We start from the raw sequence: 72,089 nt of genomic DNA, 5'->3' as shown, positions 1-72,089 counted from the left end.
CATACACATTTCTGACTCCAATTGGAAAACCATGCACCAGAATTAACTTCTGTCACCTTGGTGATACATTTTGGATATGTAGCTAAAGTTTAAAGCAGAAATTGGGACACTTTTGAAATTTTCATTTTTGATCAAAATTGTGGGTCCGGGGCTTACGGTTTTTTTCATATATGGCCATACACATTTCTGACTCCAATTGGAAAACCATGCACCAGAATTAACTTCTGTCGCATTGGTGATACATTTTGGGTATATACCTAAAGTTTAAAGCAGAAATTGGGACAATTTTGATATTTTCATTTTGATCAAAATTGTGGGTCCGGGGGTTACGTTTTTTTCATATATGGCCATACACATTTCTGACTACAATTGGAATACCATGCACCAGAATTAACTTCTGTCGCCTTGGTGATACATTGAGGGTATGTACCTAAAGTTTAAAGTAGAAATTGGGACACTTTTGAAATTTTCATTTTTGATCAAAATTGTGGGTCCGGGGCTTACGGTTTTTTTCATATACGGCCATACACATTTCTGACTACAATTGGATAACCATGCACCAGAATTAACTTCTGTCACCTTGGTGATACATTTTGGATATGTAGCTAAAGTTTAAAGCAGAAATTGGGACACTTTTGAAATTTTCATTTTTGATCAGAATTGTGGGTCCGGGGCATACATTTTCTTCATATATGGCCATACACATTTCTGACTCCAATTGGAAAACCATGCACCAGAATTAACTTCTGTCACCTTCGCGATACATTTTGCATATGTAGCTAAAGTTTAAAGCAGAAATTGGGACACTTTTGAAATTTTCATTTTTGATCAAAATTGTGGGTCTGGGGCTTACGTTTTTTTTTTCATATATGGCCATACATATTTCTGACTCCAATTGGAAAACCATGCACCAGAATTAACTTCTGTCACCTTGGTGATACATTTTGGATATGTAGCTAAAGTTTAAAGCAGAAATTGGGACACTTTTGAAATTTTCATTTTTGATCAAAATTGTGGGTCCGGGGCTTACGGTTTTTTTCATATATGGCCATACACATTTCTGACTACAATTGGAATACCATGCACCAGAATTAACTTCTGTCGCCTTGGTGATACATTGAGGGTATGTACCTAAAGTTTAAAGTAGAAATTGGGACACTTTTGAAATTTTCATTTTTGATCAAAATTGTGGGTCCGGGGCTTACGGTTTTTTTCATATACGGCCATACACATTTCTGACTACAATTGGATAACCATGCACCAGAATTAACTTCTGTCACCTTGGTGATACATTTTGGATATGTAGCTAAAGTTTAAAGCAGAAATTGGGACACTTTTGAAATTTTCATTTTTGATCAGAATTGTGGGTCCGGGGCATACATTTTCTTCATATATGGCCATACACATTTCTGACTCCAATTGGAAAACCATGCACCAGAATTAACTTCTGTCACCTTCGCGATACATTTTGCATATGTAGCTAAAGTTTAAAGCAGAAATTGGGACACTTTTGAAATTTTCATTTTTGATCAAAATTGTGGGTCTGGGGCTTACGTTTTTTTTTTCATATATGGCCATACATATTTCTGACTCCAATTGGAAAACCATGCACCAGAATTAACTTCTGTCACCTTGGTGATACATTTTGGATATGTAGCTAAAGTTTAAAGCAGAAATTGGGACACTTTTGAAATTTTCATTTTTGATCAAAATTGTGGGTCCGGGGCTTACGGTTTTTTTCATATATGGCCATACACATTTCTGACTACAATTGGAATACCATGCACCAGAATTAACTTCTGTCACCTTCGTGATACATTTTGGGTATGTACCTAAAGTTTAAAGCAGAAATTGGGACTCTTTTGAAATTTTCATTTTTGATCAAAATTGTGGGTCCGGGGCTTACGTTTTTTTCATATATGGTCATACACATTTCTGACTCCAATTGGAAAACCATGCACCAGAATTAACTTCTGTCACCTTGGTGATACATTTTGGATATGTAGCTAAAGTTTAAAGCAGAAATTGGGACACTTTTGAAATTTTCATTTTTGATCAGAATTGTGGGTCCGGGGCATACGTTTTCTTCATATATGGCCATACACATTTCTGACTCCAATTGGAAAACCATGCACCAGAATTAACTTCTGTCACCTTCGTGATACATTTTGCATATGTAGCTAAAGTTTAAAGCAGAAATTGGGACACTTTTGAAATTTTCTTTTTTGATCAAAATTGTGGGTCCGGGGCTTACGTTTTTTCATATATGGCCATACACATTTCTGACTACAATTGGAAAACCATGCACCAGAATTAACTTCTGTCACCTTGGTGATACATTTTGGATATGTAGCTAAAGTTTAAAGCAGAAATTGGGACACTTTTGAAATTTTCATTTTTGATCAAAATTGTGGGTCCGGGGCTTACGGTTTTTTTCATATATGGCCATACACATTTCTGACTACAATTGGAATACCATGCACCAGAATTAACTTCTGTCGCCTTGGTGATACATTGAGGGTATGTACCTAAAGTTTAAAGCAGAAATTGGGACTCTTTTGAAATTTTCATTTTTGATCAAAATTGTGGGTCCGGGGCTTATGTTTTTTTCATATACGGCTATACACATTTCTGACTCCAATTGGAAAACCATGCACCAGAATTAACTTCTGTCACCTTGGTGATACATTTTGGATACGTACCTAAAGTTTAAAGCAGAAATTGGGACACTTTTGAAATTTTCATTTTTGATCAAAATTGTGGGTCCGGGGCTTATGTTTTTTTTTTCATATACAGCCATACACATTTCTGACTCCAATTGGAAAACCATGCACCAGAATTAACTTCTGTCACCTTGGTGATACATTTTAGATACGTACCTAAAGTTTAAAGCAGAAATTGGGACACTTTTGAAATTTTCATTTTTGATCAAAATTGTGGGTCCGGGGCTTACGTTTTTCATATATGGCCATACACGTTTCTGACTCCAATTGGAAAACCATGCACCAGAATTAACTTCTGTCACCTTGGTGATACATTTTGGATATGTAGCTAAAGTTTAAAGCAGAAATTGGGACACTTTTGAAATTTTCATTTTTGATCAGAATTGTGGGTCCGGGGCATACATTTTCTTCATATATGGCCATACACATTTCTGACTCCAATTGGAAAACCATGCACCAGAATTAACTTCTGTCACCTTCGCGATACATTTTGCATATGTAGCTAAAGTTTAAAGCAGAAATTGGGACACTTTTGAAATTTTCATTTTTGATCAAAATTGTGGGTCTGGGGCTTACGTTTTTTTTTTCATATATGGCCATACATATTTCTGACTCCAATTGGAAAACCATGCACCAGAATTAACTTCTGTCACCTTGGTGATACATTTTGGATATGTAGCTAAAGTTTAAAGCAGAAATTGGGACACTTTTGAAATTTTCATTTTTGATCAGAATTGTGGGTCCGGGGCATACGTTTTCTTCATATATGGCCATACACATTTCTGACTCCAAATGGAAAACCATGCACCAGAATTAACTTCTGTCACCTTCGTGATACATTTTGCATATGTAGCTAAAGTTTAAAGCAGAAATTGGGACACTTTTGAAATTTTCTTTTTTGATCAAAATTGTGGGTCCGGGGCTTACGTTTTTTCATATATGGCCATACACATTTCTGACTACAATTGGAAAACCATGCACCAGAATTAACTTCTGTCACCTTGGTGATACATTTTGGATACGTACCTAAAGTTTAAAGCAGAAATTGGGACACTTTTGAAATTTTCATTTTTATCAAAATTGTGGGTCCGGGGCTTACATTTTTTTCATATATGGCCATACACATTTCTGACTCCAATTGGAAAACCATGCACCAGAATTAACTTCTGTCACCTTGGTGATACATTTTGGATATGTAGCTAAAGTTTAAAGCAGAAATTGGGACACTTTTGAAATTTTCATTTTTGATCAAAATTGTGGGTCCGGGGCTTACGGTTTTTTTCATATATGGCCATACACATTTCTGACTCCAATTGGAAAACCATGCACCAGAATTAACTTCTGTCGCATTGGTGATACATTTTGGGTATATACCTAAAGTTTAAAGCAGAAATTGGGACAATTTTGATATTTTCATTTTGATCAAAATTGTGGGTCCGGGGGTTACGTTTTTTTCATATATGGCCATACACATTTCTGACTACAATTGGAATACCATGCACCAGAATTAACTTCTGTCGCCTTGGTGATACATTGAGGGTATGTACCTAAAGTTTAAAGTAGAAATTGGGACACTTTTGAAATTTTCATTTTTGATCAAAATTGTGGGTCCGGGGCTTACGGTTTTTTTCATATACGGCCATACACATTTCTGACTACAATTGGATAACCATGCACCAGAATTAACTTCTGTCACCTTGGTGATACATTTTGGATATGTAGCTAAAGTTTAAAGCAGAAATTGGGACACTTTTGAAATTTTCATTTTTGATCTGAATTGTGGGTCCGGGGCATACATTTTCTTCATATATGGCCATACACATTTCTGACTCCAATTGGAAAACCATGCACCAGAATTAACTTCTGTCACCTTCGCGATACATTTTGCATATGTAGCTAAAGTTTAAAGCAGAAATTGGGACACTTTTGAAATTTTCATTTTTGATCAAAATTGTGGGTCCGGGGCTTACGTTTGTTTCATATATGGCCATACGTATTTCTGACTCCAATTGGAAAACCATGCACCAGAATTAACTTCTGTCACCTTGGTGACACATTTTGGATATGTACCTAAAGTTTAAAGCAGAAATTGGGACACTTTTGAAATTTTCATTTTTGATCAAAATTGTGGCTCCGGGGCTTACGTTTTTTTCATATATGGCTATACACATTTCTGACTCCAATTGGAAAACTATGCGCCAGAATTAACTTCTGTCACCTTGGTGATACATTTTGGATATGTACCTAAAGTTTAAAGCAGAAATTGGGACACTTTTGAAATTTTCATTTTTGATCAAAATTGTGGGTTCGGGGCTTACGTTTTTTTCATATACGGCCATACACATTTCTGACTACAATTGGAATACCATGCACCAGAATTAACGTCTGTCGCCTTGGTGATACATTGAGGGTATGTACCTAAAGTTTAAAGCAGAAATTGGGACACTTTTGAAATTTTCATTTTTGATCAAAATTGTGGGTCCGGGGCTTACGTTTTTTTCATATATGGCCATACATATTTCTGACTCCAATTGGATAACCATGCACCAGAATTAACTTCTGTCACCTTGGTGATACATTTTGGATATGTAGCTAAAGTTTAAAGCAGAAATTGGGACACTTTTGAAATTTTCATTTTTGATCAGAATTGTAGGTCCGGGGCATACATTTTCTTCATATATGGCCATACACATTTCTGACTCCAATTGGAAAACCATGCACCAGAATTAACTTCTGTCACCTTCGCGATACATTTTGCATATGTAGCTAAAGTTTAAAGCAGAAATTGGGACACTTTTGAAATTTTCATTTTTATCAAAATTGTGGGTCCGGGGCTTACATTTTTTTCATATATGGCCATACACATTTCTGACTCCAATTGGAAAACCATGCACCAGAATTAACTTCTGTCACCTTGGTGATACATTTTGGATATGTAGCTAAAGTTTAAAGCAGAAATTGGGACACTTTTGAAATTTTCATTTTTGATCAAAATTGTTGGTCCGGGGCTTACGGTTTTTTTCATATATGGTCATACACATTTCTGACTCCAATTGGAAAACCATGCACCAGAATTAACTTCTGTCACCTTGGTGATACATTTTGGATATGTAGCTAAAGTTTAAAGCAGAAATTGGGACACTTTTGAAATTTTCATTTTTGATCAGAATTGTGGGTCTGGGGCATACGTTTTCTTCATATATGGCCATACACATTTCTGACTCCAATTGGAAAACCATGCACCAGAATTAACTTCTGTCACCTTCGTGATACATTTTGCATATGTAGCTAAAGTTTAAAGCAGAAATTGGGACACTTTTGAAATTTTCTTTTTTGATCAAAATTGTGGGTCCGGGGCTTACGTTTTTTCATATATGGCCATACACATTTCTGACTACAATTGGAAAACCATGCACCAGAATTAACTTCTGTCACCTTGGTGATACATTTTGGATACGTACCTAAAGTTTAAAGCAGAAATTGGGACACTTTTGAAATTTTCATTTTTATCAAAATTGTGGGTCCGGGGCTTACGTTTTTTTCATATATGGCCATACACATTTCTGACTCCAATTGGAAAACCATGCACCAGAATTAACTTCTGTCACCTTGGTGATACATTTTGGATATGTACCTAAAGTTTAAAGCAGAAATTGGGACACTTTTGAAATTTTCATTTTTGATCAAAATTGTGGGTCCGGGTCTTACGTTTTTTTCATATATGGCCATACATATTTCTGACTCCAATTGGAAAATCATGCACTAGAATTAACTTCTGTCACCTTGGTGATACATTTTGGATATGTAGCTAAAGTTTAAAGCAGAAATTGGGACACTTTTGAAATTTTCATTTTTGATCAAAATTGTGGGTCCGGGGCTTATGGTTTTTTTCATATATGGCCATACACATTTCTGACTACAATTGGAATACCATGCACCAGAATTAACTTCTGTCGCCTTGGTGATACATTGAGGGTATGTACCTAAAGTTTAAAGCAGAAATTGGGACACTTTTGAAATTTTCATTTTTTTTTTTAAATTGTGGGTCCGGGGCTTACATTTTTTCTCATATATGGCCATACATATTTCTGACTCCAATTGGAAAACCATGCACCAGAATTAACTTCTCTCACCTAGGTGATACATTTTGGGTATGTACCTAAAGTTTAAAGCAGAAATTGGGATACTTTTGAAATTTTAATTTTTGATCAAAACTGTGGCTTCGGGGCTTACGTTTTTTTCATATATGGCTATACACATTTCTGACTCCAATTGGAAAACCATGCACCAGAATTAACTTCTGTCACCTTGGTGATACATTTTGGATATGTACCTAAAGTTTAAAGCCGAAATTGGGACACTTTAGAAATTTTCATTTTTGATCAAAATTGTGGGTCTGGGGCTTACTTTTTTTCATATACAGCCATACACATTTCTGACTCCAAATGGAAAACCATGCACCAGAATTAACTTCTGTCACCTTGGTGATACATTTTGGATACGTACCTAAAGTTTAAAGCAGAAATTGGGACACTTTTGAAATTTTCATTTTTGATCAAAATTGTGGGTTCGGGGCTTACTTTTTTTTCATATACGGCTATACACATTTCTGACTCCAATTGGAAAACCATGCACCAGAATTAACTTCTGTCACCTTGGTGATACATTTTGGATATGTACCTAAAGTTTAAAGCAGAAATTGGGACACTTTTGAAATTTTCATTTTTGATCAAAATTGTGGGTCCGGGGCTTACATTTTTTCATATACAGCCATACACATTTCTGACTCCAAATGGAAAACCATGCACCAGAATTAACTTCTGTCACCTTGGTGATACATTTTGGATACGTACCTAAAGTTTAAAGCAGAAATTGGGACACTTTAAACATTTTCATTTTTGATCAAAATTGTGGGTCCAGGGCTTACGTTTTCTTCATATATGGCCATACACATTTCTGACTCCAATTGGAAAACCATGCACCAGAATTAACTTCTGTTACCTTGGTGATACATTTTGGATTTGTTCCTAAAGTTTAAAGCAGAAATTGGGACACTTTTGAAATTTTCATTTTTGATCAAAATTGTGGGTTCGGGGCTTTTGATTTTTTCATATAAGGTCATACACATTTCTGACTACAATTGGAAAACCATGCACCAGAATTAACTTCTGTGACCTTGGTGATACATTTTGGATATGTACCTAAAGTTTAAAGCAGAAATTGGGACACTTTTGAAATTTTCATTTTTGATCAAAATTGTGGGTTCGGGGCTTACGTTTTCTTCATATACGGCCATACACATTTCTGACTCCAATTGGAAAACCATGTACCAGAATTAACTTCTGTCACCTTGGTGACACATTTTGGATATGTACCTAAAGTTTAAAGCAGAAATTGGGACACTTTTGAAATTTTCATTTTTGATCAAAATTGTGGGTCCGGGTCTTACGTTTTTTTCATATATGGCCATACATATTTCTGACTTCAATTGGAAAACCATGCACCAGAATTGACTTCTGTCACCTTGGAGATACATTTTGTATATGTAGCTAAAGTTTAAAACAGAAATTGGGACACTTTTGAAATTTTCATTTTTGATCAAAATTGTGGGTCCGGGGCTTACGTTTTCTTTATATACAGCCATGCACATTTCTGACTCCAATTGGAAAACAATGCAACAGTATTAACTTCTGTCAACTTGGTGATACATTTTGGATATGTACCTAAAGTTTAAAGCAGAAATTGGGACACTTTTGACATTTTCATTTTTGATCAAAATTGTGGGTCCGGGGCTTACTTTTTTTCATATACGACCATACACATTTCTGACTCCAATTGGAAAACCATGCACCAGAATTAACTTCTGTCACCTTGGTGATACATTTTGGATACGTACCTAAAGTTTAAAGCAGAACTTGGGACACTTTTGAAATTTTCATTTTTGATCAAAATTGTGGGTCCGGGGCTTACGTTTTCTTCATATATGGCCATACACATTTCTGACTCCAATTGGAAAACCATGCACCAGAATTAAATTCTGTCACCTTGGTGATACATTTTGGATATGTACCTAAAGTTTAAAGCAGAAATTGGGACACTTTTGAAATTTTAATTTTTATCAAAATTGTGGGTCCGGGGCTTATGGTTTTTTTCATATATGGCCATACACATTTCTAACTCCAATTGGAAAACCATGCACCAGAATTAACTTCTGTCACCTTGGTGATACATTTTGGATATGTAGCTAAAGTTTAAAGCAGAAATTGGGACACTTTTGAAATTTTCATTTTTGATCAAAATTGTGGGTTCGGGGCTTACGTTTTTTTTCATATATGGCCATACACATTTACGACTACAATTGGAAAACCATGCACCAGAATTAACTTCTGTCACCTTGGTGATACATTTTGGGTATTTACCTAAAGTTTAAAGCAGAAATTAAGACACTTTTGAAATTTTCATTTTTGATCAAAATTGTGGGTCCGGGGCTTACGTTTTTTTCATATATGGCTGTACACATTTCTGACTCCAATTGGAAAACCATGCACCAGAATTAACTTCTGTCACCTTGGTGATACATTTTGGATATGTAGCTAAAGTTTAAAGCAGAAATTGGGACACTTTTGAAATTTTCATTTTTGATCAGAATTGTGGGTTCGGGGCATACGTTTTCTTCATATATGGCCATACACATTTCTGACTCCAATTGGAAAACCATGCACCAGAATTAACTTCTGTCACCGTCGTGATACATTTTGCATAAGTAGCTAAAGTTTAAAGCAGAAATTGGGACACTTTTGAAATTTTCATTTTTAATCAAAATTGTGGTCCGGGGCTTACGTTTTTTCATATATGGCCATACACATTTCTGACTACAATTGGAAAACCATGCACCAGAATTAACTTCTGTCACCTTGGTGATACATTGTGGATATGTAGCTAAAGTTTAAAGCAGAAATTGGGACACTTTTGACATTTTAATTTTTGATCAAAATTGTGGGTCCGGGGCTTACATTTTTTTCATATATGGCCATATACATTTCTGACTCCAATTGGAAAACCATGCACCAGAATTAACTTCTGTCACCTTGGTGATACATTTTGGATACGTACCTAAAGTTTAAAGCAGAAATTGGGACACTTTTGAAATTTTCATTTTTATCAAAATTGTGGGTCCGGGGCTTACGTTTTTTTCATATATGGCCATACATATTTCTGTCTCCACTTGGAAAACCATGCACCAGAATTAACTTCTGTCACCTTGGTGATACATTTTGGATACGTACCTAAAGTTTAAAGCAGAAATTGGGACACTTTTGAAATTTTCATTTTTGATCAAAATTGTGGGTCCGGGGCTTACGTTTTTTTCATATATGGCCATACATATTTCTGTCTCCACTTGGAAAACCATGCACCAGAATTAACTTCTGTCACCTTGGTGATACATTTTGGATATGTACCTAAAGTTTAAAGCAGAAATTGGGACACTTTTGACATTTCCCTTTTTGATCAAAATTGTGGGTCCGGGGCTTACGTTTTCTTCATATATGGCTATACACATTTCTGACTCCAATTGGAAAACCATGCACCAGAATTAACTTCTGTCACCTTGGTGATACATTTTGGATACATACCTAAAGTTTAAAGCAGAAATTGGGACACTTTTGAAATTTTCATTTTTGATCAAAATTGTGGGTCCGGGGCTTACATTTTTTCATATACAGCCATACACATTTCTGACTCCAAATGGAAAACCATGCACCAGAATTAACTTCTGTCACCTTGGTGATACATTTTGGATACGTACCTAAAGTTTAAAGCAGAAATTGGGACACTTTAAACATTTTCATTTTTGATCAAAATTGTGGGTCCAGGGCTTACGTTTTCTTCATATATGGCCATACACATTTCTGACTCCAATTGGAAAACCATGCACCAGAATTAACTTCTGTTACCTTGGTGATACATTTTGGATTTGTTCCTAAAGTTTAAAGCAGAAATTGGGACACTTTTGAAATTTTCATTTTTGATCAAAATTGTGGGTTCGGGGCTTTTGATTTTTTCATATAAGGTCATACACATTTCTGACTACAATTGGAAAACCATGCACCAGAATTAACTTCTGTGACCTTGGTGATACATTTTGGATATGTACCTAAAGTTTAAAGCAGAAATTGGGACACTTTTGAAATTTTCATTTTTGATCAAAATTGTGGGTTCGGGGCTTACGTTTTCTTCATATACGGCCATACACATTTCTGACTCCAATTGGAAAACCATGTACCAGAATTAACTTCTGTCACCTTGGTGACACATTTTGGATATGTACCTAAAGTTTAAAGCAGAAATTGGGACACTTTTGAAATTTTCATTTTTGATCAAAATTGTGGGTCCGGGTCTTACGTTTTTTTCATATATGGCCATACATATTTCTGACTTCAATTGGAAAACCATGCACCAGAATTGACTTCTGTCACCTTGGAGATACATTTTGTATATGTAGCTAAAGTTTAAAACAGAAATTGGGACACTTTTGAAATTTTCATTTTTGATCAAAATTGTGGGTCCGGGGCTTACGTTTTCTTTATATACAGCCATGCACATTTCTGACTCCAATTGGAAAACAATGCAACAGTATTAACTTCTGTCAACTTGGTGATACATTTTGGATATGTACCTAAAGTTTAAAGCAGAAATTGGGACACTTTTGACATTTTCATTTTTGATCAAAATTGTGGGTCCGGGGCTTACTTTTTTTCATATACGACCATACACATTTCTGACTCCAATTGGAAAACCATGCACCAGAATTAACTTCTGTCACCTTGGTGATACATTTTGGATACGTACCTAAAGTTTAAAGCAGAACTTGGGACACTTTTGAAATTTTCATTTTTGATCAAAATTGTGGGTCCGGGGCTTACGTTTTCTTCATATATGGCCATACACATTTCTGACTCCAATTGGAAAACCATGCACCAGAATTAAATTCTGTCACCTTGGTGATACATTTTGGATATGTACCTAAAGTTTAAAGCAGAAATTGGGACACTTTTGAAATTTTAATTTTTATCAAAATTGTGGGTCCGGGGCTTATGGTTTTTTTCATATATGGCCATACACATTTCTAACTCCAATTGGAAAACCATGCACCAGAATTAACTTCTGTCACCTTGGTGATACATTTTGGATATGTAGCTAAAGTTTAAAGCAGAAATTGGGACACTTTTGAAATTTTCATTTTTGATCAAAATTGTGGGTTCGGGGCTTACGTTTTTTTTCATATATGGCCATACACATTTACGACTACAATTGGAAAACCATGCACCAGAATTAACTTCTGTCACCTTGGTGATACATTTTGGGTATTTACCTAAAGTTTAAAGCAGAAATTAAGACACTTTTGAAATTTTCATTTTTGATCAAAATTGTGGGTCCGGGGCTTACGTTTTTTTCATATATGGCTGTACACATTTCTGACTCCAATTGGAAAACCATGCACCAGAATTAACTTCTGTCACCTTGGTGATACATTTTGGATATGTAGCTAAAGTTTAAAGCAGAAATTGGGACACTTTTGAAATTTTCATTTTTGATCAGAATTGTGGGTTCGGGGCATACGTTTTCTTCATATATGGCCATACACATTTCTGACTCCAATTGGAAAACCATGCACCAGAATTAACTTCTGTCACCGTCGTGATACATTTTGCATAAGTAGCTAAAGTTTAAAGCAGAAATTGGGACACTTTTGAAATTTTCATTTTTAATCAAAATTGTGGTCCGGGGCTTACGTTTTTTCATATATGGCCATACACATTTCTGACTACAATTGGAAAACCATGCACCAGAATTAACTTCTGTCACCTTGGTGATACATTGTGGATATGTAGCTAAAGTTTAAAGCAGAAATTGGGACACTTTTGACATTTTAATTTTTGATCAAAATTGTGGGTCCGGGGCTTACATTTTTTTCATATATGGCCATATACATTTCTGACTCCAATTGGAAAACCATGCACCAGAATTAACTTCTGTCACCTTGGTGATACATTTTGGATACGTACCTAAAGTTTAAAGCAGAAATTGGGACACTTTTGAAATTTTCATTTTTATCAAAATTGTGGGTCCGGGGCTTACGTTTTTTTCATATATGGCCATACATATTTCTGTCTCCACTTGGAAAACCATGCACCAGAATTAACTTCTGTCACCTTGGTGATACATTTTGGATACGTACCTAAAGTTTAAAGCAGAAATTGGGACACTTTTGAAATTTTCATTTTTGATCAAAATTGTGGGTCCGGGGCTTACGTTTTTTTCATATATGGCCATACATATTTCTGTCTCCACTTGGAAAACCATGCACCAGAATTAACTTCTGTCACCTTGGTGATACATTTTGGATATGTACCTAAAGTTTAAAGCAGAAATTGGGACACTTTTGACATTTCCCTTTTTGATCAAAATTGTGGGTCCGGGGCTTACGTTTTCTTCATATATGGCTATACACATTTCTGACTCCAATTGGAAAACCATGCACCAGAATTAACTTCTGTCACCTTGGTGATACATTTTGGATACATACCTAAAGTTTAAAGCAGAAATTGGGACACTTTTGAAATTTTCATTTTTGATCAAAATTGTGGGTCCGGGGCTTACGGTTTTTTTCATATATGGCCATACACATTTCTGACTCCACTTGGAAAACAATGCACCAGAATTAACTTCTGTCGCATTGGTGATACATTTTGGATACGTACCTAAAGTTTAAAGCAGAAATTGGGACACTTTTGAAATTTTCATTTTTATCAAAATTGTGGGTCCGGGGCTTACGTTTTTTTTCATATATGGCCATACACATTTCTGACTCCACTTGGAAAACCATGCACCAGAATTAACTTCTGTCACCTTGGTGATACATTTTGGATATGTACCTAAAGTTTAAAGCAGAAATTGGGGACACTTTTGAAATTTTCATTTTTGATCAGAATTGTGGGTCCGGGGCATATGTTTTCTTCATATATGGCCATACACATTTCTGACTCCAATTGGAAAACCATGCACCAGAATTAACTTCTGTCACCTTGGTGATACATTTTGGATATGCACCTAAAGTTTAAAGCAGAAATTGGGACACTTTTGAAATTTTCATTTTTTATCAAAATTGTGGGTCCGGGGCTTACGTTTTCTTCATATACGGCCATACACATTTCTGACTCCAATTGGAAAACCATGCACCAGAATTAACTTCTGTCACCTTGGTGATACATTTTGGATATGTACCTAAAGTTTAAAGCAGAAATTGGGACACTTTTGACATTTTCATTTTTGATCAAAATTGTGGGTCCGGGGCTTACGGTTATTGTCATATATGGCCATACACACTTCTGACTACAATTGGAAAACCATGCACCAGAATTAACTTCTCTCACCTAGGTGATACATTTTGGGTATGTACCTAAAGTTTAAAGCAGAAATTGGGACACTTTTGAAATTTTCATTTTTGATCAAAATTGTGGGTTCGGGGCTTACGTTTTTTTCATATATGGCTATACACATTTCTGACTCCAATTGGAAAACCATGCACCAGAATTAACTTCTGTCACCTTGGTGATACATTTTGGATATGTACCTAAAGTTTAAAGCAGAAATTGGGACACTTTTGAAATTTTCATTTTTATCAGAATTGTGGGTCCGGGGCTTACGTTTTCTTCATATACAGCCATACACATTTCTGACTCCAATTGGAAAACCATGCACCAGAATTAACTTCTGTCACCTTGGTGATACATTTTGGATATGTACCTAAAGTTTAAAGCAGAAATTGGGACACTTTAGAAATTTTAATTTTTGATCAAAATTGTGGGTCCGGGGCTTACTTTTTTTCATATACAGTCATACACATTTCTGACTCCAAATGGAAAACCATGCACCAGAATTAACTTCTGTCACCTTGGTGATACATTTTGGATACGTACCTAAAGTTTAAAGCAGAAATTTGGACACTTTAAACATTTTTATTTTTGATTAAAATTGTGGGTCCAGGGCTTACGTTTTCTTCATATATGGCCATACACATTTCTGACTCCAATTGGAAAACCATGCACCAGAATTAACTTCTGTCACCTTGGTGACACATTTTGGATATGTACCTAAAGTTTAAAGCAGGAATTGGGACACTTTTGAAATTTTCATTTTTATCAAAATTGTGGGTCCGGGGCTTACGTTTTTTTCATATATGGCCATACACATTTCTGACTCCAATTGGAAAACCATGCACCAGAATTAACTTCTGTCACCTTGGTGATACATTTTGGATATGTACCTAAAGTTTAAAGCAGAAATTGGGACACTTTTGACATTTCCCTTTTTGATCAAAATTGTGGGTCCGGGGCTTACGTTTTCTTCATATATGGCTATACACATTTCTGACTCCAATTGGAAAACCATGCACCAGAATTAACTTCTGTCACCTTGGTGATACATTTTGGATACATACCTAAAGTTTAAAGCAGAAATTGGGACACTTTTGAAATTTTCATTTTTGATCAAAATTGTGGGTCCGGGGCTTACGGTTTTTTTCATATATGGCCATACACATTTCTGACTCCACTTGGAAAACAATGCACCAGAATTAACTTCTGTCGCATTGGTGATACATTTTGGATACGTACCTAAAGTTTAAAGCAGAAATTGGGACACTTTTGAAATTTTCATTTTTATCAAAATTGTGGGTCCGGGGCTTACGTTTTTTTTCATATATGGCCATACACATTTCTGACTCCACTTGGAAAACCATGCACCAGAATTAACTTCTGTCACCTTGGTGATACATTTTGGATATGTACCTAAAGTTTAAAGCAGAAATTGGGGACACTTTTGAAATTTTCATTTTTGATCAGAATTGTGGGTCCGGGGCATATGTTTTCTTCATATATGGCCATACACATTTCTGACTCCAATTGGAAAACCATGCACCAGAATTAACTTCTGTCACCTTGGTGATACATTTTGGATATGCACCTAAAGTTTAAAGCAGAAATTGGGACACTTTTGAAATTTTCATTTTTTATCAAAATTGTGGGTCCGGGGCTTACGTTTTCTTCATATACGGCCATACACATTTCTGACTCCAATTGGAAAACCATGCACCAGAATTAACTTCTGTCACCTTGGTGATACATTTTGGATATGTACCTAAAGTTTAAAGCAGAAATTGGGACACTTTTGACATTTTCATTTTTGATCAAAATTGTGGGTCCGGGGCTTACGGTTATTGTCATATATGGCCATACACACTTCTGACTACAATTGGAAAACCATGCACCAGAATTAACTTCTCTCACCTAGGTGATACATTTTGGGTATGTACCTAAAGTTTAAAGCAGAAATTGGGACACTTTTGAAATTTTCATTTTTGATCAAAATTGTGGGTTCGGGGCTTACGTTTTTTTCATATATGGCTATACACATTTCTGACTCCAATTGGAAAACCATGCACCAGAATTAACTTCTGTCACCTTGGTGATACATTTTGGATATGTACCTAAAGTTTAAAGCAGAAATTGGGACACTTTTGAAATTTTCATTTTTATCAGAATTGTGGGTCCGGGGCTTACGTTTTCTTCATATACAGCCATACACATTTCTGACTCCAATTGGAAAACCATGCACCAGAATTAACTTCTGTCACCTTGGTGATACATTTTGGATATGTACCTAAAGTTTAAAGCAGAAATTGGGACACTTTAGAAATTTTAATTTTTGATCAAAATTGTGGGTCCGGGGCTTACTTTTTTTCATATACAGTCATACACATTTCTGACTCCAAATGGAAAACCATGCACCAGAATTAACTTCTGTCACCTTGGTGATACATTTTGGATACGTACCTAAAGTTTAAAGCAGAAATTTGGACACTTTAAACATTTTTATTTTTGATTAAAATTGTGGGTCCAGGGCTTACGTTTTCTTCATATATGGCCATACACATTTCTGACTCCAATTGGAAAACCATGCACCAGAATTAACTTCTGTCACCTTGGTGACACATTTTGGATATGTACCTAAAGTTTAAAGCAGGAATTGGGACACTTTTGAAATTTTCATATTTGATCAAAATTGTGGGTCCGGGGCTTACGTTTTCTTCATATACGGCCATACACATTTCTGACTCCAATTGGAAAACCATGTACCAGAATTAACTTCTGTCACCTTGGTGATACATTTTGGATATGTGGCTAAAGTTTAAAGCAGAAATTGGGACACTTTTGAAATTTTCATTTTTGATCAAAATTGTGGGTCCGGGGCTTACATTTTTTCTCATATATGGCCATACATATTTCTGACTCCAATTGGAAAACCATGCACCAGAATTAACTTCTCTCACCTAGGTGATACATTTTGGGTATGTACCTAAAGTTTAAAGCAGAAATTGGGATACTTTTGAAATTTTAATTTTTGATCAAAATTGTGGGTTCGGGGCTTACGTTTTTTTCATATATGGCTATACACATTTCTGACTCCAATTGGAAAACCATGCACCAGAATTAACTTCTGTCACCTTGGTGATACATTTTGGATATGTACCTAAAGTTTAAAGCCGAAATTGGGACACTTTAGAAATTTTCATTTTTGATCAAAATTGTGGGTCTGGGGCTTACTTTTTTTCATATACAGCCATACACATTTCTGACTCCAAATGGAAAACCATGCACCAGAATTAACTTCTGTCACCTTGGTGATACATTTTGGATATGTATCTGAAGTTTAAAGCAGAAATTGGGACACTTTTGAAATTTTCATTTTTGATAAAAATTGTGGGTCCAGGGCTTTTGTTTTTTTCATATAAGGTCATACACATTTCTGACTACAATTGGAAAACCATGCACCAGAATTGACTTCTGTCACCTTGGAGATACATTTTGTATATGTAGCTAAAGTTTAAAACAGAAATTGGGACACTTTTGAAATTTTCATTTTTGATCAAAATTGTGGGTCCGGGGCTTACGTTTTCTTTATATACAGCCATGCACATTTCTGACTCCAATTGGAAAACAATGCAACAGTATTAACTTCTGTCAACTTGGTGATACATTTTGGATATGTACCTAAAGTTTAAAGCAGAAATTGGGACACTTTTGACATTTTCATTTTTGATCAAAATTGTGGGTCCGGGGCTTACTTTTTTTCATATACGAAAATACACATTTCTGACTCCAATTGGAAAACCATGCACCAGAATTAACTTCTGTCACCTTGGTGATACATTTTGGATACGTACCTAAAGTTTAAAGCAGAACTTGGGACACTTTTGAAATTTTCATTTTTGATCAAAATGGTGGGTCCGGGGCTTACGTTTTTTTCATATATGGCCATACATATTTCTGTCTCCACTTGGAAGACCATGCACCAGAATTTACTTCTGTCACCTTGGTGATACATTTTAGATATGTACCTAAAGTTTAAAGCAAAAATTGGGACACTTTTGACATTTTCATTTTTGATCAAAATTGTGGGTCCGGGGCTTACGTTTTCTTCATATATGGCCATACACATTTCTGACTCCAATTGGAAAACCATGCACCAGAATTAAATTCTGTCACCTTGGTGATACATTTTGGATATGTACCTAAAGTTTAAAGCAGAAATTGGGACACTTTTGAAATTTTCATTTTTGATCAAAATTGTGGGTCCGGGGCTTATGGGTTTTTTTCATATATGGCCATACACATTTCTGACTCCAATTGGAAAACCATGCACCAGAATTAACTTCTGTCGCCTTGGTGATACATTTTGGGTATGTACCTAAAGTTTAAAGCAGAAATTGGGACACTTTTGAAATTTTCATTTTTGATCAAAATTGTGGGTCCGGGGCTTACGTTTTTTTCATATATGGCCATACACATTTCTAACTCCAATTGGAAAACCATGCACCAGAATTAACTTCTGTCACCTTGGTGATACATTTTGGATATGTAGCTAAAGTTTAAAGCAGAAATTGGGACACTTTTGAAATTTTCATTTTTGATCAAAATTGTGGGTTCGGGGCTTACGGTTTTTTTCATATATGGCCATACACATTTCTGACTACAATTGGAAAACCATGCACCAGAATTAACTTCTGTCACCTTGGTGATACATTTTGGGTATTTACCTAAAGTTTAAAGCAGAAATTAAGACACTTTTGAAATTTTCATTTTTGATCAAAATTGTGGGTCCGGGGCTTACGTTTTTTTCATCTATGGCTATACACATTTCTGACTCCAATTGGAAAACCATGCACCAGAATTAACTTCTGTCACCTTGGTGATACATTTTGGATATGTAGCTAAAGTTTAAAGCAGAAATTGGGACACTTTTGAAATTTTCATTTTTGATCAGAATTGTGGGTTCGGGGCATACGTTTTCTTCATATATGGCCATACACATTTCTGACTCCAATTGGAAAACCATGCACCAGAATTAACTTCTGTCACCGTCGTGATACATTTTGCATAAGTAGCTAAAGTTTAAAGCAGAAATTGGGACACTTTTGAAATTTTCATCTTTAATCAAAATTGTGGTCCGGGGCTTACGTTTTTTCATATATGGCCATACACATTTCTGACTACAATTGGAAAACCATGCACCAGAATTAACTTCTGTCACCTTGGTGATACATTGTGGATATGTAGCTAAAGTTTAAAGCAGAAATTGGGACACTTTTGACATTTCCATTTTTGATCAAAATTGTGGGTCCGGGGCTTACGTTTTCTTCATATATGGCCATACACATTTCTGACTCCAATTGGAAAACCATGCACCAGAATTAACTTCTGTCACCTTGGTGATACATTTTGGATACGTACCTAAAGTTTAAAGCAGAAATTGGGACACTTTTGAAATTTTCATTTTTATCAAAATTGTGGGTCCGGGGCTTACGTTTTTTTCATATATGGCCATACACATTTCTGACTCCAATTGGAAAACCATGCACCAGAATTAACTTCTGTCACCTTGGTGATACATTTTGGATACGTACCTAAAGTTTAAAGCAGAAATTGGGACACTTTTGAAATTTTCATTTTTGATCAAAATTGTGGGTTCGGGGCTTACGTTTTTTTTCATATATGGCCATACACATTTACGACTACAATTGGAAAACCATGCACCAGAATTAACTTCTGTCACCTTGGTGATACATTTTGGGTATTTACCTAAAGTTTAAAGCAGAAATTAAGACACTTTTGAAATTTTCATTTTTGATCAAAATTGTGGGTCCGGGGCTTACGTTTTTTTCATATATGGCTATACACATTTCTGACTCCAATTGGAAAACCATGCACCAGAATTAACTTCTGTCACCTTGGTGATACATTTTGGATATGTAGCTAAAGTTTAAAGCAGAAATTGGGACACTTTTGAAATTTTCATTTTTGATCAGAATTGTGGGTTCGGGGCATACGTTTTCTTCATATATGGCCATACACATTTCTGACTCCAATTGGAAAACCATGCACCAGAATTAACTTCTGTCACCTTGGTGATACATTGTGGATATGTAGCTAAAGTTTAAAGCAGAAATTGGGACACTTTTGACATTTTAATTTTTGATCAAAATTGTGGGTCCGGGGCTTACATTTTTTTCATATATGGCCATATACATTTCTGACTCCAATTGGAAAACCATGCACCAGAATTAACTTCTGTCACCTTGGTGATACATTTTGGATACGTACCTAAAGTTTAAAGCAGAAATTGGGACACTTTTGAAATTTTCATTTTTATCAAAATTGTGGGTCCGGGGCTTACGTTTTTTTCATATATGGCCATACACATTTCTGACTCCAATTGGAAAACCATGCACCAGAATTAACTTCTGTCACCTTGGTGATACATTTTGGATATGTACCTAAAGTTTAAAGCAGAAATTGGGACACTTTTGAAATTTTCATTTTTGATCAAAATTGTGGGTCCGGGGCTTATGTTTTTTTCATATATGGCCATACATATTTCTGTCTCCACTTGGAAAACCATGCACCAGAATTAACTTCTGTCACCTTGGTGATACATTTTGGATATGTACCTAAAGTTTAAAGCAGAAATTGGGACACTTTTGACATTTCCCTTTTTGATCAAAATTGTGGGTCCGGGGCTTACGTTTTCTTCATATATGGCTATACACATTTCTGACTCCAATTGGAAAACCATGCACCAGAATTAACTTCTGTCACCTTGGTGATACATTTTGGATACATACCTAAAGTTTAAAGCAGAAATTGGGACACTTTTGAAATTTTCATTTTTGATCAAAATTGTGGGTCCGGGGCTTACGGTTTTTTTCATATATGGCCATACACATTTCTGACTCCACTTGGAAAACAATGCACCAGAATTAACTTCTGTCGCATTGGTGATACATTTTGGATACGTACCTAAAGTTTAAAGCAGAAATTGGGACACTTTTGAAATTTTCATTTTTATCAAAATTGTGGGTCCGGGGCTTACGTTTTTTTTCATATATGGCCATACACATTTCTGACTCCACTTGGAAAACCATGCACCAGAATTAACTTCTGTCACCTTGGTGATACATTTTGGATATGTACCTAAAGTTTAAAGCAGAAATTGGGGACACTTTTGAAATTTTCATTTTTGATCAGAATTGTGGGTCCGGGGCATATGTTTTCTTCATATATGGCCATACACATTTCTGACTCCAATTGGAAAACCATGCACCAGAATTAACTTCTGTCACCTTGGTGATACATTTTGGATATGCACCTAAAGTTTAAAGCAGAAATTGGGACACTTTTGAAATTTTCATTTTTTATCAAAATTGTGGGTCCGGGGCTTACGGTTATTGTCATATACGGCCATACACATTTCTGACTCCAATTGGAAAACCATGCACCAGAATTAACTTCTGTCACCTTGGTGATACATTTTGGATATGTACCTAAAGTTTAAAGCAGAAATTGGGACACTTTTGACATTTTCATTTTTGATCAAAATTGTGGGTCCGGGGCTTACGGTTATTGTCATATATGGCCATACACACTTCTGACTACAATTGGAAAACCATGCACCAGAATTAACTTCTCTCACCTAGGTGATACATTTTGGGTATGTACCTAAAGTTTAAAGCAGAAATTGGGACACTTTTGAAATTTTCATTTTTGATCAAAATTGTGGGTTCGGGGCTTACGTTTTTTTCATATATGGCTATACACATTTCTGACTCCAATTGGAAAACCATGCACCAGAATTAACTTCTGTCACCTTGGTGATACATTTTGGATATGTACCTAAAGTTTAAAGCAGAAATTGGGACACTTTTGAAATTTTCATTTTTATCAGAATTGGAATTGGAGTCAGAAATGTGTATGGCTGTATATGAAGAAAACGTAAGCCCCGGACCGGGGCTTACGTTTTCTTCATATACAGCCATACACATTTCTGACTCCAATTGGAAAACCATGCACCAGAATTAACTTCTGTCACCTTGGTGATACATTTTGGATATGTACCTAAAGTTTAAAGCAGAAATTGGGACACTTTAGAAATTTTAATTTTTGATCAAAATTGTGGGTCCGGGGCTTACTTTTTTTCATATAAAGTCATACACATTTCTGACTCCAAATGGAAAACCATGCACCAGAATTAACTTCTGTCACCTTGGTGATACATTTTGGATACGTACCTAAAGTTTAAAGCAGAAATTTGGACACTTTAAACATTTTTATTTTTGATTAAAATTGTGGGTCCAGGGCTTACGTTTTCTTCATATATGGCCATACACATTTCTGACTCCAATTGGAAAACCATGCACCAGAATTAACTTCTGTCACCTTGGTGACACATTTTGGATATGTACCTAAAGTTTAAAGCAGAACTTGGGACACTTTTGAAATTTTCATTTTTGATCAAAATGGTGGGTCCGGGGCTTACGTTTTTTTCATATATGGCCATACATATTTCTGTCTCCACTTGGAAGACCATGCACCAGAATTTACTTCTGTCACCTTGGTGATACATTTTAGATATGTACCTAAAGTTTAAAGCAAAAATTGGGACACTTTTGACATTTTCATTTTTGATCAAAATTGTGGGTCCGGGGCTTACGTTTTCTTCATATATGGCCATACACATTTCTGACTCCAATTGGAAAACCATGCACCAGAATTAAATTCTGTCACCTTGGTGATACATTTTGGATATGTACCTAAAGTTTAAAGCAGAAATTGGGACACTTTTGAAATTTTCATTTTTGATCAAAATTGTGGGTCCGGGGCTTATGGTTTTTTTTCATATATGGCCATACACATTTCTGACTCCAATTGGAAAACCATGCACCAGAATTAACTTCTGTCGCCTTGGTGATACATTTTGGGTATGTACCTAAAGTTTAAAGCAGAAATTGGGACACTTTTGAAATTTTCATTTTTGATCAAAATTGTGGGTCCGGGGCTTACGTTTTTTTCATATATGGCCATACACATTTCTAACTCCAATTGGAAAACCATGCACCAGAATTAACTTCTGTCACCTTGGTGATACATTTTGGATATGTAGCTAAAGTTTAAAGCAGAAATTGGGACACTTTTGAAATTTTCATTTTTGATCAAAATTGTGGGTTCGGGGCTTACGGTTTTTTTCATATATGGCCATACACATTTCTGACTACAATTGGAAAACCATGCACCAGAATTAACTTCTGTCACCTTGGTGATACATTTTGGGTATTTACCTAAAGTTTAAAGCAGAAATTAAGACACTTTTGAAATTTTCATTTTTGATCAAAATTGTGGGTCCGGGGCTTACGTTTTTTTCATCTATGGCTATACACATTTCTGACTCCAATTGGAAAACCATGCACCAGAATTAACTTCTGTCACCTTGGTGATACATTTTGGATATGTAGCTAAAGTTTAAAGCAGAAATTGGGACACTTTTGAAATTTTCATTTTTGATCAGAATTGTGGGTTCGGGGCATACGTTTTCTTCATATATGGCCATACACATTTCTGACTCCAATTGGAAAACCATGCACCAGAATTAACTTCTGTCACCGTCGTGATACATTTTGCATAAGTAGCTAAAGTTTAAAGCAGAAATTGGGACACTTTTGAAATTTTCATCTTTAATCAAAATTGTGGTCCGGGGCTTACGTTTTTTCATATATGGCCATACACATTTCTGACTACAATTGGAAAACCATGCACCAGAATTAACTTCTGTCACCTTGGTGATACATTGTGGATATGTAGCTAAAGTTTAAAGCAGAAATTGGGACACTTTTGACATTTCCATTTTTGATCAAAATTGTGGGTCCGGGGCTTACGTTTTCTTCATATATGGCCATACACATTTCTGACTCCAATTGGAAAACCATGCACCAGAATTAACTTCTGTCACCTTGGTGATACATTTTGGATACGTACCTAAAGTTTAAAGCAGAAATTGGGACACTTTTGAAATTTTCATTTTTATCAAAATTGTGGGTCCGGGGCTTACGTTTTTTTCATATATGGCCATACACATTTCTGACTCCAATTGGAAAACCATGCACCAGAATTAACTTCTGTCACCTTGGTGATACATTTTGGATACGTACCTAAAGTTTAAAGCAGAAATTGGGACACTTTTGAAATTTTCATTTTTGATCAAAATTGTGGGTTCGGGGCTTACGTTTTTTTTCATATATGGCCATACACATTTACGACTACAATTGGAAAACCATGCACCAGAATTAACTTCTGTCACCTTGGTGATACATTTTGGGTATTTACCTAAAGTTTAAAGCAGAAATTAAGACACTTTTGAAATTTTCATTTTTGATCAAAATTGTGGGTCCGGGGCTTACGTTTTTTTCATATATGGCTATACACATTTCTGACTCCAATTGGAAAACCATGCACCAGAATTAACTTCTGTCACCTTGGTGATACATTTTGGATATGTAGCTAAAGTTTAAAGCAGAAATTGGGACACTTTTGAAATTTTCATTTTTGATCAGAATTGTGGGTTCGGGGCATACGTTTTCTTCATATATGGCCATACACATTTCTGACTCCAATTGGAAAACCATGCACCAGAATTAACTTCTGTCACCTTGGTGATACATTGTGGATATGTAGCTAAAGTTTAAAGCAGAAATTGGGACACTTTTGACATTTTAATTTTTGATCAAAATTGTGGGTCCGGGGCTTACATTTTTTTCATATATGGCCATATACATTTCTGACTCCAATTGGAAAACCATGCACCAGAATTAACTTCTGTCACCTTGGTGATACATTTTGGATACGTACCTAAAGTTTAAAGCAGAAATTGGGACACTTTTGAAATTTTCATTTTTATCAAAATTGTGGGTCCGGGGCTTACGTTTTTTTCATATATGGCCATACACATTTCTGACTCCAATTGGAAAACCATGCACCAGAATTAACTTCTGTCACCTTGGTGATACATTTTGGATACGTACCTAAAGTTTAAAGCAGAAATTGGGACACTTTTGAAATTTTCATTTTTGATCAAAATTGTGGGTCCGGGGCTTATGTTTTTTTCATATATGGCCATACATATTTCTGTCTCCACTTGGAAAACCATGCACCAGAATTAACTTCTGTCACCTTGGTGATACATTTTGGATATGTACCTAAAGTTTAAAGCAGAAATTGGGACACTTTTGACATTTCCCTTTTTGATCAAAATTGTGGGTCCGGGGCTTACGTTTTCTTCATATATGGCTATACACATTTCTGACTCCAATTGGAAAACCATGCACCAGAATTAACTTCTGTCACCTTGGTGATACATTTTGGATACATACCTAAAGTTTAAAGCAGAAATTGGGACACTTTTGAAATTTTCATTTTTGATCAAAATTGTGGGTCCGGGGCTTACGGTTTTTTTCATATATGGCCATACACATTTCTGACTCCACTTGGAAAACAATGCACCAGAATTAACTTCTGTCGCATTGGTGATACATTTTGGATACGTACCTAAAGTTTAAAGCAGAAATTGGGACACTTTTGAAATTTTCATTTTTATCAAAATTGTGGGTCCGGGGCTTACGTTTTTTTTCATATATGGCCATACACATTTCTGACTCCACTTGGAAAACCATGCACCAGAATTAACTTCTGTCACCTTGGTGATACATTTTGGATATGTACCTAAAGTTTAAAGCAGAAATTGGGGACACTTTTGAAATTTTCATTTTTGATCAGAATTGTGGGTCCGGGGCATATGTTTTCTTCATATATGGCCATACACATTTCTGACTCCAATTGGAAAACCATGCACCAGAATTAACTTCTGTCACCTTGGTGATACATTTTGGATATGCACCTAAAGTTTAAAGCAGAAATTGGGACACTTTTGAAATTTTCATTTTTTATCAAAATTGTGGGTCCGGGGCTTACGGTTATTGTCATATACGGCCATACACATTTCTGACTCCAATTGGAAAACCATGCACCAGAATTAACTTCTGTCACCTTGGTGATACATTTTGGATATGTACCTAAAGTTTAAAGCAGAAATTGGGACACTTTTGACATTTTCATTTTTGATCAAAATTGTGGGTCCGGGGCTTACGGTTATTGTCATATATGGCCATACACACTTCTGACTACAATTGGAAAACCATGCACCAGAATTAACTTCTCTCACCTAGGTGATACATTTTGGGTATGTACCTAAAGTTTAAAGCAGAAATTGGGACACTTTTGAAATTTTCATTTTTGATCAAAATTGTGGGTTCGGGGCTTACGTTTTTTTCATATATGGCTATACACATTTCTGACTCCAATTGGAAAACCATGCACCAGAATTAACTTCTGTCACCTTGGTGATACATTTTGGATATGTACCTAAAGTTTAAAGCAGAAATTGGGACACTTTTGAAATTTTCATTTTTATCAGAATTGGAATTGGAGTCAGAAATGTGTATGGCTGTATATGAAGAAAACGTAAGCCCCGGACCGGGGCTTACGTTTTCTTCATATACAGCCATACACATTTCTGACTCCAATTGGAAAACCATGCACCAGAATTAACTTCTGTCACCTTGGTGATACATTTTGGATATGTACCTAAAGTTTAAAGCAGAAATTGGGACACTTTAGAAATTTTAATTTTTGATCAAAATTGTGGGTCCGGGGCTTACTTTTTTTCATATAAAGTCATACACATTTCTGACTCCAAATGGAAAACCATGCACCAGAATTAACTTCTGTCACCTTGGTGATACATTTTGGATACGTACCTAAAGTTTAAAGCAGAAATTTGGACACTTTAAACATTTTTATTTTTGATTAAAATTGTGGGTCCAGGGCTTACGTTTTCTTCATATATGGCCATACACATTTCTGACTCCAATTGGAAAACCATGCACCAGAATTAACTTCTGTCACCTTGGTGACACATTTTGGATATGTACCTAAAGTTTAAAGCAGGAATTGGGACACTTTTGAAATTTTCATATTTGATCAAAATTGTGGGTCCGGGGCTTACGTTTTCTTCATATACGGCCATACACATTTCTGACTCCAATTGGAAAACCATGTACCAGAATTAACTTCTGTCACCTTGGTGATACATTTTGGATATGTAGCTAAAGTTTAAAGCAGAAATTGGGACACTTTTGAAATTTTCATTTTTGATCAAAATTGTGGGTCCGGGGCTTACATTTTTTCTCATATATGGCCATACATATTTCTGACTCCAATTGGAAAACCATGCACCAGAATTAACTTCTCTCACCTAGGTGATACATTTTGGGTATGTACCTAAAGTTTAAAGCAGAAATTGGAATACTTTTGAAATTTTAATTTTTGATCAAAATTGTGGGTTCGGGGCTTACGTTTTTTTCATATATGGCTATACACATTTCTGACTCCAATTGGAAAACCATGCACCAGAATTAACTTCTGTCACCTTGGTGATACATTTTGGATATGTACCTAAAGTTTAAAGCCGAAATTGGGACACTTTAGAAATTTTCATTTTTGATCAAAATTGTGGGTCTGGGGCTTACTTTTTTTCATATACAGCCATACACATTTCTGACTCCAAATGGAAAACCATGCACCAGAATTAACTTCTGTCACCTTGGTGATACATTTTGGATATGTATCTGAAGTTTAAAGCAGAAATTGGGACACTTTTGAAATTTTCATTTTTGATCAAAATTGTGGGTCCAGGGCTTTTGTTTTTTTCATATAAGGTCATACACATTTCTGACTACAATTGGAAAACCATGCACCAGAATTGACTTCTGTCACCTTGGAGATACATTTTGTATATGTAGCTAAAGTTTAAAACAGAAATTGGGACACTTTTGAAATTTTCATTTTTGATCAAAATTGTGGGTCCGGGGCTTACATTTTCTTTATATACAGCCATGCACATTTCTGACTCCAATTGGAAAACAATGCAACAGTATTAACTTCTGTCAACTTGGTGATACATTTTGGATATGTACCTAAAGTTTAAAGCAGAAATTGGGACACTTTTGACATTTTCATTTTTGATCAAAATTGTGGGTCCGGGGCTTACTTTTTTTCATATACGACCATACACATTTCTGACTCCAATTGGAAAACCATGCACCAGAATTAACTTCTGTCACCTTGGTGATACATTTTGGATACGTACCTAAAGTTTAAAGCAGAACTTGGGACACTTTTGAAATTTTCATTTTTGATCAAAATGGTGGGTCCGGGGCTTACGTTTTTTTCATATATGGCCATACATATTTCTGTCTCCACTTGGAAGACCATGCACCAGAATTTACTTCTGTCACCTTGGTGATACATTTTAGATATGTACCTAAAGTTTAAAGCAAAAATTGGGACACTTTTGACATTTTCATTTTTGATCAAAATTGTGGGTCCGGGGCTTATGGTTTTTTTTCATATATGGCCATACACATTTCTGACTCCAATTGGAAAACCATGCACCAGAATTAACTTCTGTCGCCTTGGTGATACATTTTGGGTATGTACCTAAAGTTTAAAGCAGAAATTGGGACACTTTTGAAATTTTCATTTTTGATCAAAATTGTGGGTCCGGGGCTTACGTTTTTTTCATATATGGCCATACACATTTCTAACTCCAATTGGAAAACCATGCACCAGAATTAACTTCTGTCACCTTGGTGATACATTTTGGATATGTAGCTAAAGTTTAAAGCAGAAATTGGGACACTTTTGAAATTTTCATTTTTGATCAAAATTGTGGGTTCGGGGCTTACGGTTTTTTTCATATATGGCCATACACATTTCTGACTACAATTGGAAAACCATGCACCAGAATTAACTTCTGTCACCTTGGTGATACATTTTGGGTATTTACCTAAAGTTTAAAGCAGAAATTAAGACACTTTTGAAATTTTCATTTTTGATCAAAATTGTGGGTCCGGGGCTTACGTTTTTTTCATCTATGGCTATACACATTTCTGACTCCAATTGGAAAACCATGCACCAGAATTAACTTCTGTCACCTTGGTGATACATTTTGGATATGTAGCTAAAGTTTAAAGCAGAAATTGGGACACTTTTGAAATTTTCATTTTTGATCAGAATTGTGGGTTCGGGGCATACGTTTTCTTCATATATGGCCATACACATTTCTGACTCCAATTGGAAAACCATGCACCAGAATTAACTTCTGTCACCGTCGTGATACATTTTGCATAAGTAGCTAAAGTTTAAAGCAGAAATTGGGACACTTTTGAAATTTTCATCTTTAATCAAAATTGTGGTCCGGGGCTTACGTTTTTTCATATATGGCCATACACATTTCTGACTACAATTGGAAAACCATGCACCAGAATTAACTTCTGTCACCTTGGTGATACATTGTGGATATGTAGCTAAAGTTTAAAGCAGAAATTGGGACACTTTTGACATTTCCATTTTTGATCAAAATTGTGGGTCCGGGGCTTACGTTTTTTTCATATATGGCCATACACATTTCTGACTCCAATTGGAAAACCATGCACCAGAATTAACTTCTGTCACCTTGGTGATACATTTTGGATACGTACCTAAAGTTTAAAGCAGAAATTGGGACACTTTTGAAATTTTCATTTTTGATCAAAATTGTGGGTTCGGGGCTTACGTTTTTTTTCATATATGGCCATACACATTTACGACTACAATTGGAAAACCATGCACCAGAATTAACTTCTGTCACCTTGGTGATACATTTTGGGTATTTACCTAAAGTTTAAAGCAGAAATTAAGACACTTTTGAAATTTTCATTTTTGATCAAAATTGTGGGTCCGGGGCTTACGTTTTTTTCATATATGGCTATACACATTTCTGACTCCAATTGGAAAACCATGCACCAGAATTAACTTCTGTCACCTTGGTGATACATTTTGGATATGTAGCTAAAGTTTAAAGCAGAAATTGGGACACTTTTGAAATTTTCATTTTTGATCAGAATTGTGGGTTCGGGGCATACGTTTTCTTCATATATGGCCATACACATTTCTGACTCCAATTGGAAAACCATGCACCAGAATTAACTTCTGTCACCGTCGTGATACATTTTGCATAAGTAGCTAAAGTTTAAAGCAGAAATTGGGACACTTTTGAAATTTTCATTTTTAATCAAAATTGTGGTCCGGGGCTTACGTTTTTTCATATATGGCCATACACATTTCTGACTACAATTGGAAAACCATGCACCAGAATTAACTTCTGTCACCTTGGTGATACATTGTGGATATGTAGCTAAAGTTTAAAGCAGAAATTGGGACACTTTTGACATTTTAATTTTTGATCAAAATTGTGGGTCCGGGGCTTACATTTTTTTCATATATGGCCATATACATTTCTGACTCCAATTGGAAAACCATGCACCAGAATTAACTTCTGTCACCTTGGTGATACATTTTGGATACGTACCTAAAGTTTAAAGCAGAAATTGGGACACTTTTGAAATTTTCATTTTTATCAAAATTGTGGGTCCGGGGCTTACGTATTTTTCATATATGGCCATACACATTTCTGACTCCAATTGGAAAACCATGCACCAGAATTAACTTCTGTCACCTTGGTGATACATTTTGGATACGTACCTAAAGTTTAAAGCAGAAATTGGGACACTTTTGAAATTTTCATTTTTGATCAAAATTGTGGGTCCGGGGCTTACGTTTTTTTCATATATGGCCATACATATTTCTGTCTCCACTTGGAAAACCATGCACCAGAATTAACTTCTGTCACCTTGGTGATACATTTTGGATATGTACCTAAAGTTTAAAGCAGAAATTGGGACACTTTTGACATTTCCCTTTTTGATCAAAATTGTGGGTCCGGGGCTTACGTTTTCTTCATATATGGCTATACACATTTCTGACTCCAATTGGAAAACCATGCACCAGAATTAACTTCTGTCACCTTGGTGATACATTTTGGATACATACCTAAAGTTTAAAGCAGAAATTGGGACACTTTTGAAATTTTCATTTTTGATCAAAATTGTGGGTCCGGGGCTTACGTTTTTTTTCATATATGGCCATACACATTTCTGACTCCACTTGGAAAACCATGCACCAGAATTAACTTCTGTCACCTTGGTGATACATTTTGGATATGTACCTAAAGTTTAAAGCAGAAATTGGGGACACTTTTGAAATTTTCATTTTTGATCAGAATTGTGGGTCCGGGGCATATGTTTTCTTCTATATGGCCATACACATTTCTGACTCCAATTGGAAAACCATGCACCAGAATTAACTTCTGTCACCTTGGTGATACATTTTGGATATGCACCTAAAGTTTAAAGCAGAAATTGGGACACTTTTGAAATTTTCATTTTTTATCAAAATTGTGGGTCCGGGGCTTACGTTTTCTTCATATACGGCCATACACATTTCTGACTCCAATTGGAAAACCATGCACCAGAATTAACTTCTGTCACCTTGGTGATACATTTTGGATATGTACCTAAAGTTTAAAGCAGAAATTGGGACACTTTTGACATTTTCATTTTTGATCAAAATTGTGGGTCCGGGGCTTACGGTTATTGTCATATATGGCCATACACACTTCTGACTACAATTGGAAAACCATGCACCAGAATTAACTTCTCTCACCTAGGTGATACATTTTGGGTATGTACCTAAAGTTTAAAGCAGAAATTGGGACACTTTTGAAATTTTCATTTTTGATCAAAATTGTGGGTTCGGGGCTTACGTTTTTTTCATATATGGCTATACACATTTCTGACTCCAATTGGAAAACCATGCACCAGAATTAACTTCTGTCACCTTGGTGATACATTTTGGATATGTACCTAAAGTTTAAAGCAGAAATTGGGACACTTTTGAAATTTTCATTTTTATCAGAATTGTGGGTCCGGGGCTTACGTTTTCTTCATATACAGCCATACACATTTCTGACTCCAATTGGAAAACCATGCACCAGAATTAACTTCTGTCACCTTGGTGATACATTTTGGATATGTACCTAAAGTTTAAAGCAGAAATTGGGACACTTTAGAAATTTTAATTTTTGATCAAAATTGTGGGTCCGGGGCTTACTTTTTTTCATATACAGTCATACACATTTCTGACTCCAAATGGAAAACCATGCACCAGAATTAACTTCTGTCACCTTGGTGATACATTTTGGATACGTACCTAAAGTTTAAAGCAGAAATTTGGACACTTTAAACATTTTTATTTTTGATTAAAATTGTGGGTCCAGGGCTTACGTTTTCTTCATATATGGCCATACACATTTCTGACTCCAATTGGAAAACCATGCACCAGAATTAACTTCTGTCACCTTGGTGACACATTTTGGATATGTACCTAAAGTTTAAAGCAGGAATTGGGACACTTTTGAAATTTTCATATTTGATCAAAATTGTGGGTCCGGGGCTTACGTTTTCTTCATATACGGCCATACACATTTCTGACTCCAATTGGAAAACCATGTACCAGAATTAACTTCTGTCACCTTGGTGATACATTTTGGATATGTAGCTAAAGTTTAAAGCAGAAATTGGGACACTTTTGAAATTTTCATTTTTGATCAAAATTGTGGGTCCGGGGCTTACATTTTTTCTCATATATGGCCATACATATTTCTGACTCCAATTGGAAAACCATGCACCAGAATTAACTTCTCTCACCTAGGTGATACATTTTGGGTATGTACCTAAAGTTTAAAGCAGAAATTGGGATACTTTTGAAATTTTAATTTTTGATCAAAATTGTGGGTTCGGGGCTTACGTTTTTTTCATATATGGCTATACACATTTCTGACTCCAATTGGAAAACCATGCACCAGAATTAACTTCTGTCACCTTGGTGATACATTTTGGATATGTACCTAAAGTTTAAAGCCGAAATTGGGACACTTTAGAAATTTTCATTTTTGATCAAAATTGTGGGTCTGGGGCTTACTTTTTTTCATATACAGCCATACACATTTCTGACTCCAAATGGAAAACCATGCACCAGAATTAACTTCTGTCACCTTGGTGATACATTTTGGATATGTATCTGAAGTTTAAAGCAGAAATTGGGACACTTTTGAAATTTTCATTTTTGATCAAAATTGTGGGTCCAGGGCTTTTGTTTTTTTCATATAAGGTCATACACATTTCTGACTACAATTGGAAAACCATGCACCAGAATTGACTTCTGTCACCTTGGAGATACATTTTGTATATGTAGCTAAAGTTTAAAACAGAAATTGGGACACTTTTGAAATTTTCATTTTTGATCAAAATTGTGGGTCCGGGGCTTACGTTTTCTTTATATACAGCCATGCACATTTCTGACTCCAATTGGAAAACAATGCAACAGTATTAACTTCTGTCAACTTGGTGATACATTTTGGATATGTACCTAAAGTTTAAAGCAGAAATTGGGACACTTTTGACATTTTCATTTTTGATCAAAATTGTGGGTCCGGGGCTTACTTTTTTTCATATACGACCATACACATTTCTGACTCCAATTGGAAAACCATGCACCAGAATTAACTTCTGTCACCTTGGTGATACATTTTGGATACGTACCTAAAGTTTAAAGCAGAACTTGGGACACTTTTGAAATTTTCATTTTTGATCAAAATGGTGGGTCCGGGGCTTACGTTTTTTTCATATATGGCCATACATATTTCTGTCTCCACTTGGAAGACCATGCACCAGAATTTACTTCTGTCACCTTGGTGATACATTTTAGATATGTACCTAAAGTTTAAAGCAAAAATTGGGACACTTTTGACATTTTCATTTTTGATCAAAATTGTGGGTCCGGGGCTTACGTTTTCTTCATATATGGCCATACACATTTCTGACTCCAATTGGAAAACCATGCACCAGAATTAAATTCTGTCACCTTGGTGATACATTTTGGATATGTACCTAAAGTTTAAAGCAGAAATTGGGACACTTTTGAAATTTTCATTTTTGATCAAAATTGTGGGTCCGGGGCTTATGGTTTTTTTTCATATATGGCCATACACATTTCTGACTCCAATTGGAAAACCATGCACCAGAATTAACTTCTGTCGCCTTGGTGATACATTTTGGGTATGTACCTAAAGTTTAAAGCAGAAATTGGGACACTTTTGAAATTTTCATTTTTGATCAAAATTGTGGGTCCGGGGCTTACGTTTTTTTCATATATGGCCATACACATTTCTAACTCCAATTGGAAAACCATGCACCAGAATTAACTTCTGTCACCTTGGTGATACATTTTGGATATGTAGCTAAAGTTTAAAGCAGAAATTGGGACACTTTTGAAATTTTCATTTTTGATCAAAATTGTGGGTTCGGGGCTTACGGTTTTTTTCATATATGGCCATACACATTTCTGACTACAATTGGAAAACCATGCACCAGAATTAACTTCTGTCACCTTGGTGATACATTTTGGATATGTACCTAAAGTTTAAAGCAGAAATTAAGACACTTTTGAAATTTTCATTTTTGATCAAAATTGTGGGTCCGGGGCTTACGTTTTTTTCATCTATGGCTATACACATTTCTGACTCCAATTGGAAAACCATGCACCAGAATTAACTTCTGTCACCTTGGTGATACATTTTGGATATGTAGCTAAAGTTTAAAGCAGAAATTGGGACACTTTTGAAATTTTCATTTTTGATCAGAATTGTGGGTTCGGGGCATACGTTTTCTTCATATATGGCCATACACATTTCTGACTCCAATTGGAAAACCATGCACCAGAATTAACTTCTGTCACCGTCGTGATACATTTTGCATAAGTAGCTAAAGTTTAAAGCAGAAATTGGGACACTTTTGAAATTTTCATCTTTAATCAAAATTGTGGTCCGGGGCTTACGTTTTTTCATATATGGCCATACACATTTCTGACTACAATTGGAAAACCATGCACCAGAATTAACTTCTGTCACCTTGGTGATACATTGTGGATATGTAGCTAAAGTTTAAAGCAGAAATTGGGACACTTTTGACATTTCCATTTTTGATCAAAATTGTGGGTCCGGGGCTTACGTTTTCTTCATATATGGCCATACACATTTCTGACTCCAATTGGAAAACCATGCACCAGAATTAACTTCTGTCACCTTGGTGATACATTTTGGATACATACCTAAAGTTTAAAGCAGAAATTGGGACACTTTTGAAATTTTAATTTTTGATCAAAATTGTGGGTCCGGGGCTTACGGTTTTTTTCATATATGGCCATACACATTTCTGACTCCACTTGGAAAACAATGCACCAGAATTAACTTCTGTCGCATTGGTGATACATTTTGGATACGTACCTAAAGTTTAAAGCAGAAATTGGGACACTTTTGAAATTTTCATTTTTATCAAAATTGTGGGTCCGGGGCTTACGTTTTTTTTCATATATGGCCATACACATTTCTGACTCCACTTGGAAAACCATGCACCAGAATTAACTTCTGTCACCTTGGTGATACATTTTGGATATGTACCTAAAGTTTAAAGCAGAAATTGGGGACACTTTTGAAATTTTCATTTTTGATCAGAATTGTGGGTCCGGGGCATATGTTTTCTTCATATATGGCCATACACATTTCTGACTCCAATTGGAAAACCATGCACCAGAATTAACTTCTGTCACCTTGGTGATACATTTTGGATATGCACCTAAAGTTTAAAGCAGAAATTGGGACACTTTTGAAATTTTCATTTTTTATCAAAATTGTGGGTCCGGGGCTTACGTTTTCTTCATATACGGCCATACACATTTCTGACTCCAATTGGAAAACCATGCACCAGAATTAACTTCTGTCACCTTGGTGATACATTTTGGATATGTACCTAAAGTTTAAAGCAGAAATTGGGACACTTTTGACATTTTCATTTTTGATCAAAATTGTGGGTCCGGGGCTTACGGTTATTGTCATATATGGCCATACACACTTCTGACTACAATTGGAAAACCATGCACCAGAATTAACTTCTCTCACCTTGGTGATACATTTTGGGTATTTACCTAAAGTTTAAAGCAGAAATTGGGACACTTTTGACATTTTAATTTTTGATCAAAATTGTGGGTCCGGGGCTTACATTTTTTTCATATATGGCCATATACATTTCTGACTCCAATTGGAAAACCATGCACCAGAATTAACTTCTGTCACCTTGGTGATACATTTTGGATACGTACCTAAAGTTTAAAGCAGAAATTTGGACACTTTTGAAATTTTCATTTTTATCAAAATTGTGGGTCCGGGGCTTACGTTTTTTTCATATATGGCCATACACATTTCTGACTCCAATTGGAAAACCATGCACCAGAATTAACTTCTGTCACCTTGGTGATACATTTTGGATACGTACCTAAAGTTTAAAGCAGAAATTGGGACACTTTTGAAATTTTCATTTTTGATCAAAATTGTGGGTCCGGGGCTTACGTTTTTTTCATATATGGCCATACATATTTCTGTCTCCACTTGGAAAACCATGCACCAGAATTAACTTCTGTCACCTTGGTGATACATTTTGGATATGTACCTAAAGTTTAAAGCAGAAATTGGGACACTTTTGACATTTCCCTTTTTGATCAAAATTGTGGGTCCGGGGCTTACGTTTTCTTCATATATGGCTATACACATTTCTGACTCCAATTGGAAAACCATGCACCAGAATTAACTTCTGTCACCTTGGTGATACATTTTGGATACATACCTAAAGTTTAAAGCAGAAATTGGGACACTTTTGAAATTTTCATTTTTGATCAAAATTGTGGGTCCGGGGCTTACGGTTTTTTTCATATATGGCCATACACATTTCTGACTCCACTTGGAAAACAATGCACCAGAATTAACTTCTGTCGCATTGGTGATACATTTTGGATACGTACCTAAAGTTTAAAGCAGAAATTGGGACACTTTTGAAATTTTCATTTTTATCAAAATTGTGGGTCCGGGGCTTACGTTTTTTTTCATATATGGCCATACACATTTCTGACTCCACTTGGAAAACCATGCACCAGAATTAACTTCTGTCACCTTGGTGATACATTTTGGATATGTACCTAAAGTTTAAAGCAGAAATTGGGGACACTTTTGAAATTTTCATTTTTGATCAGAATTGTGGGTCCGGGGCATATGTTTTCTTCATATATGGCCATACACATTTCTGACTCCAATTGGAAAACCATGCACCAGAATTTACTTCTGTCACCTTGGTGATACATTTTGGATATGCACCTAAAGTTTAAAGCAGAAATTGGGACACTTTTGAAATTTTCATATTTGATCAAAATTGTGGGTCCGGGGCTTACGTTTTCTTCATATACGGCCATACACATTTCTGACTCCAATTGGAAAACCATGTACCAGAATTAACTTCTGTCACCTTGGTGATACATTTTGGATATGTAGCTAAAGTTTAAAGCAGAAATTGGGACACTTTTGAAATTTTCATTTTTGATCAAAATTGTGGGTCCGGGGCTTACATTTTTTCTCATATATGGCCATACATATTTCTGACTCCAATTGGAAAACCATGCACCAGAATTAACTTCTCTCACCTAGGTGATACATTTTGGGTATGTACCTAAAGTTTAAAGCAGAAATTGGGATACTTTTGAAATTTTAATTTTTGATCAAAATTGTGGGTTCGGGGCTTACGTTTTTTTCATATATGGCTATACACATTTCTGACTCCAATTGGAAAACCATGCACCAGAATTAACTTCTGTCACCTTGGTGATACATTTTGGATATGTACCTAAAGTTTAAAGCCGAAATTGGGACACTTTAGAAATTTTCATTTTTGATCAAAATTGTGGGTCTGGGGCTTACTTTTTTTCATATACAGCCATACACATTTCTGACTCCAAATGGAAAACCATGCACCAGAATTAACTTCTGTCACCTTGGTGATACATTTTGGATACGTACCTAAAGTTTAAAGCAGAAATTGGGACACTTTTGAAATTTTCATTTTTGATCAAAATTGTGGGTTCGGGGCTTACTTTTTTTTCATATACAGCTATACACATTTCTGACTCCAATTGGAAAACCATGCACCAGAATTAACTTCTGTCACCTTGGTGATACATTTTGGATATGTATCTGAAGTTTAAAGCAGAAATTGGGACACTTTTGAAATTTTCATTTTTGATCAAAATTGTGGGTCCAGGGCTTTTGTTTTTTTCATATAAGGTCATACACATTTCTGACTACAATTGGAAAACCATGCACCAGAATTAACTTCTGTGACCTTGGTGATACATTTTGGATATGTACCTAAAGTTTAAAGCAGAAATTGGGACACTTTTGAAATTTTCATTTTTGATCAAAATTGTGGGTCCGGGGCTTACATTTTTTCATATACAGCCATACACATTTCTGACTCCAAATGGAAAACCATGCACCAGAATTAACTTCTGTCACCTTGGTGATACATTTTGGATACGTACCTAAAGTTTAAAGCAGAAATTGGGACACTTTTGAAATTTTCATTTTTGATCAAAATTGTGGGTCCGGGTCTTACGTTTTTTTCATATATGGCCATACATATTTCTAACTTCAATTGGAAAACCATGCACCAGAATTGACTTCTGTCACCTTGGAGATACATTTTGTATATGTAGCTAAAGTTTAAAACAGAAATTGGGACACTTTTGAAATTTTCATTTTTGATCAAAATTGTGGGTCCGGGGCTTACGTTTTCTTTATATACAGCCATGCACATTTCTGACTCCAATTGGAAAACAATGCAACAGTATTAACTTCTGTCAACTTGGTGATACATTTTGGATATGTACCTAAAGTTTAAAGCAGAAATTGGGACACTTTTGACATTTTCATTTTTGATCAAAATTGTGGGTCCGGGGCTTACTTTTTTTCATATACGACCATACACATTTCTGACTCCAATTGGAAAACCATGCACCAGAATTAACTTCTGTCACCTTGGTGATACATTTTGGATACGTACCTAAAGTTTAAAGCAGAACTTGGGACACTTTTGAAATTTTCATTTTTGATCAAAATGGTGGGTCCGGGGCTTACGTTTTTTTCATATATGGCCATACATATTTCTGTCTCCACTTGGAAGACCATGCACCAGAATTTACTTCTGTCACCTTGGTGATACATTTTAGATATGTACCTAAAGTTTAAAGCAAAAATTGGGACACTTTTGACATTTTCATTTTTGATCAAAATTGTGGGTCCGGGGCTTACGTTTTCTTCATATATGGCCATACACATTTCTGACTCCAATTGGAAAACCATGCACCAGAATTAAATTCTGTCACCTTGGTGATACATTTTGGATATGTACCTAAAGTTTAAAGCAGAAATTGGGACACTTTTGAAATTTTCATTTTTGATCAAAATTGTGGGTCCGGGGCTTATGGTTTTTTTTCATATATGGCCATACACATTTCTGACTCCAATTGGAAAACCATGCACCAGAATTAACTTCTGTCGCCTTGGTGATACATTTTGGGTATGTACCTAAAGTTTAAAGCAGAAATTGGGACACTTTTGAAATTTTCATTTTTGATCAAAATTGTGGGTCCGGGGCTTACGTTTTTTTCATATATGGCCATACACATTTCTAACTCCTATTGGAAAACCATGCACCAGAATTAACTTCTGTCACCTTGGTGATACATTTTGGATATGTAGCTAAAGTTTAAAGCAGAAATTGGGACACTTTTGAAATTTTCATTTTTGATCTAAATTGTGGGTTCGGGGCTTACGGTTTTTTTCATATATGGCCATACACATTTCTGACTACAATTGGAAAACCATGCACCAGAATTAACTTCTGTCACCTTGGTGATACATTTTGGGTATTTACCTAAAGTTTAAAGCAGAAATTAAGACACTTGAAATTTTCATTTTTGATCAAAATTGTGGGTCCGGGGCTTACGTTTTTTTCATCTATGGCTATACACATTTCTGACTCCAATTGGAAAACCATGCACCAGAATTAACTTCTGTCACCTTGGTGATACATTTTGGATATGTAGCTAAAGTTTAAAGCAGAAATTGGGACACTTTTGAAATTTTCATTTTTGATCAGAATTGTGGGTCCGGGGCATATGTTTTCTTCATATATGGCCATACACATTTCTGACTCCAATTGGAAAACCATGCACCAGAATTAACTTCTGTCACCTTGGTGATACATTTTGGATATGCACCTAAAGTTTAAAGCAGAAATTGGGACACTTTTGAAATTTTCATTTTTTATCAAAATTGTGGGTCCGGGGCTTACGTTTTCTTCATATACGGCCATACACATTTCTGACTCCAATTGGAAAACCATGCACCAGAATTAACTTCTGTCACCTTGGTGATACATTTTGGATATGTACCTAAAGTTTAAAGCAGAAATTGGGACACTTTTGACATTTTCATTTTTGATCAAAATTGTGGGTCCGGGGCTTACGGTTATTGTCATATATGGCCATACACACTTCTGACTACAATTGGAAAACCATGCACCAGAATTAACTTCTCTCACCTAGGTGATACATTTTGGGTATGTACCTAAAGTTTAAAGCAGAAATTGGGACACTTTTGAAATTTTCATTTTTGATCAAAATTGTGGGTTCGGGGCTTACGTTTTTTTCATATATGGCTATACACATTTCTGACTCCAATTGGAAAACCATGCACCAGAATTAACTTCTGTCACCTTGGTGATACATTTTGGATATGTACCTAAAGTTTAAAGCAGAAATTGGGACACTTTTGAAATTTTCATTTTTGATCAGAATTGTGGGTCCGGGGCTTACGTTTTCTTCATATACAGCCATACACATTTCTGACTCCAATTGGAAAACCATGCACCAGAATTAACTTCTGTCACCTTGGTGATACATTTTGGATACGTACCTAAAGTTTAAAGCAGAAATTTGGACACTTTAAACATTTTTATTTTTGATTAAAATTGTGGGTCCAGGGCTTACGTTTTCTTCATATATGGCCATACACATTTCTGACTCCAATTGGAAAACCATGCACCAGAATTAACTTCTGTCACCTTGGTGACACATTTTGGATATGTACCTAAAGTTTAAAGCAGGAATTGGGACACTTTTGAAATTTTCATATTTGATCAAAATTGTGGGTCCGGGGCTTACGTTTTCTTCATATACGGCCATACACATTTCTGACTCCAATTGGAAAACCATGTACCAGAATTAACTTCTGTCACCTTGGTGATACATTTTGGATATGTAGCTAAAGTTTAAAGCAGAAATTGGGACACTTTTGAAATTTTCATTTTTGATCAAAATTGTGGGTCCGGGGCTTACATTTTTTCTCATATATGGCCATACATATTTCTGACTCCAATTGGAAAACCATGCACCAGAATTAACTTCTCTCACCTAGGTGATACATTTTGGGTATGTACCTAAAGTTTAAAGCAGAAATTGGGATACTTTTGAAATTTTAATTTTTGATCAAAATTGTGGGTTCGGGGCTTACGTTTTTTTCATATATGGCTATACACATTTCTGACTCCAATTGGAAAACCATGCACCAGAATTAACTTCTGTCACCTTGGTGATACATTTTGGATATGTACCTAAAGTTTAAAGCCGAAATTGGGACACTTTAGAAATTTTCATTTTTGATCAAAATTGTGGGTCTGGGGCTTACTTTTTTTCATATACAGCCATACACATTTCTGACTCCAAATGGAAAACCATGCACCAGAATTAACTTCTGTCACCTTGGTGATACATTTTGGATACGTACCTAAAGTTTAAAGCAGAAATTGGGACACTTTTGAAATTTTCATTTTTGATCAAAATTGTGGGTTCGGGGCTTACTTTTTTTTCATATACAGCTATACACATTTCTGACTCCAATTGGAAAACCATGCACCAGAATTAACTTCTGTCACCTTGGTGATACATTTTGGATATGTATCTGAAGTTTAAAGCAGAAATTGGGACACTTTTGAAATTTTCATTTTTGATCAAAATTGTGGGTCCAGGGCTTTTGTTTTTTTCATATAAGGTCATACACATTTCTGACTACAATTGGAAAACCATGCACCAGAATTAACTTCTGTGACCTTGGTGATACATTTTGGATATGTACCTAAAGTTTAAAGCAGAAATTGGGACACTTTTGAAATTTTCATTTTGATCAAAATTGTGGGTCGGGGCTTACATTTTTTCATATACAGCCATACACATTTCTGACTCCAAATGGAAAACCATGCACCAGAATTAACTTCTGTCACCTTGGTGATACATTTTGGATACGTACCTAAAGTTTAAAGCAGAAATTGGGACACTTTTGAAATTTTCATTTTTGATCAAAATTGTGGGTCCGGGTCTTACGTTTTTTTCATATATGGCCATACATATTTCTAACTTCAATTGGAAAACCATGCACCAGAATTGACTTCTGTCACCTTGGAGATACATTTTGTATATGTAGCTAAAGTTTAAAACAGAAATTGGGACACTTTTGAAATTTTCATTTTTGATCAAAATTGTGGGTCCGGGGCTTACGTTTTCTTTATATACAGCCATGCACATTTCTGACTCCAATTGGAAAACAATGCAACAGTATTAACTTCTGTCAACTTGGTGATACATTTTGGATATGTACCTAAAGTTTAAAGCAGAAATTGGGACACTTTTGACATTTTCATTTTTGATCAAAATTGTGGGTCCGGGGCTTACTTTTTTTCATATACGACCATACACATTTCTGACTCCAATTGGAAAACCATGCACCAGAATTAACTTCTGTCACCTTGGTGATACATTTTGGATACGTACCTAAAGTTTAAAGCAGAACTTGGGACACTTTTGAAATTTTCATTTTTGATCAAAATGGTGGGTCCGGGGCTTACGTTTTTTTCATATATGGCCATACATATTTCTGTCTCCACTTGGAAGACCATGCACCAGAATTTACTTCTGTCACCTTGGTGATACATTTTAGATATGTACCTAAAGTTTAAAGCAAAAATTGGGACACTTTTGACATTTTCATTTTTGATCAAAATTGTGGGTCCGGGGCTTACGTTTTCTTCATATATGGCCATACACATTTCTGACTCCAATTGGAAAACCATGCACCAGAATTAAATTCTGTCACCTTGGTGATACATTTTGGATATGTACCTAAAGTTTAAAGCAGAAATTGGGACACTTTTGAAATTTTCATTTTTGATCAAAATTGTGGGTCCGGGGCTTATGGTTTTTTTTCATATATGGCCATACACATTTCTGACTCCAATTGGAAAACCATGCACCAGAATTAACTTCTGTCGCCTTGGTGATACATTTTGGGTATGTACCTAAAGTTTAAAGCAGAAATTGGGACACTTTTGAAATTTTCATTTTTGATCAAAATTGTGGGTCCGGGGCTTACGTTTTTTTCATATATGGCCATACACATTTCTAACTCCTATTGGAAAACCATGCACCAGAATTAACTTCTGTCACCTTGGTGATACATTTTGGATATGTAGCTAAAGTTTAAAGCAGAAATTGGGACACTTTTGAAATTTTCATTTTTGATCTAAATTGTGGGTTCGGGGCTTACGGTTTTTTTCATATATGGCCATACACATTTCTGACTACAATTGGAAAACCATGCACCAGAATTAACTTCTGTCACCTTGGTGATACATTTTGGGTATTTACCTAAAGTTTAAAGCAGAAATTAAGACACTTTTGAAATTTTCATTTTTGATCAAAATTGTGGGTCCGGGGCTTACGTTTTTTTCATCTATGGCTATACACATTTCTGACTCCAATTGGAAAACCATGCACCAGAATTAACTTCTGTCACCTTGGTGATACATTTTGGATATGTAGCTAAAGTTTAAAGCAGAAATTGGGACACTTTTGAAATTTTCATTTTTGATCAGAATTGTGGGTCCGGGGCATATGTTTTCTTCATATATGGCCATACACATTTCTGACTCCAATTGGAAAACCATGCACCAGAATTAACTTCTGTCACCTTGGTGATACATTTTGGATATGCACCTAAAGTTTAAAGCAGAAATTGGGACACTTTTGAAATTTTCATTTTTTATCAAAATTGTGGGTCCGGGGCTTACGTTTTCTTCATATACGGCCATACACATTTCTGACTCCAATTGGAAAACCATGCACCAGAATTAACTTCTGTCACCTTGGTGATACATTTTGGATATGTACCTAAAGTTTAAAGCAGAAATTGGGACACTTTTGACATTTTCATTTTTGATCAAAATTGTGGGTCCGGGGCTTACGGTTATTGTCATATATGGCCATACACACTTCTGACTACAATTGGAAAACCATGCACCAGAATTAACTTCTCTCACCTAGGTGATACATTTTGGGTATGTACCTAAAGTTTAAAGCAGAAATTGGGACACTTTTGAAATTTTCATTTTTGATCAAAATTGTGGGTTCGGGGCTTACGTTTTTTTCATATATGGCTATACACATTTCTGACTCCAATTGGAAAACCATGCACCAGAATTAACTTCTGTCACCTTGGTGATACATTTTGGATATGTACCTAAAGTTTAAAGCAGAAATTGGGACACTTTTGAAATTTTCATTTTTGATCAGAATTGTGGGTCCGGGGCTTACGTTTTCTTCATATACAGCCATACACATTTCTGACTCCAATTGGAAAACCATGCACCAGAATTAACTTCTGTCACCTTGGTGATACATTTTGGATACGTACCTAAAGTTTAAAGCAGAAATTTGGACACTTTAAACATTTTTATTTTTGATTAAAATTGTGGGTCCAGGGCTTACGTTTTCTTCATATATGGCCATACACATTTCTGACTCCAATTGGAAAACCATGCACCAGAATTAACTTCTGTCACCTTGGTGACACATTTTGGATATGTACCTAAAGTTTAAAGCAGGAATTGGGACACTTTTGAAATTTTCATATTTGATCAAAATTGTGGGTCCGGGGCTTACGTTTTCTTCATATACGGCCATACACATTTCTGACTCCAATTGGAAAACCATGTACCAGAATTAACTTCTGTCACCTTGGTGATACATTTTGGATATGTAGCTAAAGTTTAAAGCAGAAATTGGGACACTTTTGAAATTTTCATTTTTGATCAAAATTGTGGGTCCGGGGCTTACATTTTTTCTCATATATGGCCATACATATTTCTGACTCCAATTGGAAAACCATGCACCAGAATTAACTTCTCTCACCTAGGTGATACATTTTGGGTATGTACCTAAAGTTTAAAGCAGAAATTGGGATACTTTTGAAATTTTAATTTTTGATCAAAATTGTGGGTTCGGGGCTTACGTTTTTTTCATATATGGCTATACACATTTCTGACTCCAATTGGAAAACCATGCACCAGAATTAACTTCTGTCACCTTGGTGATACATTTTGGATACGTACCTAAAGTTTAAAGCAGAAATTGGGACACTTTTGAAATTTTCATTTTTGATCAAAATTGTGGGTTCGGGGCTTACTTTTTTTTCATATACAGCTATACACATTTCTGACTCCAATTGGAAAACCATGCACCAGAATTAACTTCTGTCACCTTGGTGATACATTTTGGATATGTATCTGAAGTTTAAAGCAGAAATTGGGACACTTTTGAAATTTTCATTTTTGATCAAAATTGTGGGTCCAGGGCTTTTGTTTTTTTCATATAAGGTCATACACATTTCTGACTACAATTGGAAAACCATGCACCAGAATTAACTTCTGTGACCTTGGTGATACATTTTGGATATGTACCTAAAGTTTAAAGCAGAAATTGGGACACTTTTGAAATTTTCATTTTTGATCAAAATTGTGGGTCGGGGCTTACATTTTTTCATATACAGCCATACACATTTCTGACTCCAAATGGAAAACCATGCACCAGAATTAACTTCTGTCACCTTGGTGATACATTTTGGATACGTACCTAAAGTTTAAAGCAGAAATTGGGACACTTTTGAAATTTTCATTTTTGATCAAAATTGTGGGTCCGGGTCTTACGTTTTTTTCATATATGGCCATACATATTTCTAACTTCAATTGGAAAACCATGCACCAGAATTGACTTCTGTCACCTTGGAGATACATTTTGTATATGTAGCTAAAGTTTAAAACAGAAATTGGGACACTTTTGAAATTTTCATTTTTGATCAAAATTGTGGGTCCGGGGCTTACGTTTTCTTTATATACAGCCATGCACATTTCTGACTCCAATTGGAAAACAATGCAACAGTATTAACTTCTGTCAACTTGGTGATACATTTTGGATATGTACCTAAAGTTTAAAGCAGAAATTGGGACACTTTTGACATTTTCATTTTTGATCAAAATTGTGGGTCCGGGGCTTACTTTTTTTCATATACGACCATACACATTTCTGACTCCAATTGGAAAACCATGCACCAGAATTAACTTCTGTCACCTTGGTGATACATTTTGGATACGTACCTAAAGTTTAAAGCAGAACTTGGGACACTTTTGAAATTTTCATTTTTGATCAAAATGGTGGGTCCGGGGCTTACGTTTTTTTCATATATGGCCATACATATTTCTGTCTCCACTTGGAAGACCATGCACCAGAATTTACTTCTGTCACCTTGGTGATACATTTTAGATATGTACCTAAAGTTTAAAGCAAAAATTGGGACACTTTTGACATTTTCATTTTTGATCAAAATTGTGGGTCCGGGGCTTACGTTTTCTTCATATATGGCCATACACATTTCTGACTCCAATTGGAAAACCATGCACCAGAATTAAATTCTGTCACCTTGGTGATACATTTTGGATATGTACCTAAAGTTTAAAGCAGAAATTGGGACACTTTTGAAATTTTCATTTTTGATCAAAATTGTGGGTCCGGGGCTTATGGTTTTTTTTCATATATGGCCATACACATTTCTGACTCCAATTGGAAAACCATGCACCAGAATTAACTTCTGTCGCCTTGGTGATACATTTTGGGTATGTACCTAAAGTTTAAAGCAGAAATTGGGACACTTTTGAAATTTTCATTTTTGATCAAAATTGTGGGTCCGGGGCTTACGTTTTTTTCATATATGGCCATACACATTTCTAACTCCTATTGGAAAACCATGCACCAGAATTAACTTCTGTCACCTTGGTGATACATTTTGGATATGTAGCTAAAGTTTAAAGCAGAAATTGGGACACTTTTGAAATTTTCATTTTTGATCAAAATTGTGGGTTCGGGGCTTACGGTTTTTTTCATATATGGCCATACACATTTCTGACTACAATTGGAAAACCATGCACCAGAATTAACTTCTGTCACCTTGGTGATACATTTTGGGTATTTACCTAAAGTTTAAAGCAGAAATTAAGACACTTTTGAAATTTTCATTTTTGATCAAAATTGTGGGTCCGGGGCTTACGTTTTTTTCATCTATGGCTATACACATTTCTGACTCCAATTGGAAAACCATGCACCAGAATTAACTTCTGTCACCTTGGTGATACATTTTGGATATGTAGCTAAAGTTTAAAGCAGAAATTGGGACACTTTTGAAATTTTCATTTTTGATCAGAATTGTGGGTTCGGGGCATACGTTTTCTTCATATATGGCCATACACATTTCTGACTCCAATTGGAAAACCATGCACCAGAATTAACTTCTGTCACCGTCGTGATACATTTTGCATAAGTAGCTAAAGTTTAAAGCAGAAATTGGGACACTTTTGAAATTTTCATCTTTAATCAAAATTGTGGTCCGGGGCTTACGTTTTTTCATATATGGCCATACACATTTCTGACTACAATTGGAAAACCATGCACCAGAATTAACTTCTGTCACCTTGGTGATACATTGTGGATATGTAGCTAAAGTTTAAAGCAGAAATTGGGACACTTTTGACATTTCCATTTTTGATCAAAATTGTGGGTCCGGGGCTTACGTTTTCTTCATATATGGCCATACACATTTCTGACTCCAATTGGAAAACCATGCACCAGAATTAACTTCTGTCACCTTGGTGATACATTTTGGATACATACCTAAAGTTTAAAGCAGAAATTGGGACACTTTTGAAATTTTAATTTTTGATCAAAATTGTGGGTCCGGGGCTTACGGTTTTTTTCATATATGGCCATACACATTTCTGACTCCACTTGGAAAACAATGCACCAGAATTAACTTCTGTCGCATTGGTGATACATTTTGGATACGTACCTAAAGTTTAAAGCAGAAATTGGGACACTTTTGAAATTTTCATTTTTATCAAAATTGTGGGTCCGGGGCTTACGGTTTTTTTCATATATGGCCATACACATTTCTGACTCCACTTGGAAAACCATGCACCAGAATTAACTTCTGTCACCTTGGTGATACATTTTGGATATGTACCTAAAGTTTAAAGCAGAAATTGGGGACACTTTTGAAATTTTCATTTTTGATCAGAATTGTGGGTCCGGGGCATATGTTTTCTTCATATATGGCCATACACATTTCTGACTCCAATTGGAAAACCATGCACCAGAATTAACTTCTGTCACCTTGGTGATACATTTTGGATATGCACCTAAAGTTTAAAGCAGAAATTGGGACACTTTTGAAATTTTCATTTTTTATCAAAATTGTGGGTCCGGGGCTTACGTTTTCTTCATATACGGCCATACACATTTCTGACTCCAATTGGAAAACCATGCACCAGAATTAACTTCTGTCACCTTGGTGATACATTTTGGATATGTACCTAAAGTTTAAAGCAGAAATTGGGACACTTTTGACATTTTCATTTTTGATCAAAATTGTGGGTCCGGGGCTTACGGTTATTGTCATATATGGCCATACACACTTCTGACTACAATTGGAAAACCATGCACCAGAATTAACTTCTCTCACCTAGGTGATACATTTTGGGTATGTACCTAAAGTTTAAAGCAGAAATTGGGACACTTTTGAAATTTTCATTTTTGATCAAAATTGTGGGTTCGGGGCTTACGTTTTTTTCATATATGGCTATACACATTTCTGACTACAATTGGAAAACCATGCACCAGAATTAACTTCTGTCACCTTGGTGATACATTTTGGATATGTACCTAAAGTTTAAAGCAGAAATTGGGACACTTTTGAAATTTTCATTTTTGATCAGAATTGTGGGTCCGGGGCTTACGTTTTCTTCATATACAGCCATACACATTTCTGACTCCAATTGGAAAACCATGCACCAGAATTAACTTCTGTCACCTTGGTGATACATTTTGGATATGTACCTAAAGTTTAAAGCAGAAATTGGGACACTTTAGAAATTTTAATTTTTGATCAAAATTGTGGGTCCGGGGCTTACTTTTTTTCATATACAGTCATACACATTTCTGACTCCAAATGGAAAACCATGCACCAGAATTAACTTCTGTCACCTTGGTGATACATTTTGGATACGTACCTAAAGTTTAAAGCAGAAATTTGGACACTTTAAACATTTTTATTTTTGATTAAAATTGTGGGTCCAGGGCTTACGTTTTCTTCATATATGGCCATACACATTTCTGACTCCAATTGGAAAACCATGCACCAGAATTAACTTCTGTCACCTTGGTGACACATTTTGGATATGTACCTAAAGTTTAAAGCAGGAATTGGGACACTTTTGAAATTTTCATATTTGATCAAAATTGTGGGTCCGGGGCTTACGTTTTCTTCATATACGGCCATACACATTTCTGACTCCAATTGGAAAACCATGTACCAGAATTAACTTCTGTCACCTTGGTGATACATTTTGGATATGTACCTAAAGTTTAAAGCAGAAATTGGGACACTTTTGAAATTTTCATTTTTGATCAAAATTGTGGGCCTGGGGCTTACGTTTTCTTCATATATGGCCATACACATTTCTGACTCCAATTGGAAAACCATGCACCAGAATAAACTTCTGTCACCTTGGTGATACATTTTGGATATGTACCTAAAGTTTAAAGCAGAATTTTGGACACTTTTTAAATTTTTATTTTTGATCAAAATTGTGGGTCCGGGGCTTATGTTTTTTTCATATAAGGCTATACACATTTCTGACTCCAATTGGAAAACCATGCACCAGAATTAACTTCTGTCACCTTGGTGGTACATTTTGGATATGTACCTAAAGTTTAAAGCAGAAATTGGGACACTTTTGACATTTTCATTTTTGATCAAAATTGTGGGTACGGGGCTTACATTTTTTTCATATATGGCCATACACATTTCTGACTACAATTGGAAAACCATGCACCAGAATTAACTTCTGTGACCTTGGTGATACATTTTGGATATGCACCTAAAGTTTAAAGCAGAAATTGGGACACTTTTGAAATTTTCATTTTTGATCAAAATTGTTGGTCCGAGCTTACATTTTCTTCATATACGGCCATACACATTTCTGACTCCAATTGGAAAACCATGTACCAGAATTAACTTCTGTCACCTTGGTGATACATTTTGGATACGTACCTAAAGTTTAAAGCAGAACTTGGGACACTTTTGAAATTTTCATTTTTGATCAAAATGGTGGGTCCGGGGCTTACGTTTTTTTCATATATGGCCATACATATTTCTGTCTCCACTTGGAAGACCATGCACCAGAATTTACTTCTGTCACCTTGGTGATACATTTTAGATATGTACCTAAAGTTTAAAGCAAAAATTGGGACACTTTTGACATTTTCATTTTTGATCAAAATTGTGGGTCCGGGGCTTACGTTTTCTTCATATATGGCCATACACATTTCTGACTCCAATTGGAAAACCATGCACCAGAATTAAATTCTGTCACCTTGGTGATACATTTTGGATATGTACCTAAAGTTTAAAGCAGAAATTGGGACACTTTTGAAATTTTCATTTTTGATCAAAATTGTGGGTCCGGGGCTTATGGTTTTTTTTCATATATGGCCATACACATTTCTGACTCCAATTGGAAAACCATGCACCAGAATTAACTTCTGTCGCCTTGGTGATACATTTTGGGTATGTACCTAAAGTTTAAAGCAGAAATTGGGACACTTTTGAAATTTTCATTTTTGATCAAAATTGTGGGTCCGGGGCTTACGTTTTTTTCATATATGGCCATACACATTTCTAACTCCTATTGGAAAACCATGCACCAGAATTAACTTCTGTCACCTTGGTGATACATTTTGGATATGTAGCTAAAGTTTAAAGCAGAAATTGGGACACTTTTGAAATTTTCATTTTTGATCAAAATTGTGGGTTCGGGGCTTACGGTTTTTTTCATATATGGCCATACACATTTCTGACTACAATTGGAAAACCATGCACCAGAATTAACTTCTGTCACCTTGGTGATACATTTTGGGTATTTACCTAAAGTTTAAAGCAGAAATTAAGACACTTTTGAAATTTTCATTTTTGATCAAAATTGTGGGTCCGGGGCTTACGTTTTTTTCATCTATGGCTATACACATTTCTGACTCCAATTGGAAAACCATGCACCAGAATTAACTTCTGTCACCTTGGTGATACATTTTGGATATGTAGCTAAAGTTTAAAGCAGAAATTGGGACACTTTTGAAATTTTCATTTTTGATCAGAATTGTGGGTTCGGGGCATACGTTTTCTTCATATATGGCCATACACATTTCTGACTCCAATTGGAAAACCATGCACCAGAATTAACTTCTGTCACCGTCGTGATACATTTTGCATAAGTAGCTAAAGTTTAAAGCAGAAATTGGGACACTTTTGAAATTTTCATCTTTAATCAAAATTGTGGTCCGGGGCTTACGTTTTTTCATATATGGCCATACACATTTCTGACTACAATTGGAAAACCATGCACCAGAATTAACTTCTGTCACCTTGGTGATACATTGTGGATATGTAGCTAAAGTTTAAAGCAGAAATTGGGACACTTTTGACATTTCCATTTTTGATCAAAATTGTGGGTCCGGGGCTTACGTTTTCTTCATATATGGCCATACACATTTCTGACTCCAATTGGAAAACCATGCACCAGAATTAACTTCTGTCACCTTGGTGATACATTTTGGATACATACCTAAAGTTTAAAGCAGAAATTGGGACACTTTTGAAATTTTAATTTTTGATCAAAATTGTGGGTCCGGGGCTTACGGTTTTTTTCATATATGGCCATACACATTTCTGACTCCACTTGGAAAACAATGCACCAGAATTAACTTCTGTCGCATTGGTGATACATTTTGGATACGTACCTAAAGTTTAAAGCAGAAATTGGGACACTTTTGAAATTTTCATTTTTATCAAAATTGTGGGTCCGGGGCTTACGGTTTTTTTCATATATGGCCATACACATTTCTGACTCCACTTGGAAAACCATGCACCAGAATTAACTTCTGTCACCTTGGTGATACATTTTGGATATGTACCTAAAGTTTAAAGCAGAAATTGGGGACACTTTTGAAATTTTCATTTTTGATCAGAATTGTGGGTCCGGGGCATATGTTTTCTTCATATATGGCCATACACATTTCTGACTCCAATTGGAAAACCATGCACCAGAATTAACTTCTGTCACCTTGGTGATACATTTTGGATATGCACCTAAAGTTTAAAGCAGAAATTGGGACACTTTTGAAATTTTCATTTTTTATCAAAATTGTGGGTCCGGGGCTTACGTTTTCTTCATATACGGCCATACACATTTCTGACTCCAATTGGAAAACCATGCACCAGAATTAACTTCTGTCACCTTGGTGATACATTTTGGATATGTACCTAAAGTTTAAAGCAGAAATTGGGACACTTTTGACATTTTCATTTTTGATCAAAATTGTGGGTCCGGGGCTTACGGTTATTGTCATATATGGCCATACACACTTCTGACTACAATTGGAAAACCATGCACCAGAATTAACTTCTCTCACCTAGGTGATACATTTTGGGTATGTACCTAAAGTTTAAAGCAGAAATTGGGACACTTTTGAAATTTTCATTTTTGATCAAAATTGTGGGTTCGGGGCTTACGTTTTTTTCATATATGGCTATACACATTTCTGACTCCAATTGGAAAACCATGCACCAGAATTAACTTCTGTCACCTTGGTGATACATTTTGGATATGTACCTAAAGTTTAAAGCAGAAATTGGGACACTTTTGAAATTTTCATTTTTGATCAGAATTGTGGGTCCGGGGCTTACGTTTTCTTCATATACAGCCATACACATTTCTGACTCCAATTGGAAAACCATGCACCAGAATTAACTTCTGTCACCTTGGTGATACATTTTGGATATGTACCTAAAGTTTAAAGCAGAAATTGGGACACTTTAGAAATTTTAATTTTTGATCAAAATTGTGGGTCCGGGGCTTACTTTTTTTCATATACAGTCATACACATTTCTGACTCCAAATGGAAAACCATGCACCAGAATTAACTTCTGTCACCTTGGTGATACATTTTGGATACGTACCTAAAGTTTAAAGCAGAAATTTGGACACTTTAAACATTTTTATTTTTGATTAAAATTGTGGGTCCAGGGCTTACGTTTTCTTCATATATGGCCATACACATTTCTGACTCCAATTGGAAAACCATGCACCAGAATTAACTTCTGTCACCTTGGTGACACATTTTGGATATGTACCTAAAGTTTAAAGCAGGAATTGGGACACTTTTGAAATTTTCATATTTGATCAAAATTGTGGGTCCGGGGCTTACGTTTTCTTCATATACGGCCATACACATTTCTGACTCCAATTGGAAAACCATGTACCAGAATTAACTTCTGTCACCTTGGTGATACATTTTGGATATGTACCTAAAGTTTAAAGCAGAATTTTGGACACTTTTTAAATTTTTATTTTTGATCAAAATTGTGGGTCCGGGGCTTATGTTTTTTTCATATAAGGCTATACACATTTCTGACTCCAATTGGAAAACCATGCACCAGAATTAACTTCTGTCACCTTGGTGATACATTTTGGATATGTACCTAAAGTTTAAAGCAGAAATTGGGACACTTTTGACATTTTCATTTTTGATCAAAATTGTGGGTACGGGGCTTACATTTTTTTCATATATGGCCATACACATTTCTGACTACAATTGGAAAACCATGCACCAGAATTAACTTCTGTGACCTTGGTGATACATTTTGGATATGCACCTAAAGTTTAAAGCAGAAATTGGGACACTTTTGAAATTTTCATTTTTGATCAAAATTGTTGGTCCGAGCTTACATTTTCTTCATATACGGCCATACACATTTCTGACTCCAATTGGAAAACCATGTACCAGAATTAACTTCTGTCACCTTGGTGATACATTTTGGATATGTACCTAAAGTTTAAAGCAGAAATTGGGACACTTTTGACATTTTCATTTTTGATCAAAATTGTGGGTCCGGGGATTACATTTTTTTCATATATGGCCATACACATTTCTGACTCCAATTGGAAAACCATGCACCAGAATTAACTTCTGTGACCTTGGTGATACATTTTGGATATGCACCTAAAGTTTAAAGCAGAAATTGGGACACTTTTGAAATTTTCATTTTTGATCAAAATTGTGGGTCCGGGGCTTTTGTTTTTTTCATATAAGGTCAGACACATTTCCGACTACAATTGGAAAACCATGCACCAGAATTAACTTCTGTGACCTTGGTGATACATTTTGGATATGTACCTAAAGTTTAAAGCAGAAATTGGGACACTTTTGGAATTTTCATTTTTGATCAAAATTGTGGGTCCGGGGATTACATTTTTTTCATATATGGCCATACACATTTCTGACTCCAATTGGAAAACCATGCACCAGAATTAACTTCTGTCACCTTGGTGATACATTTTGGATATGCACCTAAAGTTTAAAGCAGAAATTGGGACACTTTTGAAATTTTCATTTTTTATCAAAATTGTGGGTCTGGGGCTTAAGTTTTCTTCATATACGGCCATACACATTTCTGACTCCAATTGGAAAACCATGCACCAGAATTAACTTCTGTCACCTTGGTGATACATTTTGGATATGTACCTAAAGTTTAAAGCAGAAATTGGGACACTTTTGACATTTTCATTTTTGATCAAAATTGTGGGTCCGGGGCTTACGGTTATTGTCATATATGGCCATACACACTTCTGACTACAATTGGAAAACCATGCACCAGAATTAACTTCTCTCACCTAGGTGATACATTTTGGGTATGTACCTAAAGTTTAAAGCAGAAATTGGGACACTTTTGAAATTTTCATTTTTGATCAAAATTGTGGGTTCGGGGCTTACGTTTTTTTCATATATGGCTATACACATTTCTGACTCCAATTGGAAAACCATGCACCAGAATTAACTTCTGTCACCTTGGTGATACATTTTGGATATGTACCTAAAGTTTAAAGCAGAAATTGGGACACTTTTGAAATTTTCATTTTTGATCAGAATTGTGGGTCCGGGGCTTACGTTTTCTTCATATACAGCCATACACATTTCTGACTCCAATTGGAAAACCATGCACCAGAATTAACTTCTGTCACCTTGGTGATACATTTTGGATATGTACCTAAAGTTTAAAGCAGAAAATGGGACACTTTAGAAATTTTAATTTTTGATCAAAATTGTGGGTCCGGGGCTTACTTTTTTTCATATACAGTCATACACATTTCTGACTCCAAATGGAAAACCATGCACCAGAATTAACTTCTGTCACCTTGGTGATACATTTTGGATATGTACCTAAAGTTTAAAGCAGAAATTGGGACACTTTTGACATTTTCATTTTTGATCAAAATTGTGGGTCCAGGGCTTACGTTTTCTTCATATATGGCCATACACATTTCTGACTCCAATTGTAAAACCATGCACCAGAATTAACTTCTGTCACATTGGTGACACATTTTGGATATGTACCTAAAGTTTAAAGCAGAAATTGGGACACTTTTGAAATTTTCATTTTTGATCAAAATTGTGGGTTCGGGGCTTACGTTTTTTTCATATATGGCTATACACATTTCTGACTCCAATTGGAAAACCATGCACCAGAATTAACTTCTGTCACCTTGGTGATACATTTTGGATATGTACCTAAAGTTTAAAGCAGAAATTGGGACACTTTTGGAATTTTCATTTTTGATCAAAATTGTGGGTCCGGGGATTACATTTTTTTCATATATGGCCATACACATTTCTGACTCCAATTGGAAAACCATGCACCAGAATTAACTTCTGTCACCTTGGTGATACATTTTGGATATGCACCTAAAGTTTAAAGCAGAAATTGGGACACTTTTGAAATTTTCATTTTTTATCAAAATTGTGGGTCTGGGGCTTAAGTTTTCTTCATATACGGCCATACACATTTCTGACTCCAATTGGAAAACCATGCACCAGAATTAACTTCTGTCACCTTGGTGATACATTTTGGATATGTACCTAAAGTTTAAAGCAGAAATTGGGACACTTTTGACATTTTCATTTTTGATCAAAATTGTGGGTCCGGGGCTTACGGTTATTGTCATATATGGCCATACACACTTCTGACTACAATTGGAAAACCATGCACCAGAATTAACTTCTCTCACCTAGGTGATACATTTTGGGTATGTACCTAAAGTTTAAAGCAGAAATTGGGACACTTTTGAAATTTTCATTTTTGATCAAAATTGTGGGTTCGGGGCTTACGTTTTTTTCATATATGGCTATACACATTTCTGACTCCAATTGGAAAACCATGCACCAGAATTAACTTCTGTCACCTTGGTGATACATTTTGGATATGTACCTAAAGTTTAAAGCAGAAATTGGGACACTTTTGAAATTTTCATTTTTGATCAGAATTGTGGGTCCGGGGCTTACGTTTTCTTCATATACAGCCATACACATTTCTGACTCCAATTGGAAAACCATGCACCAGAATTAACTTCTGTCACCTTGGTGATACATTTTGGATATGTACCTAAAGTTTAAAGCAGAAAATGGGACACTTTAGAAATTTTAATTTTTGATCAAAATTGTGGGTCCGGGGCTTACTTTTTTTCATATACAGTCATACACATTTCTGACTCCAAATGGAAAACCATGCACCAGAATTAACTTCTGTCACCTTGGTGATACATTTTGGATATGTACCTAAAGTTTAAAGCAGAAATTGGGACACTTTTGACATTTTCATTTTTGATCAAAATTGTGGGTCCAGGGCTTACGTTTTCTTCATATATGGCCATACACATTTCTGACTCCAATTGTAAAACCATGCACCAGAATTAACTTCTGTCACATTGGTGACACATTTTGGATATGTACCTAAAGTTTAAAGCAGAAATTGGGACACTTTTGAAATTTTCATTTTTGATCAAAATTGTGGGTTCGGGGCTTACGTTTTTTTCATATATGGCTATACACATTTCTGACTCCAATTGGAAAACCATGCACCAGAATTAACTTCTGTCACCTTGGTGATACATTTTGGATATGTACCTAAAGTTTAAAGCAGAAATTGGGACACTTTTGAAATTTTCATTTTTGATCAGAATTGTGGGTCCGGGGCTTACGTTTTCTTCATATACAGCCATACACATTTCTGACTCCAATTGGAAAACCATGCACCAGAATTAACTTCTGTCACCTTGGTGATACATTTTGGATATGTACCTAAAGTTTAAAGCAGAAATTGGGACACTTTAGAAATTTTAATTTTTGATCAAAATTGTGGGTCCGGGGCTTACTTTTTTTCATATACAGTCATACACATTTCTGACTCCAAATGGAAAACCATGCACCAGAATTAACTTCTGTCACCTTGGTGATACATTTTGGATATGTACCTAAAGTTTAAAGCAGAAATTGGGACACTTTTGACATTTTCATTTTTGATCAAAATTGTGGGTCCAGGGCTTACGTTTTCTTCATATATGGCCATACACATTTCTGACTCCAATTGTAAAACCATGCACCAGAATTAACTTCTGTCACATTGGCGACACATTTCGGATATGTACCTAAAGTTTAAAGCAGAAATTGGGACACTTTAGAAATTTTAATTTTTGATCAAAATTGTGGGTCCGGGGCTTACTTTTTTTCATATACAGTCATACACATTTCTGACTCCAAATGGAAAACCATGCACCAGAATTAACTTCTGTCACCTTGGTGATACATTTTGGATATGTACCTAAAGTTTAAAGCAGAAATTGGGACACTTTTGACATTTTCATTTTTGATCAAAATTGTGGGTCCAGGGCTTTTGTTTTTTTCATATAAGGTCAGACACATTTCCGACTACAATTGGAAAACCATGCACCAGAATTAACTTCTGTGACCTTGGTGATACATTTTGGATATGTACCTAAAGTTTAAAGCAGAAATTGGGACACTTTAGAAATTTTAATTTTTGATCAAAATTGTGGGTCCGGGGCTTACTTTTTTTCATATACAGTCATACACATTTCTGACTCCAAATGGAAAACCATGCACCAGAATTAACTTCTGTCACCTTGGTGATACATTTTGGATACGTACCTAAAGTTTAAAGCAGAAATTTGGACACTTTAAACATTTTTATTTTTGATTAAAATTGTGGGTCCAGGGCTTACGTTTTCTTCATATATGGCCATACACATTTCTGACTCCAATTGGAAAACCATGCACCAGAATTAACTTCTGTCACCTTGGTGACACATTTTGGATATGTACCTAAAGTTTAAAGCAGGAATTGGGACACTTTTGAAATTTTCATATTTGATCAAAATTGTGGGTCCGGGGCTTACGTTTTCTTCATATACGGCCATACACATTTCTGACTCCAATTGGAAAACCATGCACCAGAATAAACTTCTGTCACCTTGGTGATACATTTTGGATATGTACCTAAAGTTTAAAGCAGAATTTTGGACACTTTTTAAATTTTTATTTTTGATCAAAATTGTGGGTCCGGGGCTTATGTTTTTTTCATATAAGGCCATACACATTTCTGACTCCAATTGGAAAACCATGCACCAGAATTAACTTCTGTCACCTTGGTGATACATTTTGGATATGTACCTAAAGTTTAAAGCAGAAATTGGGACACTTTTGACATTTTCATTTTTGATCAAAATTGTGGGTACGGGGCTTACATTTTTTTCATATATGGCCATACACATTTCTGACTACAATTGGAAAACCATGCACCAGAATTAACTTCTGTGACCTTGGTGATACATTTTGGATATGTACCTAAAGTTTAAAGCAGAAATTGGGACACTTTTGACATTTTCATTTTTGATCAAAATTGTGGGTCCGGGGATTACATTTTTTTCATATATGGCCATACACATTTCTGACTCCAATTGGAAAACCATGCACCAGAATTAACTTCTGTGACCTTGGTGATACATTTTGGATATGCACCTAAAGTTTAAAGCAGAAATTGGGACACTTTTGAAATTTTCATTTTTGATCAAAATTGTGGGTCCGGGGCTTTTGTTTTTTTCATATAAGGTCAGACACATTTCCGACAACAATTGGAAAACCATGCACCAGAATTAACTTCTGTGACCTTGGTGATACATTTTGGATATGTACCTAAAGTTTAAAGCAGAAATTGGGACACTTTTGGAATTTTCATTTTTGTTCAAAATTGTGGGTCCGGGGATTACATTTTTTTCATATATGGCCATACACATTTCTGACTCCAATTGGAAAACCATGCACCAGAATTAACTTCTGTGACCTTGGTGATACATTTTGGATATGCACCTAAAGTTTAAAGCAGAAATTGGGACACTTTTGAAATTTTCATTTTTTATCAAAATTGTGGGTCCGGGGCTTACGTTTTCTTCATATACGGCCATACACATTTCTGACTCCAATTGGAAAACCATGCACCAAAATTAACTTCTGTCACCTTGGTGATACATTTTGGATATGTACCTAAAGTTTAAAGCAGAAATTGGGACACTTTTGACATTTTCATTTTTGATCAAAATTGTGGGTCCGGGGCTTACGGTTATTGTCATATATGGCCATACACACTTCTGACTACAATTGGAAAACCATGCACCAGAATTAACTTCTCTCACCTAGGTGATACATTTTGGGTATGTACCTAAAGTTTAAAGCAGAAATTGGGACACTTTTGAAATTTTCATTTTTGATCAAAATTGTGGGTTCGGGGCTTACGTTTTTTTCATATATGGCTATACACATTTCTGACTCCAATTGGAAAACCATGCACCAGAATTAACTTCTGTCACCTTGGTGATACATTTTGGATATGTACCTAAAGTTTAAAGCAGAAATTGGGACACTTTTGAAATTTTCATTTTTGATCAGAATTGTGGGTCCGGGGCTTACGTTTTCTTCATATACAGCCATACACATTTCTGACTCCAATTGGAAAACCATGCACCAGAATTAACTTCTGTCACCTTGGTGATACATTTTGGATATGTACCTAAAGTTTAAAGCAGAAATTGGGACACTTTAGAAATTTTAATTTTTGATCAAAATTGTGGGTCCGGGGCTTACTTTTTTTCATATACAGTCATACACATTTCTGACTCCAAATGGAAAACCATGCACCAGAATTAACTTCTGTCACCTTGGTGATACATTTTGGATATGTACCTAAAGTTTAAAGCAGAAATTGGGACACTTTTGACATTTTCATTTTTGATCAAAATTGTGGGTCCAGGGCTTACGTTTTCTTCATATATGGCCATACACATTTCTGACTCCAATTGTAAAACCATGCACCAGAATTAACTTCTGTCACATTGGTGACACATTTCGGATATGTACCTAAAGTTTAAAGCAGAAATTGGGACACTTTAGAAATTTTAATTTTTGATCAAAATTGTGGGTCCGGGGCTTACTTTTTTTCATATACAGTCATACACATTTCTGACTCCAAATGGAAAACCATGCACCAGAATTAACTTCTGTCACCTTGGTGATACATTTTGGATATGTACCTAAAGTTTAAAGCAGAAATTGGGACACTTTTGACATTTTCATTTTTGATCAAAATTGTGGGTCCAGGGCTTTTCGTTTTTTTCATATAAGGTCAGACACATTTCCGACTACAATTGGAAAACCATGCACCAGAATTAACTTCTGTGACCTTGGTGATACATTTTGGATATGTACCTAAAGTTTAAAGCAGAAATTGGGACACTTTAGAAATTTTAATTTTTGATCAAAATTGTGGGTCCGGGGCTTACTTTTTTTCATATACAGTCATACACATTTCTGACTCCAAATGGAAAACCATGCACCAGAATTAACTTCTGTCACCTTGGTGATACATTTTGGATACGTACCTAAAGTTTAAAGCAGAAATTTGGACACTTTAAACATTTTTATTTTTGATTAAAATTGTGGGTCCAGGGCTTACGTTTTCTTCATATATGGCCATACACATTTCTGACTCCAATTGGAAAACCATGCACCAGAATTAACTTCTGTCACCTTGGTGACACATTTTGGATATGTACCTAAAGTTTAAAGCAGGAATTGGGACACTTTTGAAATTTTCATATTTGATCAAAATTGTGGGTCCGGGGCTTACGTTTTCTTCATATACGGCCATACACATTTCTGACTCCAATTGGAAAACCATGTACCAGAATTAACTTCTGTCACCTTGGTGATACATTTTGGATATGTACCTAAAGTTTAAAGCAGAAATTGGGACACTTTTGAAATTTTCATTTTTGATCAAAATTGTGGGCCTGGGGCTTACGTTTTCTTCATATATGGCCATACACATTTCTGACTCCAATCGGAAAACCATGCACCAGAATAAACTTCTGTCACCTTGGTGATACATTTTGGATATGTACCTAAAGTTTAAAGCAGAATTTTGGACACTTTTTAAATTTTTATTTTTGATCAAAATTGTGGGTCCGGGGCTTATGTTTTTTTCATATAAGGCCATACACATTTCTGACTCCAATTGGAAAACCATGCACCAGAATTAACTTCTGTCACCTTGGTGATACATTTTGGATATGTACCTAAAGTTTAAAGCAGAAATTGGGACACTTTTGACATTTTCATTTTTGATCAAAATTGTGGGAACGGGGCTTACATTTTTTTCATATATGGCCATACACATTTCTGACTACAATTGGAAAACCATGCACCAGAATTAACTTCTGTGACCTTGGTGATACATTTTGGATATGTACCTAAAGTTTAAAGCAGAAATTGGGACACTTTTGACATTTTCATTTTTGATCAAAATTGTGGGTCCGGGGATTACATTTTTTTCATATATGGCCATACACATTTCTGACTCCAATTGGAAAACCATGCACCAGAATTAACTTCTGTGACCTTGGTGATACATTTTGGATATGCACCTAAAGTTTAAAGCAGAAATTGGGACACTTTTGAAATTTTCATTTTTGATCAAAATTGTGGGTCCGGGGCTTTTGTTTTTTTCATATAAGGTCAGACACATTTCCGACAACAATTGGAAAACCATGCACCAGAATTAACTTCTGTGACCTTGGTGATACATTTTGGATATGTACCTAAAGTTTAAAGCAGAAATTGGGACACTTTTGGAATTTTCATTTTTGATCAAAATTGTGGGTCCGGGGATTACATTTTTTTCATATATGGCCATACACATTTCTGACTCCAATTGGAAAACCATGCACCAGAATTAACTTCTGTGACCTTGGTGATACATTTTGGATATGCACCTAAAGTTTAAAGCAGAAATTGGGACACTTTTGAAATTTTCATTTTTTATCAAAATTGTGGGTCCGGGGCTTACGTTTTCTTCATATACGGCCATACACATTTCTGACTCCAATTGGAAAACCATGCACCAAAATTAACTTCTGTCACCTTGGTGATACATTTTGGATATGTACCTAAAGTTTAAAGCAGAAATTGGGACACTTTTGACATTTTCATTTTTGATCAAAATTGTGGGTCCGGGGCTTACGGTTATTGTCATATATGGCCATACACACTTCTGACTACAATTGGAAAACCATGCACCAGAATTAACTTCTCTCACCTAGGTGATACATTTTGGGTATGTACCTAAAGTTTAAAGCAGAAATTGGGACACTTTTGAAATTTTCATTTTTGATCAAAATTGTGGGTTCGGGGCTTACGTTTTTTTCATATATGGCTATACACATTTCTGACTCCAATTGGAAAACCATGCACCAGAATTAACTTCTGTCACCTTGGTGATACATTTTGGATATGTACCTAAAGTTTAAAGCAGAAATTGGGACACTTTTGAAATTTTCATTTTTGATCAGAATTGTGGGTCCGGGGCTTACGTTTTCTTCATATACAGCCATACACATTTCTGACTCCAATTGGAAAACCATGCACCAGAATTAACTTCTGTCACCTTGGTGATACATTTTGGATATGTACCTAAAGTTTAAAGCAGAAATTGGGACACTTTAGAAATTTTAATTTTTGATCAAAATTGTGGGTCCGGGGCTTACTTTTTTTCATATACAGTCATACACATTTCTGACTCCAAATGGAAAACCATGCACCAGAATTAACTTCTGTCACCTTGGTGATACATTTTGGATACGTACCTAAAGTTTAAAGCAGAAATTTGGACACTTTAAACATTTTTATTTTTGATTAAAATTGTGGGTCCAGGGCTTACGTTTTCTTCATATATGGCCATACACATTTCTGACTCCAATTGGAAAACCATGCACCAGAATTAACTTCTGTCACCTTGGTGACACATTTTGGATATGTACCTAAAGTTTAAAGCAGGAATTGGGACACTTTTGAAATTTTCATATTTGATCAAAATTGTGGGTCCGGGGCTTACGTTTTCTTCATATACGGCCATACACATTTCTGACTCCAATTGGAAAACCATGTACCAGAATTAACTTCTGTCACCTTGGTGATACATTTTGGATATGTACCTAAAGTTTAAAGCAGAAATTGGGACACTTTTGAAATTTTCATTTTTGATCAAAATTGTGGGCCTGGGGCTTACGTTTTCTTCATATATGGCCATACACATTTCTGACTCCAATCGGAAAACCATGCACCAGAATAAACTTCTGTCACCTTGGTGATACATTTTGGATATGTACCTAAAGTTTAAAGCAGAATTTTGGACACTTTTTAAATTTTTATTTTTGATCAAAATTGTGGGTCCGGGGCTTATGTTTTTTTCATATAAGGCCATACACATTTCTGACTCCAATTGGAAAACCATGCACCAGAATTAACTTCTGTCACCTTGGTGATACATTTTGGATATGTACCTAAAGTTTAAAGCAGAAATTGGGACACTTTTGACATTTTCATTTTTGATCAAAATTGTGGGAACGGGGCTTACATTTTTTTCATATATGGCCATACACATTTCTGACTACAATTGGAAAACCATGCACCAGAATTAACTTCTGTGACCTTGGTGATACATTTTGGATATGTACCTAAAGTTTAAAGCAGAAATTGGGACACTTTTGACATTTTCATTTTTGATCAAAATTGTGGGTCCGGGGATTACATTTTTTTCATATATGGCCATACACATTTCTGACTCCAATTGGAAAACCATGCACCAGAATTAACTTCTGTGACCTTGGTGATACATTTTGGATATGCACCTAAAGTTTAAAGCAGAAATTGGGACACTTTTGAAATTTTCATTTTTGATCAAAATTGTGGGTCCGGGGCTTTTGTTTTTTTCATATAAGGTCAGACACATTTCCGACAACAATTGGAAAACCATGCACCAGAATTAACTTCTGTGACCTTGGTGATACATTTTGGATATGTACCTAAAGTTTAAAGCAGAAATTGGGACACTTTTGGAATTTTCATTTTTGATCAAAATTGTGGGTCCGGGGATTACATTTTTTTCATATATGGCCATACACATTTCTGACTCCAATTGGAAAACCATGCACCAGAATTAACTTCTGTGACCTTGGTGATACATTTTGGATATGCACCTAAAGTTTAAAGCAGAAATTGGGACACTTTTGAAATTTTCATTTTTTATCAAAATTGTGGGTCCGGGGCTTACGTTTTCTTCATATACGGCCATACACATTTCTGACTCCAATTGGAAAACCATGCACCAAAATTAACTTCTGTCACCTTGGTGATACATTTTGGATATGTACCTAAAGTTTAAAGCAGAAATTGGGACACTTTTGACATTTTCATTTTTGATCAAAATTGTGGGTCCGGGGCTTACGGTTATTGTCATATATGGCCATACACACTTCTGACTACAATTGGAAAACCATGCACCAGAATTAACTTCTCTCACCTAGGTGATACATTTTGGGTATGTACCTAAAGTTTAAAGCAGAAATTGGGACACTTTTGAAATTTTCATTTTTGATCAAAATTGTGGGTTCGGGGCTTACGTTTTTTTCATATATGGCTATACACATTTCTGACTCCAATTGGAAAACCATGCACCAGAATTAACTTCTGTCACCTTGGTGATACATTTTGGATATGTACCTAAAGTTTAAAGCAGAAATTGGGACACTTTTGAAATTTTCATTTTTGATCAGAATTGTGGGTCCGGGGCTTACGTTTTCTTCATATACAGCCATACACATTTCTGACTCCAATTGGAAAACCATGCACCAGAATTAACTTCTGTCACCTTGGTGATACATTTTGGATATGTACCTAAAGTTTAAAGCAGAAATTGGGACACTTTAGAAATTTTAATTTTTGATCAAAATTGTGGGTCCGGGGCTTACTTTTTTTCATATACAGTCATACACATTTCTGACTCCAAATGGAAAACCATGCACCAGAATTAACTTCTGTCACCTTGGTGATACATTTTGGATACGTACCTAAAGTTTAAAGCAGAAATTTGGACACTTTAAACATTTTTATTTTTGATTAAAATTGTGGGTCCAGGGCTTACGTTTTCTTCATATATGGCCATACACATTTCTGACTCCAATTGGAAAACCATGCACCAGAATTAACTTCTGTCACCTTGGTGACACATTTTGGATATGTACCTAAAGTTTAAAGCAGGAATTGGGACACTTTTGAAATTTTCATATTTGATCAAAATTGTGGGTCCGGGGCTTACGTTTTCTTCATATACGGCCATACACATTTCTGACTCCAATTGGAAAACCATGTACCAGAATTAACTTCTGTCACCTTGGTGATACATTTTGGATATGTACCTAAAGTTTAAAGCAGAAATTGGGACACTTTTGAAATTTTCATTTTTGATCAAAATTGTGGGCCTGGGGCTTACGTTTTCTTCATATATGGCCATACACATTTCTGACTCCAATTGGAAAACCATGCACCAGAATAAACTTCTGTCACCTTGGTGATACATTTTGGATATGTACCTAAAGTTTAAAGCAGAATTTTGGACACTTTTTAAATTTTTATTTTTGATCAAAATTGTGGGTCCGGGGCTTATGTTTTTTTCATATAAGGCCATACACATTTCTGACTCCAATTGGAAAACCATGCACCAGAATTAACTTCTGTCACCTTGGTGATACATTTTGGATATGTACCTAAAGTTTAAAGCAGAAATTGGGACACTTTTGACATTTTCATTTTTGATCAAAATTGTGGGTACGGGGCTTACATTTTTTTCATATATGGCCATACACATTTCTGACTACAATTGGAAAACCATGCACCAGAATTAACTTCTGTGACCTTGGTGATACATTTTGGATATGTACCTAAAGTTTAAAGCAGAAATTGGGACACTTTTGACATTTTCATTTTTGATCAAAATTGTGGGTCCGGGGATTACATTTTTTTCATATATGGCCATACACATTTCTGACTCCAATTGGAAAACCATGCACCAGAATTAACTTCTGTGACCTTGGTGATACATTTTGGATATGCACCTAAAGTTTAAAGCAGAAATTGGGACACTTTTGAAATTTTCATTTTTGATCAAAATTGTGGGTCCGGGGCTTTTGTTTTTTTCATATAAGGTCAGACACATTTCCGACAACAATTGGAAAACCATGCACCAGAATTAACTTCTGTGACCTTGGTGATACATTTTGGATATGTACCTAAAGTTTAAAGCAGAAATTGGGACACTTTTGGAATTTTCATTTTTGATCAAAATTGTGGGTCCGGGGATTACATTTTTTTCATATATGGCCATACACATTTCTGACTCCAATTGGAAAACCATGCACCAGAATTAACTTCTGTGACCTTGGTGATACATTTTGGATATGCACCTAAAGTTTAAAGCAGAAATTGGGACACTTTTGAAATTTTCATTTTTTATCAAAATTGTGGGTCCGGGGCTTACGTTTTCTTCATATACGGCCATACACATTTCTGACTCCAATTGGAAAACCATGCACCAAAATTAACTTCTGTCACCTTGGTGATACATTTTGGATATGTACCTAAAGTTTAAAGCAGAAATTGGGACACTTTTGACATTTTCATTTTTGATCAAAATTGTGGGTCCGGGGCTTACGGTTATTGTCATATATGGCCATACACACTTCTGACTACAATTGGAAAACCATGCACCAGAATTAACTTCTCTCACCTAGGTGATACATTTTGGGTATGTACCTAAAGTTTAAAGCAGAAATTGGGACACTTTTGAAATTTTCATTTTTGATCAAAATTGTGGGTTCGGGGCTTACGTTTTTTTCATATATGGCTATACACATTTCTGACTCCAATTGGAAAACCATGCACCAGAATTAACTTCTGTCACCTTGGTGATACATTTTGGATATGTACCTAAAGTTTAAAGCAGAAATTGGGACACTTTTGAAATTTTCATTTTTGATCAGAATTGTGGGTCCGGGGCTTACGTTTTCTTCATATACAGCCATACACATTTCTGACTCCAATTGGAAAACCATGCACCAGAATTAACTTCTGTCACCTTGGTGATACATTTTGGATATGTACCTAAAGTTTAAAGCAGAAATTGGGACACTTTAGAAATTTTAATTTTTGATCAAAATTGTGGGTCCGGGGCTTACTTTTTTTCATATACAGTCATACACATTTCTGACTCCAAATGGAAAACCATGCACCAGAATTAACTTCTGTCACCTTGGTGATACATTTTGGATACGTACCTAAAGTTTAAAGCAGAAATTTGGACACTTTAAACATTTTTATTTTTGATTAAAATTGTGGGTCCAGGGCTTACGTTTTCTTCATATATGGCCATACACATTTCTGACTCCAATTGGAAAACCATGCACCAGAATTAACTTCTGTCACCTTGGTGACACATTTTGGATATGTACCTAAAGTTTAAAGCAGGAATTGGGACACTTTTGAAATTTTCATATTTGATCAAAATTGTGGGTCCGGGGCTTACGTTTTCTTCATATACGGCCATACACATTTCTGACTCCAATTGGAAAACCATGTACCAGAATTAACTTCTGTCACCTTGGTGATACATTTTGGATATGTACCTAAAGTTTAAAGCAGAAATTGGGACACTTTTGAAATTTTCATTTTTGATCAAAATTGTGGGCCTGGGGCTTACGTTTTCTTCATATATGGCCATACACATTTCTGACTCCAATTGGAAAACCATGCACCAGAATAAACTTCTGTCACCTTGGTGATACATTTTGGATATGTACCTAAAGTTTAAAGCAGAATTTTGGACACTTTTTAAATTTTTATTTTTGATCAAAATTGTGGGTCCGGGGCTTATGTTTTTTTCATATAAGGCCATACACATTTCTGACTCCAATTGGAAAACCATGCACCAGAATTAACTTCTGTCACCTTGGTGATACATTTTGGATATGTACCTAAAGTTTAAAGCAGAAATTGGGACACTTTTGACATTTTCATTTTTGATCAAAATTGTGGGTACGGGGCTTACATTTTTTTCATATATGGCCATACACATTTCTGACTACAATTGGAAAACCATGCACCAGAATTAACTTCTGTGACCTTGGTGATACATTTTGGATATGTACCTAAAGTTTAAAGCAGAAATTGGGACACTTTTGACATTTTCATTTTTGATCAAAATTGTGGGTCCGGGGATTACATTTTTTTCATATATGGCCATACACATTTCTGACTCCAATTGGAAAACCATGCACCAGAATTAACTTCTGTGACCTTGGTGATACATTTTGGATATGCACCTAAAGTTTAAAGCAGAAATTGGGACACTTTTGAAATTTTCATTTTTGATCAAAATTGTGGGTCCGGGGCTTTTGTTTTTTTCATATAAGGTCAGACACATTTCCGACAACAATTGGAAAACCATGCACCAGAATTAACTTCTGTGACCTTGGTGATACATTTTGGATATGTACCTAAAGTTTAAAGCAGAAATTGGGACACTTTTGGAATTTTCATTTTTGATCAAAATTGTGGGTCCGGGGATTACATTTTTTTCATATATGGCCATACACATTTCTGACTCCAATTGGAAAACCATGCACCAGAATTAACTTCTGTGACCTTGGTGATACATTTTGGATATGCACCTAAAGTTTAAAGCAGAAATTGGGACACTTTTGGAATTTTCATTTTTGATCAAAATTGTGGGTCCGGGGATTACATTTTTTTCATATATGGCCATACACATTTCTGACTCCAATTGGAAAACCATGCACCAGAATTAACTTCTGTCACCTTGGTGATACATTTTGGATATGCACCTAAAGTTTAAAGCAGAAATTGGGACACTTTTGAAATTTTCATTTTTTATCAAAATTGTGGGTCTGGGGCTTAAGTTTTCTTCATATACGGCCATACACATTTCTGACTCCAATTGGAAAACCATGCACCAGAATTAACTTCTGTCACCTTGGTGATACATTTTGGATATGTACCTAAAGTTTAAAGCAGAAATTGGGACACTTTTGACATTTTCATTTTTGATCAAAATTGTGGGTCCGGGGCTTACGGTTATTGTCATATATGGCCATACACACTTCTGACTACAATTGGAAAACCATGCACCAGAATTAACTTCTCTCACCTAGGTGATACATTTTGGGTATGTACCTAAAGTTTAAAGCAGAAATTGGGACACTTTTGAAATTTTCATTTTTGATCAAAATTGTGGGTTCGGGGCTTACGTTTTTTTCATATATGGCTATACACATTTCTGACTCCAATTGGAAAACCATGCACCAGAATTAACTTCTGTCACCTTGGTGATACATTTTGGATATGTACCTAAAGTTTAAAGCAGAAATTGGGACACTTTTGAAATTTTCATTTTTGATCAGAATTGTGGGTCCGGGGCTTACGTTTTCTTCATATACAGCCATACACATTTCTGACTCCAATTGGAAAACCATGCACCAGAATTAACTTCTGTCACCTTGGTGATACATTTTGGATATGTACCTAAAGTTTAAAGCAGAAAATGGGACACTTTAGAAATTTTAATTTTTGATCAAAATTGTGGGTCCGGGGCTTACTTTTTTTCATATACAGTCATACACATTTCTGACTCCAAATGGAAAACCATGCACCAGAATTAACTTCTGTCACCTTGGTGATACATTTTGGATATGTACCTAAAGTTTAAAGCAGAAATTGGGACACTTTTGACATTTTCATTTTTGATCAAAATTGTGGGTCCAGGGCTTACGTTTTCTTCATATATGGCCATACACATTTCTGACTCCAATTGTAAAACCATGCACCAGAATTAACTTCTGTCACATTGGTGACACATTTTGGATATGTACCTAAAGTTTAAAGCAGAAATTGGGACACTTTTGAAATTTTCATTTTTGATCAAAATTGTGGGTTCGGGGCTTACGTTTTTTTCATATATGGCTATACACATTTCTGACTCCAATTGGAAAACCATGCACCAGAATTAACTTCTGTCACCTTGGTGATACATTTTGGATATGTACCTAAAGTTTAAAGCAGAAATTGGGACACTTTTGAAATTTTCATTTTTGATCAGAATTGTGGGTCCGGGGCTTACGTTTTCTTCATATACAGCCATACACATTTCTGACTCCAATTGGAAAACCATGCACCAGAATTAACTTCTGTCACCTTGGTGATACATTTTGGATATGTACCTAAAGTTTAAAGCAGAAATTGGGACACTTTAGAAATTTTAATTTTTGATCAAAATTGTGGGTCCGGGGCTTACTTTTTTTCATATACAGTCATACACATTTCTGACTCCAAATGGAAAACCATGCACCAGAATTAACTTCTGTCACCTTGGTGATACATTTTGGATATGTACCTAAAGTTTAAAGCAGAAATTGGGACACTTTTGACATTTTCATTTTTGATCAAAATTGTGGGTCCAGGGCTTACGTTTTCTTCATATATGGCCATACACATTTCTGACTCCAATTGTAAAACCATGCACCAGAATTAACTTCTGTCACATTGGCGACACATTTCGGATATGTACCTAAAGTTTAAAGCAGAAATTGGGACACTTTAGAAATTTTAATTTTTGATCAAAATTGTGGGTCCGGGGCTTACTTTTTTTCATATACAGTCATACACATTTCTGACTCCAAATGGAAAACCATGCACCAGAATTAACTTCTGTCACCTTGGTGATACATTTTGGATATGTACCTAAAGTTTAAAGCAGAAATTGGGACACTTTTGACATTTTCATTTTTGATCAAAATTGTGGGTCCAGGGCTTTTGTTTTTTTCATATAAGGTCAGACACATTTCCGACTACAATTGGAAAACCATGCACCAGAATTAACTTCTGTGACCTTGGTGATACATTTTGGATATGTACCTAAAGTTTAAAGCAGAAATTGGGACACTTTAGAAATTTTAATTTTTGATCAAAATTGTGGGTCCGGGGCTTACTTTTTTTCATATACAGTCATACACATTTCTGACTCCAAATGGAAAACCATGCACCAGAATTAACTTCTGTCACCTTGGTGATACATTTTGGATACGTACCTAAAGTTTAAAGCAGAAATTTGGACACTTTAAACATTTTT

This window comes from Pseudophryne corroboree, chromosome 11 (assembly GCF_028390025.1).
Source record: "Pseudophryne corroboree isolate aPseCor3 chromosome 11, aPseCor3.hap2, whole genome shotgun sequence".
In the NCBI taxonomy this organism is placed as follows: domain Eukaryota; kingdom Metazoa; phylum Chordata; class Amphibia; order Anura; family Myobatrachidae; genus Pseudophryne; species Pseudophryne corroboree.
The sequence above is the reverse complement of the archived record's forward strand: the minus strand, read 5'-3'. Positions refer to the sequence as shown.